The sequence below is a fragment of the Heterocephalus glaber genome, unplaced genomic scaffold (genome assembly GCF_053883595.1).
Source record: "Heterocephalus glaber isolate CG9 unplaced genomic scaffold, H.glaber_assembly_v1.0 deba00001724, whole genome shotgun sequence".
NCBI lineage: Eukaryota > Metazoa > Chordata > Mammalia > Rodentia > Bathyergidae > Heterocephalus > Heterocephalus glaber.
This window is the reverse complement of record NW_028258435.1, coordinates 9,219,082-9,290,781: the sequence shown is the minus strand read 5'-3', so window position 1 is coordinate 9,290,781 and position 71,700 is coordinate 9,219,082. Positions and strand designations below refer to the sequence as shown.

The 71,700-nt window shown below is 46.6% G+C and overlaps 1 long non-coding RNA gene across 5 annotated transcripts; it reads right to left on the bottom strand.

Annotated features, from left to right (window-relative positions):
• Window positions 1–14,627: 14,627 nt before the first annotated feature.
• Window positions 14,628–47,763, bottom strand: LOC101708764 (uncharacterized). 5 transcript variants are annotated; one of them, XR_015446793.1, is made up of 8 exons: window positions 47,195–47,761; window positions 45,736–45,853; window positions 42,905–43,681; window positions 25,458–42,350; window positions 20,672–20,760; window positions 17,509–20,591; window positions 16,914–17,012; window positions 14,628–14,929 (listed from the first exon to the last, which is right to left on the bottom strand). It is a non-coding gene; the product is annotated as an uncharacterized LOC101708764 (long non-coding RNA). The 5 variants fall into 5 exon arrangements; XR_015446792.1 differs by having other exon boundaries at window positions 25,458–41,859; window positions 42,241–43,681; window positions 47,195–47,760; XR_206234.3 differs by having other exon boundaries at window positions 25,458–43,089; window positions 47,195–47,763.
• Window positions 47,764–71,700: the final 23,937 nt, after the last annotated feature.

The window sequence follows — 71,700 nt, the reverse complement described above, 5'->3', positions numbered from 1 at the left end:
ATGTAGTCCAGGCTGGTCTCAAGCTCACAGCAATCCTCCTGCCTTGGCCACCATGCCAGACTTCTTGTTGGGTTCAACATCCTTTCAGTGATTATGTGGAAGAACGTCCTAGTACTCTATTTAAAGTGCATGTCTTGCTCATGGCTACAATAACAAAAGTATGGTAGTTTAAATACTTTTCCTTCTTGCACTGGGTATTGTATGGCTGCAATTTCTCCCATTTAAAACTGAAGGGTGGGAATAGCAACCTTTCCTTCCCATCAGTCTCCAGCATTGCATATTTGGCAATTTCTCCATGTTTCACACACCATGGACATCCCGGAAGTCAGAGAATGGGGAAGCTTAGCTGGGAAACTGTGCCCCCAGTCAGTTTTTAGCCCTGCTCTTTCAGAATTGACTCAATTCCAGTTATCCAGACATCTTGTGCACATTTCTGAGATTAGCATGGTATGAGGTTACAAAAGATTACAAATGTTCCTTAAAGCAAAGATACTCTGGGCCAGGGGCTGGTGACCCCTGAGGCCTGGTAGGAACCTGGATGGATAGCAGGAGAGCAGCGAAGCTCCCTCTGCACTTCCAGCCACTCCTGCTGGATTCATCCCTGCCCGAACTCCACTGCCTGTCAGATCAGCAGGCCCTGGATTCTCATCAGAGCCCAGAACCCACTGAGAACTGTGCTTGCGAGAAATCTAGGTGGTAGCTCCTCTGACTCCTTCCACATACACATACCTCACCCCACTCCTGTCCACGGAAACATTGTCTTCCACAAAACCAGTCCCAAGTGCCAAAAATGTTGGGGATTTCTGCCTTAAAGGATGTAGTTCTAAAGGTGGAAATTAACAAGATGTGCCTAGGGATAAGAGGAAAAACTCCCAACTGGAAGACAAAGTGTGGAAACGGAAGTGTTGAAGATAAGGAAAAAAAGACAAATTCAAATATAATTATTATTGGAAAACTTACTATGAAGGGAAAGAGTCAGGCTTGTTGGGGCACACCTGTAATCCCAGCACTCTGGGAGGCTGAAGCAGGAGGATTGCAGATCTGGCCCAGTCTGGGCTACTTCAAAACTTAGCAAGACCCTGTCTCAAAAGTAAAATAAATAAATAGGGTTCAGGATGTACCTCAGTGCAAAAGCCTTGGGTTCAATTCCCAATATGGCAAAGGAGAAAGGGGAGGGAGGGAGGGAGGGAGAGAGAGAGAGAGCATCATGGTGCTACAAATTTAAAATAAGCAAACATGTGAGTAGATTTTTAATTTTTGGTTGGAGGCATATGAAAGAACTGATTTTTATCTATAGTAACAGGTCACTTAAATATAAGAGCCTGTCATTGACTTCAACATCGGTCATGCAAGATCTCAGTGAAACAAATTGGAATATCTATAATATACCAAATTTGGGTAGTCATTATTTCAGCTGGACAAGGTTGTCAGTCACAGACCCGATGCTTCTCAGATATTAAACCAAACAAGAGATTCGCTGCAGGTGCAGCTGACCCTTGTCATAAGATGAGCCCTCTACGGTGTTCAGCTCCTGGCTTGGTCCTTTTCTCTTTCTCCCTCTCCTACTGCAGACCCTCCTCATGCGGGTAACCCACTCTAAACATTTCTATCTGTGCCACATCTTTGTCCCACACGCTGGGTCATTATGCTGGCTCCATGGCTGAAGAAGTTCAGGGAAGTTAACTGTTGAACATGCAAGTAAAGTCTGGCATTCAAAACAGTTCTTTTGACTTGAAAATTCATTTAAAATTTATATAGCTATTTCCTTGGCAGGATGGAAATTTTAAATTTGAGCAAAATCATGAATAATGTGGTAATATTCTGTGATGACCAGTTATTGCCAAAGAGCCTGTAAAGACTTTGGTGGTGCATTATACCACCTTGGGCCTTACACCTGCAAGGCAAAGAATTTTTGCCTCCTGTCGCCTTTGTTCACACTCTCTCTCCTTTGTCTTCCTTTCCTTCCTCTCAAATCACTAAACAGAGGTGGCTGCAGGTCCTGTCTTTCTCTGCTGCCCCTTTCCCAGGCCTCTGGCAGGACAGAGTAGGCTGTTCAGAGGGCATTTCTGCACTCTGACATTCTGTGCTGGTTCTTCAGCTCTGAGGTTGGGAGACCCAGGGTTCCCCGGTCCAGAAGGCCCAGCTGGTGTTTGGCTACCTCCTCCCTGGGCTCAGAGCCTTCTTGTGTTGGTTTCATTTACAACTTTCAGGGCTTTAGCTGTGCTTAGTGGAGGAGTAGTGAAAAGCATGTCTCCTCCACTTTGTGAAAGCAGAAATCCCTGGACACTCAAGCTGATGATCACAGGGAGGCTGGGGCCCAAGGATCACCAGTTCCAGCCCAGCCTGGGAAGCTTAGAGACTGAGTGAGACCCTGTCTCAAAATAAAAAATAAAAAGGATTGGGGATATATCTCAGTGCAAAGGCCCTGAGTTCAATCCTCATTAGTACAAAATAAAAGACAAAAATACAATTAAAAAAATCAAATCTTCATGGTTCACCCTAGGAACTGTTCCTGGTTTATCTTCCTCTGAGCTCAGACTATGCTATGTAGTCCCCTCTTCCCCACCTCTTCCTGCCTGTCCCTCTGACCCTTCCCCATTGCCGTCGCTGGCCCATGACCATGCATCAACTCTGTCCCTGAAGGCAGCCATGCAGACTGCCTGGACAGAAACCTCCTCTTTCTGGTTTTCCAGCTGCCCAGCTTCAGGGGCTCCTTCCACACCAGCACAGAACACAAGAAAAGGTCCCAGAATTTCCCCATGTGTGCACTCAGGTCTTTGTAGAACATAAATATCAAATTTTTATTAATGCAAGCTTTGAAACATTTTTTTCTAGGTTTCCATTTGTCCTAAATGTTTCCTGTGTTACTGTTGTATAAACAAACTTATTTACGTAAAACCTATAGTTGAAGTAGAATATTTAATTTTTCCTTTATGTGTATTTTCTATCATTCAGGCTTATTTAGAAAATCTCTTCTAAAGCTTAAAAATATCACTCACATTTTCTTCTAGTGCTTTTTTTCTTTTATTATTTCTTTTTGATGCAGTCAACTTTTTTCTCTTTCTCACCTCTGTGGCTCCCTGTGATTGTTTCATTATATTTTAAATTTATGATTGTTGGAAAATTTTTTCAAATATGAAGGAAATTAAAGACCATGATTTTTTTCCTATTTACCAGATAACATGCCTGATGTCATTTACCTGTTGATTGGCAAGGACACTTTTTTCCCATATTAAATTCCTATTTTCACTTGAGATGGTTTCTGGATTTGAGTTTAATATAAACTGTCCCCTCCAAAGCTCTTTTTCTGTGCTGCTGATGGATCCTTCGTGAATGCCTCCAAGTTCAAACCTTTCCTAACTGCTCACTGTTGACAATGAGATTATCTACCCCATTTCATCACTTTATTTTATCTGTTACTTGAAGATATTGTCTTGGGATATCAAAGTCCTAGAACACAAGATCTGGAAACCTTATGATAGTGTCTTCTTAGAAGACAGAAGCTTTCCCTTCTTCAGGTATTAGAGGGAGAAGATGGCCTGCTCTCTTGCCTGCTCTACCATTTATGTTTGCAGAGGTCCACCACCTTGGTTGTTTATCAGTGACTTTGGAGGAAGCCAACTGGAGTGAGTGCTTGTAGCATCTTAGGAAACACTCTTGCTCTGGTCTACAGTGGCAGCCATCCCAGTAGCAGTTAGTCTTTGTGTCAGAGAGGCTAAAGTCCCAGCCTTGACTCCCCACCTGTGCAACAAGGTGACCTTAGATTTGTTTGAATTTCAATTTTGTTACTGTTAAAAACATAGATGATGCAAAAAAAAAATAGAGATGATGCAAAAAAAAAAAATAGAGATGATGCTACTATTCATTGTAGAGCCAGTGTTCTGCTTAGCACACATGTATAATCTATTATACATGTATAATCTATACAGACATATATATAACATATTCAGGGTCTGTCAAAACATGTATACACATTTCAGGAAAAGAAAAACTTGTATAAATATTTTAATATTAAATTTATTGAGACATCATGAGATTAATACAAGTTACCTTTGGCTTCTTCAATTACAAGAGGTGCTCAGCGTGGCAGCCACTAGCTTCCAGGTGTTTATTTATTTTTTTTCCTGAAGTGTGTGTACTTGTCAGTCTTTCTCTCTCTCTCTTTCTTTATATATATATATAAAAATATGTATATGGTATATTATATGTATTACATCCAGGCCAGTGCAGTTGGTACATAGTTGAACCTCAATACATAATTCTTTTTTTTGGTACTGGGAATTGAACTCAGGACCTTGTGCTTTCGAGGCAGGCACAGCACCACTGAGCTAAATCCCCTGCCCTAAATACATAATTCTTCTTGGTTATTGAATTCCAAAATAGAAGCTATTTTAGGAGTCAGGAATTCAACCACTGAACCACTGATACCTTCTATTAGGAACTATTTTGCATCATTGCAAACTATGTGGTGTCTATGATGTTTGAAAAGACATTCAGAAATTGGATCTCAGTTGCTAGTGCTAGATTTTGGAGATATTAAACTTGGAGTAGCTAGAATTGTACTTATTTTTAGGATATCTGAATCTGGAAGCTTCTATGCATCCTACTCGCAAGGTAGAAAAAGCTACTATGATTCGTAAAGAAAAATGGTGGCTTACATATTTCTAGCTCTTTTGCTTAACAGGATGTGACATCACACTGTATTGGTGTTGAGTGTGCTCTCATTAAGTTATAGTTCAGTAACAAACAGTTGTAAATTCAGTTGTTTCTTAGCCTCCAACTCTCCTTCATATTCATCAAGAGCTTCAAACGGTGGTCATAGCTCCAAATTTCTGTACGAAAAAAAGACATAAGACGTAAAACTTGGGTCAGAAGTCAGTGGGCTAGCGAGAGGCCCATCAGAGTCTTAGGTGATTAGCCTTGCCTGCACTCATTGTCCTCAGCCCTGGGGACACTCTGAAGTTTTCTGTCACACAGAGACTACTCTTTGTTCTGTTCCCCTGTCCAGCTGCCCCCAGAGAAGCAGGAGACCCTACTATGGACAAGGCAGGCTTTACTCTATCAAGCTTGGGTTTAAGCCTGCTTGGAAATCTCCAAGGCAAGTTAGCACTCAGAGCTCATAGAATCCAGTTAGCAACAGGAAGGTCTCAGTATTGGCTATGTGGGACTGGAGTTTCTTTAGGGGAGAGGATCTGAATCAAAGAGCTTCCCTGAGGAGAGTTGAAAATCCGTGCAGAAGGAAAGGTGGCAAAGGCAAGGTCCAAGGCAGTGAGCGAGGTTGCAGAGTCAAGCCAGCCTCGTTGGGGGGCTGAGCTCTCCTCCTGAGCATGCTGGGGGTGAAACAGAGCGGGAGAGGCCTGCGTGAGGCAAGGGGCTGCCCTACTGGTCAAAGAATCATAGGAAACAAAAGGAACTTGGTCTCTACAGTCTGAAGTCAGGAAGCCCAGCACGTCTTGGATCTGAATCTCCAAATGGAAGAGCGACCTTCCAGCCCTTGGCTTGAGAATTGCCAGCTATTTGCCAAAAACATGATGGTGCTGTGCCAGCATGGAGGAAAGAGACTAGGGTCTCTAGTCTGATTCTGTCTCAACTATCTACTAGCTCTTGGATACTGAGTGAATTCTTATCCTCCTTGTGCCTCAGTTTCTTGGAATGAAATGGGACAAAAGGTAGTACTTATCTCAAAGTGTTGAAGTGAACATTATGGGTAATATCTGCCGTGTACTTGGTGCCTCCTAATAGAATCGCTGTACAAACCTTTGCTAGTATTGTGATTAGGTGCATTGTGATTATTGCTGCTTGTGGCACTCTGTGGTCCGGAGAGAGCTCTGTGTAGGAATCACAGGCAAGGGAAGGGGCTGGGAGAGAACCAATAGCTCCCTTTGTGTAACAGCAGAAGGTGACCTGGAGGCCATCGTGCACACAGGCCTGGATGTCTCAGCACTGTCCATCTTGCTGGGGATGGGGTGTAAATTTCCTTCTACTCTGGACCAGCTCTTAACACATCCATTGCTATGCAACCAAGATAAAGTCTAACTGATTAACCAACTCCTTGTCTGCAGAACTTGATTTATTACGGTCAAGACCAACAGATACACAGACAACTGTCCTTGAACCACTGTTGAAAGTATTTGAGCAAGCAGATAGCTGGGAGCATGCCAAGGTGGAGGGGTCAACATCTCCATTGTCAGGATTTATATCTAGTTGCCCCCATGAGCCTCATGTGCTCACAGGTGGGGCTTTTGGAAGGGAACTGGATGGTGGGGGCTTGGAGTGACAGCTGGTAGGAGGCAGGCTCAGTTGGAAGAGGTGGATCACCGGGGATGTGTGCTGGAAGAGTCCATCTCCCTCCCCAGTCCTCCCTTCTCTCTCTGCCTCCTGTGCCCATGCTATGAGCAAGACTCCTCTGCCAGGTCCCTGTGCCCTGCTGCCCTGTCCCGGAGCAGTCGACCATGGACTGAAACCCGAGGCAAAGTAGACCTCCCCTTACCTGAGTTGTAGATGTCAGGTATTTGTTCCAGCAATGCGGGAAGTAACTAAGGCCACATGGATGAAAGTGAGAGAGGAGCTGGAAGTGTGATATACCTCTATCATCCCAGCACTCTGGGAGGCTGAGGCAGGAGGATCACAAGTTTGCGCCCAGCTTACACAACTTATGAGACCCTGCCTCAAAATAAAAAATAAAAATGAGCTCAGGATGTAGCTCAGTGGGAAGCTCTGGGCTCAACCCCCAGTACTGAATAGAAAAGAGGGCTGTAGGAAGGAAATCCTGGTGTCTGCAGTTGTCGGGAGAGGATGTGACTCCTCTTGCCAAATGTTTAAGAGCAGTTAGGTTGAATTTGGATTGATTGTGTCCAGTTGCATGTTACACTTTTAATTCAATAGCATTGTGTTACTGAAGTATTCCCCAGAAGCCTTGGGTGTGTAGACGTGGGGCCCTTGGAAGGTGACTGGATGGCAGGGGTGACTGCTCAGTGACTAAGCCATTGAGGAATTTACAGCTAAATGTGCTGGTAGGAAGTGGGGCTGGTGGAGGGGCGGGGAGCTCCAGGGCTCCAGGGCCCCTGGAGTGTCTGTCTCCTCCCGACTCCTGCCCTCTCTCTGCCTCCGGTCCCCAACTCTCCTTCACCAGGCCCCTCTGCTGTGCTATTTCTGCTGGGAGCCAGCTCACCTGGGCCTGAATCCCCTCAAACCTCCCCTCCTTTAAGTTGTGGCTGTCGGGCATTTTGTCCCAGGGTCAGGAAAATGACTAGTAAATAGAGCATAACACTTCTCATTCACTATAATTTTACCGTTGGCCAACCACTTAGGTACCCAAGAGTTGGGGAATAGTTAAACATATTGTGATTTATTCCCTCCAAGAACATTTAATGGCACAAGCAGATAGGATGTTAAAAATATAATTCTAACACTGTAATATTAAATTAAAAGATAAATGAAATACACCACTGTGAGAAGTATAATTTGAATATAGCTTTGAAAGGACAGGACCAAAGAATCAAAGGCAAATTTTTCTTTCCTTTTGATTTTTTAATATTTTTTTTACATGAGCAAGAATTATTTTTATAATCAGGAATATATAGAGAGAGAGCTTTGTTGAAAAGATATCAGAATCCTCTGGATTTTCTCAAATATCGCTTGCTTTCATCGATTCACAGATTCATCGTAATTCTTTTGTCCTGTGTTCAGTCAACACAACACAGCGTCCCTGGGGTGGGAGGCCCTGGTCCCTGGAATCCTCCTCGGCTCCTGCAGCAGCCGCCCTGCTCTCTTGGGAGCGCTGAATTACAGTGCAGAACAGTGTGTCACAATATTACTGTTGGTGTGTGGCAAAAATTACAGTGTGTGCACCGTTCCTTTCCCGCACTAATTTCCCGCTCTCAGCTGATGAGTGCAGAGCGCAGGGCAGACTGCAGCGAGGGAGCCTCGGGCTAAGCTTGGGGACACACTGGGGAAGCATTAGGGATGAACTGGGGACACTTCCTGGCTTCCTGGCTTCCTGTCGTGCACTTGGAGCGGAGGCCTCTTTGCCCACCGTGCAAAGCAAAACGGAAGAGCAGGTGTGGGTCAGGGTCTGAGGTTTCTTTGATGTGGGGAACTGGAACCAGAGGAAGCAAGAGTTTTGCTTTTCACATCAAGGTGTGCTCGTGGAGACAGCTAGCACCTTCTACAGGAATTAAAAGGGCACAAAAAGTCACAGGCGACAGGCTTGGGTGCCAGGCCACGCGTGGGCGCTGGACCTCCTGGTCACCACGCTTGCATCTCTTCAGAGCACCCAGTTCTGGCTCCTGAGCAGCACCCTTTAAGTCTTTGTCACTTGTATATTGACTGAGCCTTTACCTTGCATGGTGGCAATTCCTTTTCCGGGGTTACTTGTAGCACACCAAACTGGGAGAGTGTGGGAAAGGACGTGCTCCACAGCAGTGAAAGCCCGCACTGTTCCCGCGCTCTGCGTTGTGCACAGTGATTCTGCAGGTCCTAAGTCTGGGAAGGAAGGCTTTCCTACGCCTCTCGGGAAATCGCTCATCTATCACATGCCAATTGTTATCTGGAATATTTGAACGGCTCAAACATCCTCAGAATTAGAGAGCTGAGCAATATTACTTTGTTATTTCATTGCCAAGGGGATTGTGGAAAGAAATGTATTTCATTAGAAATGTGATTTTTAATAAGACTTTTTCCTAAGAAAAATACAATAGACTTGTAAGGATTCTGAAGCTATAAAATGTATTTTTAAAAGTAAAAATCATGGATCATGCCACTAGACATAATCACTGCTTACACTTGCAGATGGATAAGTAGAAAAATAGATAGATATTACACATGCATATTTAAACTTATGCATTTCCATGTCCATGTCACATACTTCTATTTATGTGATGTGATCTCAACTGTGGGTATGTATAGAATATCTTATGCTTATTCCTGTCATAGCTTATGATTTTAAATATAAATCTACACATTTCACTGTACAAACCTCGTTTTATTGCCTGTATACTTTTCCGTGGCATATTCACGATGGTGACTTTTTTCCCACGTAAAAATACTCTTTTGCTATAAAATCTCAAGGTGTGGCTCTACCTACACCAGCACTGTTCCACCCTAGGAAGAGATGTGTTAGATGGATGCACGGACACAGAAATCTCATGGCCTCCCACCGCACCCCAAGCTGGGAAGAGTTAATAGATATCCGCCAGCGTGAGTGTGGGGTGGAGCCGCAGTCCCACACCTTGCAAACTGGCTTTTTAAAAAATGGACCCATTACACAGCCAGAAGGGAATGTTGGCAAGGAAGGCAGCAGTTCTGTATTCTCATTCTTCCTTCAGGCTACAAACAGAGATGACCAGTGGTGCAGGAAGGGCCACGACTCTGCAGAGACCTTGTTCAGCCACAACAGCAGCCTTGTCACCTCTACCTGAGTACAGAGACTTGCCTGGGTTTGTGGAGTCTGTTTCATTCACACGCATTATAGAAAATCGTGCAAAAGGACAAAGGACACGACTGTGTCAGGACTGGATTTGTGACTGATTTTGCAGCCTGACCAAGCATGCGTCTTGGATTCATGAATAGCTGGTACTCGCTGGTGTGCATGGGAGGTGGAGGCACGAACAGCACCGGGTGTGGTTTGCTGAGGCCCCGTGCTTCCAAAGGCAGAGCCACTGCTGTTTGGATTCTTGCTGTGCCTGACCCAAGCTGCCACCTTTGTGGCCTGGGGACGGGAGGCAGGGGAGCTGCTCTTTGCCAGGTGCCATCCATATTGGGCTGGCAACATGCATTTAATCACTGTGCTGTTTGCAGATGGACTTTAAAAAGCAGTCCCAAGAATATGTCTTTGCTGGTAGTTTAATATGTAGGTCTGTGGTTGAGAATTTTGCTCCATTCATAAGATGCAGCTATTTGTGTGCTGGGAATATTAGCCCCAGAGAAGAAAATCCAAAAGTCAGGGGGACAGCCAGGCTGCTGCTGTGGAGGCCAGGTTGTCCCCCTCTGCGGCCTGGAGGCCTTCTGAAAGGGCTGCCTCTCAGCAGCTGGCAAGAGCTCTGAGGACCAGGAGAACCCAGGAGGCTGTTTTGTGGCCTACTAGGGTGTTACCCTTCACCCCACCTGTGGCTCCAGATGAGAAAGGACCAAATGGAAAAGAGCCCTTTATTTGAAGAAATTGTGTACAATTATTCTTTCTGGAAAAGTAATGAAACCTTCAATAAGGGTATGAGGAAGGGAGTATTTGGTGAAAGGAGGAGGCATGAGGAATGTATAATAGTTGGTGAGATTAGGAAGTCAGGTAAAACTTGGAAATTCTGAGTATGCTTTCATTAAAATCAAACAACAAGTTGGGCTTTGTGGCACACGCCTGTGCTCCCAGAGGCAGCAGGACGCCAAGTTCAAGCTCTGCCTGACAATTTAGTGACTTGGGGAGACCCTGTCTCAACCACCACCAGCAGCAGCACCACCAACAGCAGAATAGAAAGGGGCTGGGGATGGAGCTCAGTGTGAAGGCTTTGGCTTCAGCCCCCAGGACCACAAAACAAAACACAAACCAAACAGAACCACAAAGCCCACACAAACCAAAAAAGGTGCTTGGCACCAGACTGCACATTAACCAGGTGGGGAGATGGACGGGGAGCCCCCGAGTGTGGGGTGGCGGGGCCCCAGGCAGCGAGGCCTCTGCGTATGGGATATGTGACCTCCCAGCGGGCTCTGGGCCACCCGGCCGCCCAGGGACTTGGCTCAGGACACGGTGTGCACGGAGAACCCACTGGCAGGAGCAGAGATGATTTATGGGCAGAGCTCTGAGATTCCCTTAAATAGCAAAGAGCAGCTGCTCAGCCCTGCTGGCCTGGCTTCTGTCTTCTGCCTTCCCAGCTTCTTGGCCAACGACAACCTGCTCGTGCCCACCCAGCCCAGGCCCTGGAGGGGTGAGGGTGCCCACCCAGGCGGGACTCAGGGCGCCGGAAGGGAGATGGGGAGTGCCCGGCTTGGCCCTGGCACCCGGCCAGCCTCTGATGAGGGTAGCGCTGACCACCACGCAATCATGGTGGGCCCCTGACCACAGAGCACATCTCCGAGATGCCAGTGGAAGCCGAATACCTTGGGCAGTGGGTCTCGCCAGACATGGTGCATTCCTGGGATCCCAGCACTCAGGAAGCTGAGGCAGGAGGATTGCTTTGAGTTCCAGTCCAGCCTGAATTATATAACAAGATCCTGTCTCAAAAAACCAAAAAAACCCCCCACTATCACTACCAATAAAAAAGACTTAAGATATGTTCTGTGCACGTACCCATCCCTCATGATGCACTGCAAACGGGGACTAAGAAGAGTAAAGGTATTGTGTGAGCAGAGCCTCGCTGTCTCCTCCTTGCAGAATGTCTTCCTGCACTTCGAAGGTCACAGCTGATCTCAGATAACTGACCTTGTGCAGGTAACTGGGTGCAACTGCCCTCAGAATTTTCATCCGTAATCTTCATTTCAAACTGAGCATGGCATTAGAACTGACTTCGAATAAAACTGAAATGAATGAAATTCTTCCATGTGCTGAGGAGACATGGAACGCGTGCAGGATGAAGATGTGAAGGGAAATGTTTACAGCTGGTGAGGTCCCCTGGGTAGGGGAGGGTGCTGACCATTCCTGCCTCAGCCTACGGGTGGGAAAGTAATCCCACAGCTGGGCCCAGACTAAGATCTGAGCTAATTTTGGGGGACAAGTGGTTTTTGAAAATCAGAGTCTAAATGGGCTTTGAGAAAATATGGCTTAATGAATTAAAATGGCTAGCCGAAGTTCCTTAAATTAGATTAGTGCCACATCTATATTCCTTTAAATTATAAATATTTTGAAGAATATTTTGAAGGCTGAATAAGGCTGCTGTCAACCCCCCAAGAATGAACTTAAAAGAGTATTTGTAACTGGATGTGGTGATGCAGATCTGTGATCCCAGCACTGTGAGAGGCTGAGACCGGAGGATCAGAAATTTGACCCCAGCCTGGGCAACATAGCAACTTAGTGAGACCCTGCGTCAAAATAAAAATGAGCTGGGGTTGCAGCTCAGTGTAAAGGCTCTGGGTTTGATCACTAGTTCTGCAGAAAGGGGCCGGCCATTTGTGTTCAGATGGAGAGTGTAGGGTGTGCACGCGCATGTGTGTGTGCAACAACAGGAGGCACTAGTGTGTCGGGAAGGAGGAAGACTTGAACACAGGCCAGGCACTTCTGAGGCTCACACTCTGAAGGGCTCACAGAGCAGGTGGCAAAGCCACAGCAGCGGCCGGAAGTGTGTGGATCTGTGCAGTGGGTCGGAGACGAAGCACAGCAGGGTCCCTGCCAGCACCGGGTCCCCTGGAGGGCGAGGAGCTGTTGGCCATGGGGCGACCAGCCCTCTCCTGTTCCCGCACTGGCTCGGCCCTGGATCCGAGGGTCTCTCACTCAGCAGGTGAGGCTGGACTGCTGCTCCTGGGGACCTTGCTGCAGCTGTGCCTGGCCAAGGAGCAGAAGAGTCAGGGGTGCACCCAGCCCTACCGAGCCGGCTTCACTGAAAGGCTCATGTCGCCAGTCCAGCTAATTAGGCAGCAAAAGCCCAGAGTTTTCCAGTATGTACTGTGAGCGAGCCTAGGGCTTCACAGGGAGCAGCACCCCTGCCCCTGTTTTGTCTTTTATTTTGAGCCGGTCTTATTAATTGCTAGGTTGCCTGGGCTGGGCTGGAACCTGTGATCCTCCTGGCTCAGCCTCCCAGGGTGCTGGTGTTACAGGTGTGAGCCACTATGCCTGGGTCCCTGCCTTTTCAAAGCCGGTACTTTCCACTCAGCAGGATGGGTGGCAGGTGAAGGGAGTTTTCTGTGGCTGCAGCCAGCTTTCTGGTTGACTCCACTACTCGCTGGGGGTCTGAGCTGGGCGGCTGAGAAACCAGAGAGCTGGGGCAGAGCGGCAGGTATGGTGGCTCCTAGGGGAGAGGCAGCCGTGTACCTCAGCCTCGTGTGTACAAGCAGTCCTGGCTGCAGGCCAGTGGAGGGGAGCTGGGCCCCAGGGCTGCGGGTTGGCCGGGGGGAGACACAGAGCTGGGGCTCAGCGGTCCAGGTCTGGAGGATCAGAGCTGGGCTGGGCCAGGCCGGGCAAGGACGAGTCCTGGGTCCTGGAGCTTAACCCTGACATTTGCCACAGCTGGCCAGGCCTGGAGGGTCAGCCCTGCCCAGAAAGTGCTTGGGGATGCTCAGTAGCGTCCAGGGATGGTGAGGTGCAGGAGCTGTCTCTTGAGTCCTTGGGGGTTGAAGGCAACTTTGATTTGGGGACAATGGGGCGCAGCTTTGCAGTGTGTCTATGGTGTTCATCACACAGGTTCTCAGGGGTGGGCAGGCTTTTCTGAGCTGGTGCAGCTGTGGGCTCAGTGTGGCCGCAGGGCAGGTGGCTATGCCCCACAAGCTGGGGCCCCAGGGAGTCCACGGATTGAAGCCTGGCCCAGGCATCTGAAAGAGGCTGCCTGCCGCTGTCTCGGGCAGGTGACACGGGCATCAGTGGGAAGCAGACACAGGGTTTGGGGTCACAGTGGGGCTGGGTCAGGACAGCCTAGGGGGACAGAAGTGCTCCACATACTGTGCCAGCCCTGCAGGGCAGCGCTGCCCTGGGGTGTGGGTTCATGAGCTTGAGGCTAGTGCTACAGAAAGGGAAGGAAGTTGGGTCCTGTGGCCGGAGAGGGGATGGGGGAGGACAGTGGGAGCCAGATTGAAGGTTTACATTTGTGGCCTTGGCTGGGATTGGTGGCACGCACCTGTCATCTCTGAACTCTGGGAAGCTGAGGCAGGAGAATTGAAAGTTCGAGCCCTGCCTGGGCAACTCAGCAAGACTCTGTCTCAAAACAAAAACTAAAAAGAGCTGGAGATGCAGCTCAGTGCAAAGGCCCTGGGTTCCATCCTCAGTGCTGAAAAAAAATTGTGGTACTGTTAGCAGGGCTGGCTGTGCCTGTGCCCTGGTCAGGGCTGGCAGCTGCACTGTGTCGTGGGCCAGGGGGAAAGGGAGCCACCACAGGAAGGGGGCAGCTCCACGTTCGTTAACACCGAGCTGAAAAACAAAACCGAACTCAGCTGCGATCACTGGACTTCGAGGTGTTTAGCTCTATTTTTTTGGAGGGGGGATAGTTGCAAATATTAGTTTCTCAGGAAAGGAAATGGAGGCTATGGAGACAAGAGAGTCTATGAGCTCACTGCGTAGCCCAGGCTGGCCTTGAACTCACAGCGATCCTCCTGCCTCAGCCTCTGGAGTGCTGAGGTTATAGCACTAAAGCGCTGGAGCCTCACAGTTTCCCATCCATTCAGCCAGAAATGATAAAACCAGAATCTCTTTACAATTAAATTCTGTAATATTAAAAAAAATCAACACAAAGTCCCAAAGTTGCATTTCTTCCCTTATCTTTTGGCCTTTTCCTTATCTTTTAAAGCACTATTATTCACACACAGCAATTGTCTGAAATTTCCAGGAACTGCAGGTGAGGTAGTGAGATAAGAAGGGGAAAAAGAGGAAAAAGCAGAATTTTAATGAAGAAAACTGAAGCATGGCTTCCTTCAAAAACAAACCAACCATTAGTCATGATTATTAAAAATAGAACTCCAAGATCAAAAATCCAAGTCTTTTCTAGATGCATGTACTTTTTATTAATTCATCAAATGAAAATTTCCCTAGGCTCAGGAAAGATTTCCAGAATGCTCAGGAGAGGGACAGGGTAGACACAGGTCACAGGGCGCCTGCACCCCGCCTGCCCGGGACCCCGCTAGTGTTGATTTCCAGCTGTTGTGATGTCCTGGCTGTGCCACTGACATTAAGATTCCTCCCTTTACATTTTTCATCTCACCGGGATCCATGGGCCAGCGTGGGTCCAACATTACAACCCATCTCGCACGGTTTCACCCTCTTACGTGACAACTGAGCCTGATATTCAAGATTGCTCTCTCTCTGCAAACAAAAGGAAAATGCCATTTGTGAGCCGTGGCCCGACACAGCAGGAGCTGATGAACGGAGCCTGCTGTACTGGAGTAAGTTCGGAGGGCCGGTGCCGATCCAGTCAGAAATATTAACCCTGGCAAACACAGACTCAGCTGTGCTGCACCGATGAAGGCTCAGTTGCTTTCTGGGAAACACGGGAGCCCTGAGAGGGAGAAGGGTGTGCGTGACAGGACTGCTGAGCTTGTGAACCCTACCCGCAGAAGGGGGAGCTCCCCTGGGGTGTCCTGTCCCAGAAGGCCTGGGGTACCGTTCCCCAGAGACCCATAGAAGCTGGGGAGCCACTGGGCGTGGTCATCACACCTGTGATCCCAGCCCTTGGGAGGCTGAGGCAGGAGGATCACTGTGAGTTCAAGGTCAGCCTGGGCTACACAATGAGACCCTGTCTGCACAAGTCTGAGCTGCCCTGGCACTCCATGCTGGGTGACCTCTGGCATGTTCCAGAATTTCTCCATCCATGTCCTGATCTCTAACATGGAGACAAGACAAGGACACTTCCTTTCCCGAGAGTTATTCTGTGGAGGAAGATCAGACAACATGTGCCAAGCTCGCTGTGTGAGCTGAACACAAGTGGATCAGCGAAGATGTGAATTACGTTTATTGTTCAGTCAGTGAACACACTTCCTGTTCTCATCCAGAACCTTCCTGAGGATGGGGCCAGAGGGACTCGGGCAATAAAGAGCCCCAGAGCATTAAAGGGCCCAAGAAGTGTTCTTTGTGAAATTTAAGCGATTTCCTACAATTTGTATATTCACTTCAGCAAGCGTTTACTACAGGCCTGCAATGTGATTGTCCATAGGACAGATATTATAATTAAAGTGGCCACTGTGTGAGCACGCACGCGCACACACACACACACACAAGCACACATACACACACGCAAACACACACATGGCCTCTTGGGGCCCCTGAGTGCAGGAAGATCCCCTTCCACTTTGGAGATCTTACAAAAAGGAAACCAAATCAAACCAATGGGATGTGTGGGAAGATGCCGGATGATTTGTTTTGGGGCCGTACTGCTTTCCTTGACTATTTTGTGGCTCTATTTCAGTCCATCTGACAGAAGGGAGGCGGGGTTCTCACAGTATTAGGGAGACTGGGGCTCAGAGGTGGGACTGGGTATTCCAGGGTGGAGGCACTGATACTGGAGAATGAAACTGGACTGGCGTTCCAGGTTTACTGTGATGTTTGTTCCCAGTTGGATCCTGAGCTAGTGAATTAACCTCTCTGAACCATTTTCTCACCTGGGAGGTGGAGTTCGTCAGAGCTGCTTGCAGGACTGGTGGACAAGGTGGGATAGGTGTGCACAGAGGTGCAGATGCTCAAGCTGGGCCCATGAGGGCCTTTCGAGGGTTGTGCTAAGGACAAAGCTGGCCTGTAGGTGCAGGTGTGGGTGCTGTGCAGCCTCCCTACCTCCCTGTGGCTGGCCCTGTGGGCCCAGCGGGAACTGGACTGGGCAGTGCAGCATCTGGGAGGCCGAGGCAGGATGCCGGGGCCCCTGGGAAGGTGGACAGAGGTGCCTGCCTGGCAGACAGCTTTCCTAAGGAGCTTGCACTTCTGCACAGGAGGGAAGAGCCTTGCACAGGAAGTGACGTCACCATTGGTTTTCATCATCCCACACCCACCAAGCCATCCTAGGCCCTCCTCCCTGCCCCAGGCCCTGGCTGCCAGGCTATGCCGCCCAGCTCTATGGAGCACCTGCCCTGGCCCTTCCTTGGTCTCTGTGGCTTTCTGTGCCTGGCTTCCTCCACTGAGCACACGACTTCTAGGCTGCCATCTGCGGGTGCCCAAGTCACCTTCCACCCGCTGGATATCACCGTGTTCACCATCCGTATGCTGATGGGCCAGCGCTGGGGCTTTGTGCTCACTCAGCTGCCGTGGGCCAGGCTGAGTAAGAGCACAGTGGCATGTGTTGACCTGACTCAGCCTCTCTTACCTCCCACCAGCTTGTTCTCCATGTGGCTTGTCATCTTTCGGGAGAGAAATCCGATCCGTTTGTCCTCCTACTTGGGCTCACTTCAGGGGCTTCCCTGGCCTTGCAAGGGAGAAGTAAAACCCATGAGTATGGTGCTGCAGGACCTGTGAGTGCTGGGTTTGGCCGGTGTCTCTCTCCTGTGGCTCTGAGCAGCTCAGCCAGCCAGGATGGCTGTCAGTCCCCACTACAGCTGGCTTCTGCCAAACGTGATCTGCTCCCTGGCCAGTGCCGCTTAGCCCAGAAAGCTCTTCTGGAGCCCTCTTCACTGAGCTACCCAGAAGTCATAATCGCACTTCTGGTTTCAATTCCAGCCTTGCTTTCCAGGCAGCCTTGGCCCACCTGTAGCCAAGTCCAGCCAAGCACTGGAGGGGGATGCAAATGCCACTTCTGATGCAAGTGCCATGCCTTCTGCTCTGTCTCCTGGCCTTTCCTCTCTGCAGCAGGGATCCCCACTGAGTTCAGGTGATAAATTATGCTCCCCTGAAGAAACGTTAGCTGCAGGAAGACCCACACAGGGATGTCTGGGGCATTGTCCACCCCTCGTGGATTTTCTTACCCTTGGTGGGAGCTCAGTGTCCGTTGGCTGCATGTCTAGAGCATCCAGTCCCAGCCACACTGGCACATGTGATGCCCTCTGCGTTCACTGAGGCCCCCAGTCCTGTGAGTAGTCTAGGGGCCACATCTTTTCCCCAAGGGCCACACAGACAGCTGTGTCCCATGCTCCAATCTGAGGTGGCTGCAAGGTGAGAGAGGTGGCTGTTCTCTGAGAGCCTGGAAAATAAGAAGAAGGTGCTGGTGGGAAAATTGCTTTCATGTGGCCCGTGACTGTGTTGTTTTAGGCAGAGGAACCGCAGCCCCAGCCTAAGTTAAGAATGCAGGATGGCTGCAATGCATTAAGCCTCAGGCCAGCGCTTGTACATTTGCAATGATGTCACAGCCCTGACGAGAGAGGATCACTCAGACTCCTGCAGAGTACGGGTAAAGTGAGTGCCCTGTGAAAGTCACTTGTGAAGTCTGACCCTTGGAACAAGTTTGGGCTAACTGGAGTCTGGTCATTTGTACCATGATGAGGACAATAATAACCTCTCTTGTCAGGTCCTGAAGCTTGGGCCGTACTTTCCCACTGGAAGAACAGTGGGAAAGACCTCTTAAGGTGAACAACGGCTATGTGGAGAGGTGCTGGGGTGGCTTCTCCTCGGGACAGTGGCCTGGTGTGGGATGGTCCACCCAGAGCCTTGCTGACTCTCAAGCAGGGCAGTGTGGTCTTTTACGGTCCACACAGCACATGTAAGGTCTTAATGAGGAGATTGCTTTACTCAGGAATTTTCTTTTTTTCCTGTTAAAAAAGGTTTTGGTGAGAAAATAATGACAAAGCATTAATCATCCTTCAAGATGACGGTGAATGTCCACTGGGCATGGTGCTAATGGCAGGAGCTGGCTGAACTTCCTACATGGGCTGCTCTTCAGAGTCCTCTCAGTGTCACCTTAGGGCTACCCTGAGTAGCCTGTTGTGTACATGGAGCTGAATGTTAGTGAGATTACATAACTTGTCCAGAGAGCTTCATTAGTGGCAAACAGAGGATTGTAAACCAGTTTCCTGAGCCATACAGTGAGTGTGATGCCCTTTTGGAAGTGTGGGAAGTGGAAGTCAGGGAACTCTTAGGGCTCAGACCCATGCCACGGGAAGCAATTACAGATGGCAAAACACAGAAATCCATCATCAGTGTCCCCAAGAAATACACCTGGAGACAGCAGCTCCTTCCCATCACCATGTAGAGCCTGAGAACTGGTTAGGGTTGATCTCATCGCTGGGAGAAGAGATACCCACAGTTTATCGAAGAGAAGTTTATTTTGGCTCACAGTATATTGAGGAATCAGTCCATGGTCAGCGCTCCAAGGCAGAAATAGCTTAGTTTGTGATGGCCTGGAAGCAAGGAGAAGGGAGGAGCTGGGGACAGGAATGCACCTTTCCAGGTCTCACCCCAGTGACCTCCTCCAACCAGGGCCACCTCTTACAGCACATTCAGTTGTGAACGCATCCATGATGGATCCACTGATGAACACAGCAACCATGATCTGTCACCTTCTAAAAGCTCCAGCTCTGAACACAGGAGCTTTTTGGGAGGGATTCTAGACCTAAACCCTAGCACCACGTGTGATCTAATTAAGTACACACTCTGTTCTTGGTTTCTGTGTCCTATAGTTGCACTTCTGGTTCCATGCTGCATGGTCTTATATGTCACCCACTTGGCAATGCCAGAAAGGTAATTTCCCCACTGTGCCCCACTACACTGCCTGCCAGTGAAACCTTGATTGACACAATGTAGTTCCCAGGAAGGTGGCGTGGTTTGGGGTTCATGGACACAGACTCTCCTGATGCGCCTTTCAAATCCCAGCTCTGCTACATATGGCAATGGACAATGACCTGGAGAGTCACAGAAGGTGTGGCCCCAAGGAGAAGCAGAGGTCAGATGCTTCCCACACAGCACCTGGCCTTGACCCATGTGGAGGCAGTGTGAAGCCTGGCATGATGGAGAAGGTCCCTGCATCCTGGGGCTGGGGCAGAAGTAGCCCTGGATGAGGGAAGGCAGAGCTGTCCCGCCTTGGCTGTGTTTGTCCGTGGCGAACCTCCTGTGAGGTTCTTCATGGTTCTCTTTGCTCAGGGGACAGCAGTAGTGTAATCGCTGGAGAACAGCTGGGTCCAGGTGGTGGCGCACGCCTGCCATCCCAGCACTGTGGGAGGCTGAGGCAGGAGAACTGTAAGATCAAACACAGTCCCGGCAACTTAGCACCTTAGCAAGATCCTGTCTCAAAATAGAAGCTAAAAAGGGCTGGGGATGCAGCTCAGTGTGAAGGCCCTGGGTTCAATCTGCAAGACCACAAGAAATGGGGAGGGGATGAGGTGAGGTTTCTACTCTGGAAATCCAGGCTGCACAAACAGCAGGGAAGAGCCAGGGGCTGCTATGCATGGGCCAAGAAAGCTGGACAGGAGGAAGGGAAGAGACGTCATTAGCACTCCCTGGAATCCTTCAGGACATTCTCTGCAGAGAGGAAAGGAGCAAAGGCAAACACCAGTTTGAAATACTGTTTCTTAGGCCAAGAGCATCTATGTGTGGGCCATGTGTGTCCTTCCAGCTGCAGAACACATCTGGACCAGAGTCTCGGGAGGGAAAGCCCCTTGGGAAGTGGGCAGGAGACGTGGGGGCTCCTTTTGCTGCATCCTTCGAAGCCACAACACACAGCTCCCGCAGTGTGGATGGGCCATGCTGCCAAGGTCACCCCAAGAGGTCCCAGCCCACACAGAGTGAGTTTGGGCAGGCACAAAGGGCTACTTACGCCTGCATGCAAGCAGAGCACACCAAGGTCACCAAGGGGCACCTCATCCAAAACCAAGCCCTTTAACATCAGTACGAGCCCAGCAACACGGTGTCACCAGACTCAGATGCACACCAGGTTAGTGTCTTTAACCACAAGTAGTTCAGAAACTGATTGCACTTACAGATTTAGTAAATCCTCAATCCCCACAATATGCTTTTATAGTTCAAATATGTTGCCTGATTTGTCCTCAGTGCAGCACTTTGATGCATACTTTATAGAAGTTGGTGCAGAGAGAAAATAAGTGCCTTCCCTGCATGATTACTGCAAAAAGAACAAAAAGTGGTGGTTACTGTGTGGGTGACCCACGTCCTAAGACACAACTCGGGCTCCCTGATTCTTACCTCATGCCCCGGTGCAGGAGTGAACAGGACACATTTCCGCAGACTCCACCGTACCTGGCTCCTTCAGGTTTTGGCTGTAGAATCACTACCTGGAAGGGATCACAGAATTTATATGTGCTTAGGTGTCTTTGTCTTCCCTTCAAGTGCACATTGCTGCAATCCACGCTGGCCTGTGGGTCTCAGGGAGGTAAGACCAGGTTCCTCCTCCTCCTGCTGTGCTTCTGTCTCACTCTGAACCAGGCTCTCTGGACATTTGATGTGGGCTCTCTCTCCTCCTCCCTCTCTCTCCTCTTCTGGGAGATGGAGTTCATATCATGATCAATTCCTGTGCCTTCTCTGGGCTCCGTGCTGTCAGTATAAAGGATGCTCTGATATGGTTTCTTATAGAACAACTACAGCATTCTATACAATAATGTAAATAGAATAGTTGAGGTCTGTAGTTTTTTTTTTCACATAAAAATATATTAAATATTTTCTGATGGCAGTGATAACAACCGATAATGTTACCAAAAATTCTTGAGTGCTTGTCATGCCTTCAAACAAAAGATTACATAATTGTTTGAAAGGAGCTTTTCTTTGGAGACTGGAAAGATGTGCATTATGGTGTTAGCAGAGATCCCAGAACCTAGTCTGACTCAATCCTTGGTATTAATTGGTGAGAGTGTATGGGGGGAAGACACAAGGTTGACAATTCCCATTCCAATCAGTGTTTGCAACTTCAGGGAGAATTCTGCGGTACTCACCATTTGGACCACATTTCTGTAGAAGACTGACCCCCACTTTGAAGCTGGTGTTTTGTGAGCCCTGTGTGCTGAGCAGAATATCATGACCATCGGTTACATGAGTTATGTCTCCCATAAACAGAAGAGAAAGGAGACACTGATGGAAAAAATGAGGTCTGGTTCTTATTGATGAGGAAGCATATGTTATGTGCTAAATATTGGAGATTTTCTTAAGTTAAAGATTCCATCAAAGAAAAGAGCTCAGGTCAGAGCTAAGAGCCAACACAATGCAAAGGCAGATGTGTCTCTCTTGGTGTTGATAGACCAAGACAGATAAGCGGGAGGATTAGAAGATCAGGAAAATGTTTGGACTTTCTAAGTCAAGATTTGGAGGGCAAAAACAATATTAAACACATGAGATACAAATTTATTTCAGAAATAGAAATTCATCAAAGGCTGAGCTATCCTGTCATTATATAGGACAATGGAAAACAGCATGCGCCTGTGCGCACACACACACAAGTATGTTAAATCCCAAGGAACTCAACTTTTGGAAACCATTTTAGAACAGCGTTAAACAATAAGTTCAGTAACTCTCCAGCCAGCCCTCTATTCCATTTGCTTTAATCCAAGGTTCTTTCAGTGGAGTTCGAATACTCCTGTTGGAACCTGTCCTAGACCTGAAAGGCTGACCTTGTCTTGGTGGGTCTTACAAACCCATGAAAGACCACTGCTGAACAGAGTGGGGTTTTAACCACATTTCAGCTCCTCGACCTCTGGAGCTCGCTTCCAGCCATCCCTCCCCGGGAAGACATTGTAGGAGGACAAAGAGGACGTCTTCCCTGAGGTGCATCCTTCGGCCTTGGCAGGGAGCTGTGCTGGATGACCCAGTCGGCCTTTCCTAGCTCTGATTTCTGCGATCCTCCGAAAATCATCACCCACGACAAGGAACAGATGCTGCCTGGGGAGACAATGACTGCAGGGCCGCATTTCCCCAGCAGCCCACGCGTAGCCTGGTTGCCACCTCTTCCTCCCCCAGCTCCCCACTTGGTGGCAGCTGATGGATATTTATAGTCCTCTTCCTCAGCCTGCCAATTATAATTATCAATATCGCCACTGATACAAAAAGAGGAAACATCATCCGAGTTGGGCACAGCGTGTGATAAGCCAAGTTTGAGCTAAAAAATGAAAACAGTTTCTTCCGATCATAGACAAAAGAGAGGTGCATTTGGTGGCGGGGCTGGCATCTGAGCTGTGCTGCTGTGGCCCCCAGGGACAGCTTCCGCCTCCCTGGCCGCACGTTTGTCGATGAAAAGCAAGGTGGAGGTAACCACAGGGGCGCTCGGCAGACAGTGCCGCCTCTACTGTGTGGAGCGAGAGAGTCGCTTTGAATATAATAAATAAAAGTGAAGTCTTCCACAAGGCAGCGCGGCTCGGTAATTGCTGTTTTGGAACTCACGTCCATGCAGTTATCTAACTCAGCGTTTCATCTCCAGCTGCAGCACAATTTTTGCCAAATATAGATAAATGAAGTTAAAGTTATTGGCAGCCGCAAGTTCTGTGTCCCTGTTTTGAGTTTATAGATTTCATAGGAATGGCATCACTTAACTTCTGCTGCAGACGATTGTTCTTCGGGAGTGAGAACTTTGCGGATGGCCCAGGCTCCACAGCATTGGACTGAGGCTGGGGTTTGCATCAGAGGGGTCTTTGAGGGCAGGAGTGAGACCGCTCTTGGGCTGTGGGTCAGGTGAAACACTGAAACACGGAGGCGGAGGGAAGACAGGTTCTTAGCCCAACTGATGCCCTTCAAGTTTCCAAAGCTTAACGGAGTCTTCGGGAAGCACCTTCCAGCAATCTTGTGATCCCAGTCAGGCCCCCAGCAGCAGAGCTCCAAGCCCATCCACCCCTTCCCAGCTCACCTGCAGAAACCCAAGCCCATCACCGGCCAGGCTGCTTGCTTCTCGCCTCTTATTTCGGATGAAAGTTGAGGTTATAAAATTCCTGGAGAGGCTGACTCCCCACATTACGGAGCTGGGAGGTAAGAGTGCCCTTAAGATCCAGAGTCAACTTGGCACGACTTTCCTTTCTCTTCCAAGGTTGACGCCCCCAGCTTCTTGCTTGCTCACCTCTGGTTAGACACGAAGCTTAGTCTTTCCGGAGGAAGATGATCCCACTGCCTGCTGCCCACTGGGAGCAGCATGGAGGAGGCCGTTCCTGGGCAGTGTTAGCAGATGCATGTCCAGCAGCCTCGTGTTCTCTCGCACCGGAACACACAGCATCTCCTCCATCCTGATGTGGCTTTGTTTCTAGGCTCTTTATCATCCTGCGGCTCTGTTGCTACGGTAAAAATACTTTCTAGAATCGAATGTAGTTACAACTTAGGACAATAAGAAGACACATTTTTTTGAAGAACATTATGTAAGTCAAAAACTAACACACACACACACACACATCCCTTGGCCATTAACTAACCAGGAACTGCTTCTTAGTTAGAGTTGAAGTTAATGTTTCCCGTCACCATTTACCTCATTCAGACCAGGAATAACCACTCACTCCCACGTGCCTCTGCTTGGTGACCCCTCCGTATATGATATCAAAACAAAGTCATCAATTAATTTTCTTCCTCTTCTTTCCCTTCTTTTCGTTGTTCTTTGGATGATGTTTCCTTTTTTGTATTAGTGGAGATATTGATAATTATAACTGGCAGGCCGAGGAAGAGGACTATATATGCCGAAAGCTTCTTTCTCTCTCTTCCCTTTCTTTCTCCCTCCCTCCCTCCCTTCCTTCCTTCCTTCCTTCCTTCTTTCCTTCCTTCCTTACCCTAACTCTTTCCTTTAGAAAAAAATTGAGATACAATTCTCGCAACTTCAAATTAGCCCCAGACCACCTTTCCAGTGCCCCGCCCAGGTGTTTACTGCATTCACAGTGTTATGCAGCAACCCTTCTCCAGGCTTGGAGATATTTCCATCACGCTAGAAGGACCCTGGGCCTACTCTGTGGTCACCGCACCCTCCCCAACCCTGCTCAGAACTCCTGAGCTTCTGTCCACCCTCCGTCTTCACATTGTCAGTGTTGGAAACACTTCCTTTCAGTCCTTCCATCTGGTTTTAATGTCTCTGCAGCATGGATGAAACCCACTGTGGCCGGCATTTAATATGCATCAGCTCGCCGACTCCTCACAGCGGTACTATCAGAAGCAACTGTTTTTATTCCTTCTCAACAGGTGGAATCAAGGCAGAGGATGGTGAGGTTGCTGGCACAGAGTCCTCCGGCAGGAGGTGGCAGAGCTGGGGCTCCAGCCCTGCAAGGTTGCCTTCTCATGTGCCTGTCTTGGAGCTGGGTCTTCAGCCTGGCCGGCTCCCATCCTCTCCCGCTGCTTTCTACTGGACACGGATCTCACTGCTGCTTTCTCTCTCTGCTTTGTTTCCTGCCTACTTCTGGTTTTGTTCTCTAGCTTCTTGGGACATCAGGCCACAGTGTTGAAGACTGTTGTGATTTCCAGGACATCCTGCAGTGACCAAAGGCGCAACTGCTCTGCTCTGGTTAAAAAAGTCTTTTTGGCTCGACACTGAACTCTTTGGTAAAAACTAAACTTTTCCAAAGCTCTTTTAGACATGGAGTAAAACTGAGAATTTTGTTAGTGAGAAACAAGCAAAGTGCAAGAGAGGAGATTGACTTCTGTATTTTTTACTTTCTCATCATTGAGATGAAAAAACAATTAAGATGTGTTCTGTCCATGTACCAACTCCCCACAAGAGATGTACTGCAAACATGGACTAATAAAAATAAAAATTGAAACAAAATGTTCAACAGTGACAGCTTAAAGGGGGAGAGGTTTAATTTGGCTCATGGTTTGGGGGGATTCAGTCCTTAGCCAGCTTTTTCCACGGCAGAAACATCATGGCAGAAGGGCCTGGTTGAGGACAGCTGCTCTCCCCACGGCAGCCAGAAAGCAGTGAGAGGAGGGAGGAGCTGGGGAGGAGAAACACACCCTTCCGGGTCTCACCCCAGTGACCTCCCCCAACCAGGGCCGCCTCCTACAGCACATGCAGCCAGAAACTCACCCGTGATGGAGCCACTGAGGAGCACAGCGCCCCAGGATCCAGTCACCTTGGACACATGTGAGATCCTTGAGGTCATTTTAGATCCAAGTTGTAACAACTTTATATGCAAAGAAGGACTGAAGAAAACAGAAACAAAGCACAAAAGTGACTAGCCATTTCAAAATTACTTTCCTTTGTAAAGGTTAAAGCAGAGAGATTTTCTTATCAGGCAGCCAAAATTGGTCTATTTGAGGATCTGACTAATGTCTTGTTCTCTCCTGATTTTTTTGAAGGTCCCGCCAGCAGTGTGGTGGCTGGAACATCAGCCCAAGTCACTGCATACTCCATCATTCTATCTAACAGTGTCTACAAATAAATATATTTGATGTATTTTGAGTCTATAAATACACATGCATGCTTCTTGTAAATTCATGTAACTCTTTCTAAATTTTAGGATGCTGAAGATTATTGTTTTTACCAACTTATACAAATTTACCATTTTGTTCCCATAAAAGAAAGTTAGTCTCTTTTCTTTTCTTTCCTTTTCTTTTTCAGTGCTGAGGATTGAAACCAGAGCTTTCACAGTGAGGTACATACCCAGCCCTTTTTATTTTTTATATTGAGGTAGTCTCCTGAAGTCACTAAGTTGCCCAGCTTGGCTTCAAACTTGTGATCTTCAGGCCTTAGCTTCCCAGACTGTTGGAATTATAGTGTGTGCCACCATGCGTTGAACAAGTCAGCTTTGTAAAAGGTGAACGAAAGTGTTAAACACCCTCGCCCTCGTGTCGGGCAGGGCTTCCTGTCCTTCTAAACGTGGGCCTCTCTCTTGTCCCCAGAATGTGGGCTCTTGGTCACATGCCAACTCCTGCACCCATGGCAGCCCTGGCGTGGTAGAGCAATAATTACAGAAGCGTGGACTATCCTCTGTCATCCCTAGGTGATAGGCAGCGTCTTCAGTGAGTCGAATGCTTTATTGTCTTTAATCCCCACCCTAAAGCCAGGAGGTCCATGCCACCTTAATGCCGTGGAGCTGGGGATTGAACCCAGGGCCTTGCACTGAGCCACGTCCCTGGCTCTTTTCATTCTTCTTTTGGAGATAGGGTCTTGCTGAATTGCCCATGTTGGGTTTGAACTTGAGATCCTTTCACCTCGGCCTCCTAGAGTGCTGATTCCAGGCATGCTCCACCACTCTTGGCTGTTACACTGTCAGTTTTCACTACAGAGAGAAAGAGATGTGAACAGGGAGTCATGTTTATGACTTTGGGTATTTCTTTTCTCTTTTTGGGAAAAAATGTGGATGTGGAATTCTGTACTCCACCTCAAACAGTTCCATGCTTTTAGTTAAAGTTGCATAGTGACAGGAGAAGACTTCTATGTGGCTGGAGGTGCAGTTCCCAAACCAAAAGACATGGTGCAGATGTGTGGCTTAGTCCCTGAGCTGTCAGGCTTCACATCCATCCTGCATGTTCTTGCCATTGCTGCACGTGCTGCCTTCAGTCTTGCTCACAGGGCTTCTGCCCGAGTCTGGTTCGACCTAGTCAGGAAGTATGAAGAAATGTAGAGCAGAAGGAACGTTTGATGAAGGATCTCAGGAGGCCAGGTGCTCCTCACTATTTTCAGAAGAAATGAACTCCACTCAGGGGAGAGACGCTTCTCCCAGTGTCAGGCACATAGTAGGTGTTCAACAAATCCCACAGCTGCCTCCTCCCAGCCGGAGGGACCTGTCCAGGTGAGGCCAAGACATCGCGGTTAGTGGGTAGAGAGCTTGGAGCAGGGCTTTGAGGTGAGGCCTCCGGAGGACAGCATGCAGGATGGACAAGGACACCACAGGGGCTGTGTCCACTGCTTACGGGCTGGGTGGGGTAGGGTGGTGAAATCACACATCACTTTTCAGTCCTGCTGGAAGTATGCACTCTAGTTTTACAAATGTTAACCAATTAATTCTTCAAATGACCCTTTGAATCATTTGAACGAGGCAATTGAGGATTAAGAAGTATAAGCACCGTAGCCAGGTGAGGGGGCACATGCTTATAATCCTGGCATGCTGAGAGGCTGAGGCAGAAGGATCCCAAGTTTCAGCCCAGCCTGAACAACACTTAGTGACTTAGCAAGACGCTGTCTTAAAAATAAGGTGAAAAATGGCTATGGATGTAGCTCAGTGTGGAGGCCCTGCATTCAATCCCTAGTACCGATAAATAAATAAAGAGCAAGTACCCAGGTTATGGACAGTAAGTGGCAGAGCCTGGATATGAGCTTGTGTCTGCCTTGTTTTGAGCTCTTCCTGTTTCTGCCCCTGGTTGGGGATGCAGTAAGCTCCTTCTGTGGTGTGGGCATCCCTGTCTGGCTTGCATGCCCAGCGTGCTCATGTGGCCCCTAGCATTTCTGTACCAGGTGTGGCATCTTTTGAGCACAGAGAAAATTGCTAGAAGGAAAGGGACTGGGGGACCCTCAATAGAGGAGGTGGGTGCTCTGTCTCTCCTTTGAGAATATGTGACACGAACTGTCCCTGTCCAAGTGTCAGATGCAGAGAAGTCTTTGCTTGTTGAGGCATGGTCCCCATGGCACTCTTACCCTGTACATCCAGGGCTATAATTTTTGGTTTGTTTTAATAAACCCTGAACTACCTGGTGATTTATTACTTTGCTTTTCATGTGGAAGCATGGCCTGGAGGTAAAAGAAAAACCACAGAACCCTTCTCTGTGAGTTCTCTCTTCCCGTTTCCTGTTACACTGAAAGATAGGAGAGGAAGGCTGCTTTAGCCCTGCTGGTTGCTGAACTGTCCAACTCTGTGTTCGACCTGGCCACTCCTGGCTCCAGCCATTTTCATGAACAACAACACAGTCACACTGGGCTCACACAGTCCCCTAAAGAGAGACAAACCTCAGTGACCTGGGGTCAGTCCGATGCACTTCTATCTCCTGTCATGCCTCTCAATATCTCCCCATGACATCTCACGCCTCCACATTTCTCCAAAGACTTAACAAAAATGTGTGCTGCCTCTCCTGCCTAACCTCCTGCTCCAAAGCAAGGGGTTTAAGGACCCCAGAAACGAAACTCTTTTCCTCGCATGTGAGCCAATGCACATTTTCGAATAAACATGACATGCAAAAATATCAGAGCCGTCTACACAGCACTGCCTTCCCAGACTGCACATTTAAACTTCTCCTTTCCAACCAAGCCTGGCAAGCTCTGTCTCAGCACCAAATAAGGAGCAAGTGCTCAGGCAACCACTTACACCGGTCTTCCTTAAACTCCACCCCGCCCCCGGTGTTTTATTTATTTTTATTTTTTTTGTATTAGAAAACACTTGAAACTTATCATGTGCAGCAGATGGGAGTAGAAAATGCAACTCGAAGACAGTTATATAAATATATCCTTGATGTCTGTTTTGCTTTTCAATTTGCATCGAAAAGTACAAAGGTAGCCGGGTGCGCCAGCCAGGCCGCCCGTGTCTCCTGATATCCTTTCCAGATGTCGGCTAGACTTGGTGGAGCCGGGCTCAGGCGCTGGGGCTGGGCCGCCTCCTCCTGCTCCAGGTGGGATGTTTCACGCCGTGTCTCCATGAGCTCCTTGGCGTCCTCCAAATGCACCAACTTCCACCGCCTCTGATGACCTCAATTTACCTTCCCAGAATCCCTGGCTGTCTGGGATCCAGAGACAGGGCCCCTGCAGTGTTCTCCATGTCCGTTTTGCTTGTCCAAAAGGAGGAACTTGCAAAGGGTGGGGAAAAGTAAAGAAACGGGGGAGGGGGGAAGAAAGGAAGAAAAGAACCCAGTGTTTGCAAAGCGCCCACCTCTGCCTGTCCATACGAGCTCCAGTCAGAAGGGACCGGATGACAAAGCGCTGATGGTGGCTGGCTGTTTGCTCACGCGTGTAAAGGATTTTACACGGTCATGTGTTAACTTCCTGATTAAACATTACTGTGCTCCTCAGAGGTATCATAAATCTCACAGGTGCCAAGTGTATTTATCTAAAAGCCTGTCCCTGTCTAGAGCCGGTAAACAAATGACAGGGGTCATTTATTATGACCGAGGGGGCCTGGAGGAATGCTGTTACTACTCTGTGCCCTTCGTCCCCGTCAGAGAGATGGCCATGTCTTGAGGAGAGGCTGAAACTGCCTCTCTCAGCCCCACATGAGGTCCCTTTTGCTTAGGTTTTCAGGGCTATGTGCAAAAAAGCTCAGGTGATGCTGGGTGTGGTGGTACAAGTCTGTGATCCCAGCACATGGGAGGCTGAGGCAGGAGGATTGCCACAAGTTCAAGGTCAGCCTGAACTGCATAGAGAGACACTTACTCAAAAAACCAAATTGAAAAATAACACACCTGGGTGAAAGATTATTAGGTAAAACCAAGATTGTCCCCAAGGACAATCCTGAACACTGGAGAACATCAGGGACCAACAGACTCTTGGGATGTCACAGATCTGTGGGATGTTTTGTGACTGGCAAAGTTTTAAGGACAAGGAAATTTCTGGGAAATTGCTATGAACGACAGATACCTAAGGGTCAGTTTCTTCCTGGAGTCTTTCAAAACATTAAATGGACTGAACTGGGCATTATTAGCATGAGTGAGTTCGCTCCTTGTGGAAGCGAGAGACGACAAACCAGAGCCGCTTCTCACCTGTCCTTCTGCTTTCTTGTGACAGCAACTGCTTTGGATGGAGATTTGTACTGTGAATTCTGTGTGTGTGTGTGTGTGTGTGTGCGCGTGCGCTCATGCGCACGCACACATCTGCCTCTGAAGGAAGCACAGAAACACACAGAAGTGTGGATGGGTGACACGGAGGAAAAGCAAGTCTGGATTTATGTTCACTTTGTTGGTTTGAAGTTCAAGTTCCCAGTTTCACGTGTTCATGAAAATAAAATGAATGCCGATCCCTAAAATGCTGTGAGGGTGAGCTGCATGCCGTTTGGTGCACTGTTTGATTCGTCAAAATTCTACTTTCTATAAACTGGACATGAGAAAATGGAGTTATTTTTCAGTTTAAATAAATGAATAATTTGGGGTCTAGAGCTAACAGTGCTCTTTATCCATTGCAGCAACGCAGCTTTAGCAGGAGGGGCTCTGCCCGTCTTTGAAGGGGAAACATAATGGACGGTGGCCTACACCAGCTTCACCTGTGTTTAGATTTATTTCCAAGGACCAGGTTGAAGGCAGAGCTCAGGGCAGTTTGCAGGCAAGTGTTTTGCACACCATGGGAACAGAGTAAGGAGAGGGTCAGGGCTCCCGGGGGCTGTAACCTAAAAGCGGAGGCAGGTCCTGGACACAGTGGCTGTGCTTCCTGCTTTGTGGCCACAGTGGTGGGGTGAGGGGTGCCCAGCCAGCAGAGAGAAGGTGGCGAGGGGAGGGCTGGGGGTTGCCTGTGTTCACAGGAGCCAGCTGCCCCCTGCCTGGGAGCACACCCGGCCTCTGCCCCTGTGCCACCTGCTCTGCATGCCTGCAGGCCACTGCCACCCGTTCCTGGGCCCTGGGTTCTCTCTGCCTTTGTTCCTGCTGCTCGTTCTGCCCAAATCTGCTTCCTTCTGTTCTGCAGCAGGTCCGAGGTTCCTCCTGCTGGGATTTCAGCTCCGTGTCACCTTGAGCTCTCCCAGCTCCCGGGTTGAGAGGGTGCCCGTCGTCCTGTGCCCAGCCTAGTGATTTTTCATTTGTTTCACGTTCTGTTGTTCTTTTTAAGTGCAACGATCTCAGACTTCGTCCTGGGGATCAAGGCGCGTTCCTGGGGGTACCGTGGAGGGTCGGGGGAAGAAGGTTCAGCCCTCTCTGGGTGGTTTCCTACCTGGCCTCCATGACCACTCCCTGCAGCACAGCAAGGGATGTGATGGTGCCACATTTCAGATGAAGAAACAGAGTTAAAGAGATTTGTTAACCTGTTAAAGATCACACAAACAGTGTTACCATGTAAACAAGATAAACCCAGGTGTTTATGATTCCACAGCCTTGGGTTGGGCCAAGCTCTGTGGGAAAAGCTTGCAGAGAGGACATGGGAGCTGCTAGAGATGCCTTCAGAGCAGGTGGCCCGGGCAGTGACCTCCCGCCCTGCATGCTGCTGTGAAGTAGGTACAGCCAGCTATGGGTTTCGGCCAGCAGCTTCTTGGGAGGGGTCCCAGCAGTGAGGGTTCTGTGGAGGGGAGGTGAGGTTGCTACCACTTTCCCTAGGGTCCCTTTGGGGCTGGTGTGGCCACCCACGCACCACCCAATGCAGGCACAGGGATGGACTGAGGTGTCATTAGCATCTTAGAATAAAGCTTATTCTTAGCAAATGGCTGAGGAACTGCTTTCATGGTAACAAGATCACCCTGGATGTCTGAAGGGTGGAGTACAAGATGATCGAGGGTGACTCAGTGTGGTGGAAGCTTGTTCTGCTTGGGCCAGCCTGGCAGCTGGTTACCAGGGAAGGATTTTTCTTTTCTTTCTTTCTTTTTTGCTTTTTTCTTTTTGGTACCAGGATCGAACTTGGGACCTTGCATTTGCGAGACAGGTGGCAGAACCACTGAAATAAATCCCAGGCCCCAGGGAAGGATTTTCTGCAGCAGAGATGGGTGAAGGGCTGCTGCTCTGGAAAAACCAGCCTTTGGCCTGCTTGGGACAAACTACTTTAAAGCATTGGCAGAAAAACAACAGCAAAAATCCACTAAGTAAAAGCATGTGCAAGCCACAGAAGCCCAGTGTGCCTTGAAAAGTGTAAGACTTCCCATTGGACTCTGCACTGAGAGCCCTTGCCAGCTTCTGCTCTGGGCTCTGCTTCCCTGTCTTCTGAAGTTCGTGTCACAGTCACAGGTACTGAGGATTCCACAGCTGGCTGGGGAGGTGCTGGGTGAGCGAAGAGCTGAAGCAAAGAGCTGCAGTCAGGTTCAGAGCAGCCCTTAGATCCCCACATTATTTTGATCTAGGAAACTTTTCTCCACTGATCACCTTGAGGGCAAGCAGCCCAAACCTATACTTTGAGAAATGCCAACTTACGCATGTCAGAGAAGGCATGGAGGAGTCTCACCAGAGACTGGAAGGGGGTGGAGGGGACAGGCGATGCAGAGTTGAGATAATAGGAGCCAAACAGTCAGATAGGAGGAGATAGTTCCTGTCTTCTATATCCAGGAGGGAGCCTACAGTCTGCAACGATTTGTGATATACTTCCAAATAGCTAAAAAGGAGGAGTCCACAAGTTCCCCAAACATAGAAATGATAAACGTCTGATAAATGTCGGAGAAGACGGAAGTGCTGCTTCTCTGATCTGATTGTCATATGCTGAATGTAGATATCAAATGATCATGTGCCCATAACTGTGTACGGATATTATGTGTCAGTTTAAAAAATAAAGAATTTTATACGAAGGGATCTTCCACCAGTGAAATCCCAGGACAGAATTAGAGGCAGGAGTCACGACTTACACAGGTGCCAGGTCAGGCAGTGTTGATGCAGGGCAGTGTGGGGGCATCTTCATTTGCCTCAAATAATTCCCATTTCCTGTGGAACAGCCAGCCTTTTAATTGTGCACAATGGTGGCAATATTAAAATGGGGAAATCACATTATCTCAGGCTAGGGCCTTGAACATGTCACCTTCCCCTCTCCATCAGTGCCTCGGGTTCATCCTGGGAATTGAGCTATTTGTGGAAAAGAAATTCTTACCAGATAAGAGCATAAGTCAAGCCAAGCTGGACTGTTTGTTGAGCTCAAAGCCTCCAATGAGCTTCAATTAATTATTTAGTGAGAAGCCCTTGAAAGGCCAGATCTGGCCAAGGTAGATGAAGGCCAGCCAGGGCTGAACAGGATTGTCACAGGCTCAACAGTCCTGTATTTCGCTAACTCAGACGTTTCCGGGTATGCATCTTGTGCTGGGTCTTGTGCTCATGGTGTGGGATGCTCGTTCCAATGGAGAAATGCTTTTGCACTGGAATCTAGTGGGTTCAGAGGGTTCATAACTATTTATCAATCCTGAGAATCTGCTCTGCAGCAAAGCATAATAGATCTAACTGGGCTTCTGCGGGCTCATCAACAAGCAGAGAAAACACAGACATCCAGCATCTAGCTGCAGACACAGACTGCTGATTCCTGGGCTGGAGTGTGGAGCAAAACAGACCCAGTCCCTGCCCTCTCAGAGCTTTGAGTAAGAGACATACATGGACCGAATATCACAGCATCATGTGGTATTGGTGAAAGAGATAACGAAGATTGCTGTGAGCTTAGAGGGCCAGCAGCATCACTTCTGCAGGCCAGGAGGAAGAAATGTGTAGCTGGAGAAAACTGATAATGAAGGAGGAGGAACATTCAGGCATTGGTATCAAAAAAGGAAGGGACAGGAAGGGGCCCAGGGCTGGGAGGCTGAGGAGGGAGCCCTGGAGGCCACGCTGGGGTGGTCGTTCTTTATGCTGTTTTGAAATGTTGGGAGCATTTCAAAGATTAAAAATGCATGAACAAGAGCTTGGGACCTTATTCTGTGAGAGTCAGGCTTGGTGCATGTCCATAACAGACCCTGCAAGAAGTCAAAGATAAAGATGGCATTGAGCTTTGGGGGCCATAGGCTCCATAGCAACCTGCAGACAGAAAGAGAGAATCTCAAAATTCAACATTTTCAGTATTCTCCACATCATGATGATTAAGTCAGCTGTTTCCTTAAAAATTAAGAATGTATGCTTGCAAAATAACACTGATAAAGTCTTTCAGATGAAATGAATATTCGGTTCTTCCACAGAATGTTGAGCTCTCATGACCCTTGGGTTGAGCCTCAGCCTTTGAATAGGAGGTGCTGGGTGGTTTCAGCTGATGCTGTGCTGTTCCCTTTCAGTCAAAGTCTTGCATGATCAAAATCTATGGTGAATGTTTACATTTTAAAAATACTATAGTAAAAGATCCATTGCTAAGACACACGACCTTTCATGGTCACTTTGACTTTATAGAAGAACCAGAAGTGGCAGGGTGCCAAACCTTGTGCCTAAGGTGGATGAGGACACAGTGTCATGTTTTGAATTAACAGAACCTGCTGTAAAGGTTTTGAATCAATTTATAGCATCCAGGCACCCACAAAGAGATGCTCAGGAAGGAGGACTCCAGAGTTGCTTCAGAGTGTGGCAAGGACAATGACATAACTGTGTTCAAACTCAGGGGGAGTACGAATGGCAATGGGTCTTTTACTGTAATAAATTTGTTCAAAAATAATTGTACAATCACAGTAGCTTTTTGATCAGACTTCATGCCTTCTTAAACATGCTCAGATCTTGTAGGAGTGAGCATTCTGATGAGTTTGACTTCAGTATTCTGCAAGAGTCTTTTTGGGGAGTGGGCAGCAGAGCTGACCCCATGGTGCCTGGGACACAGCATCGCTCTGGTCTTGCCGGGCTTTGCCTTTCACCAGCTGTATTGCACAGGGACAGTCTCTCCTCTTATTTCACTACATGGTTTTAAAAATCAGTGGGAAGTTGGAAATAATTTAGTCTTCCCATTTATCTTATGAACAAGGCAGTGGGGCCCATTTGGTGGAGGAGACTGGGCAATGTCTTGGCTTTAGTTAAGAGCAAAGCTGAGAGCTTAGAAATGGGTATTGGTGGTGGGGAAACCAAAACTTGGAATCCTCCTGCCTCAGCCTCCCAGGGTACTGGGAGTGCAAGTGTGCACCACTAGGCCTGGCTTCATGTGTGACACTGGGGCCTGAATGAGCTTGGCCCAGAAGCAATAGCAGATCAGCAGAAGTGACAGGCACTGGATGGTGAGGAGCTTCGGGCTTGCTGGAAGGAGCCTCAGAGAGACAGGGCCCAGGGAGCCATCCCGTGTCACGTCCCAGAAGCGTCCAGTGAAAGTGCTGCTGAGCGACTGAAGGGAGCCACTCTGGAGGGCAGGTGTCATGTGACAGGTGACTTTGCACCTAGGAGATATTCCCAGTTCGCATCATTTCTGGTTGGACCTTTTCAGAAGCCTGCTTTAAAAATTGTTATTAAACAAAACCAGCATCAAATGGAATTCACATCCAACAAAAGCCCCGTGTGGGCTGAGGTCTCAGAGTTCCACCTGACCATTATGCCCGTGGCCTTTCTGGCAGCGTCACTTAGAAGCATCAAGTTGTCAAAAGCAGCCTCTGGCCGTTTGGAGCAGAGCCAAGATAGCCTGTTAGTGAAGATAATTTGCAGTGGAAGAAAGTCTAAAATCTGTTTCAGCAATTTTCTTGCAACTTTATTTACTTTTTTCATACATAGGGTGAACATTTTGGAAGGGGAATGGTAGACACAATTGCTATTTCTTTTCCTTAGATGGAAGTTTAAATGAGATAATACCTAACATCTGTGAATATATTTCGTAAGCTATAGAGTAATTTTCTATGTATAAATGGTCAGTATGACCATTTAGAATATACAGAAGTCTGGAGAAAAAATTATAAAACTTGGTAATTAAAAAAAGATGCATTCTGGAAATTTCTGGCAAACGCAGATAGGAAAAGAGACCCAAAAGGCCAATAAATAATTCTGCCACCTGAGTGTTGAAGAAGTCAGTGGACTCTACAATATTTTAGAGCAGCATTTGCTAACAGTTTTTTGCTAACAGTTCTCAACATCAGATAGGACCTTCCCGAAGCTTAAGATGTTTTTAAAAATTTTATCCCTTGTGACTATCACAGTTAAAAGGGCCACTTTAGAAAAACTGAGATATTTCAAGAAAGCCAAAAGCCAAAATACTTAGAGGAAATCCCAAGAAGACATCAGTAATAGGGATTTTGGCTCAAATGCTCACAAAACCACCTCGCCCCAGATTCCAAAATTCATCCCAGTCAAAGTATAAATTCTTCTCAAAAGACCTGTTGTTGGAAAGCCTGCTAGGTAAATAAACATAAGTATAGCTGCAGCAGGGATGGCAGCTGGGCTCTGCGTGGCGGCAGGCAGGGGGCTCCCCAGAAGTGGTGAATGGTTCCCTTGGATTCAGGGGTTCAGCCGGGAGCACCTGTTACCCAGTTGACCCTTCCATCTATAGCTACTCTAGTGGGAATCTGTGTGAGGAAGACATGATTTGTAGGACTGAGGGTTTTTGGAAAACTGCAGATCCACAAACATTCTTACAGAATTCCAAGTATGCTGTTTGAACACACATTTTATGCAAGCTCAGTCACTGGCCCGTATATCAAAATTCTCAAATAATAATGAAATGTTCTAGTTCAGAGGCCCTCGACCTTTTTGGCACCAGGGAATGATTTTGTAGAAGATAATTTTCCATGGACTAGAGACTGGGGAGATGATCTGAATGATTCAAAGAGGCAAGCAGCCTAGCTCCTTCACATGAGCAACTCCTCCTTCACAGTAGGGCTCTGCTCCTAGGAGAGTCCAGTGCCGCCACCAATTGAAGGGGAGTGGCTATAAATACAGGGGAAGCTTCACTATCTCACCACTAATCTCCTACTGCACACCTTGGTTCCTGGCAGGACATGGAGCCTTAGAGGCAGTGGCCAGAGTGTTGGGGATCCCTGCCCTAGCTGACTGCCAGTGAGCAGCAACTGAAGTCACTTATTGACTTAACTTGCCCTGAACAATAACCCTAGCTCCCTAACCCTAACCCTAAACATCTAACCCTAATTCCCTAACCCTAACCCCCTAACCTTAACCCTACCTAGCCTCTATATCTATTCTGGTTTATAAGGACCAGGGGCACCATGCGGTCTTCCCATATTCTCTTTTTATATGAAAGTATTCACATAAAGAGAATGGTGTAATTAAAATAGATTATTTGTGAGTTTATGTATGATTTTTGGTGAGTATGCATGCACACAAACACATGTACACACACACACACACACACACACACACACACACACACACACATATATATATATATATATATATATATATATATATATATGCGGTTTCCTTCTTCCTGATGGCCACCAATTACCAAACTGTAGCCACCCTAGTAACTGAAACTAGGGCTTTGCTGTGAATCTCCAATACCTGGGAGTCTTAACATGTGAGCTGAACAGCTCCCTGAAGAGTTCTGTACTTCAGCTTATGGGAGAGAGTAGTGATTTCCTTGATGAATGGAGAATTTGACTCTCAAGAGGGGAAACAGGTTTCCATGTGGTTTTCAATCTTGCCTTCAGGATGGACTTTTATAGAGCAAAGACTTTGCAAGGCACCAGACGGAGGTGATCCTACCTGAACACATACACACATAACTCCCACTGCAACCTATGTGCCTTTTAATGTGATAAACGGTAATGGTTTAAAGCTTAGCTGCATTTTCTTCCCTCAGTAAGGCGAAGTCTGCCCATTTGGCTTTAATAGTCTCAGCTGTTTTGGAGTGGCAGTCACACTGTTACTTTCTGCAGCTATGTTAGAAAGTTGTGCTCTTTCAGAAAACCAGATATACCTGGTTGGCCCACTTATCTGCTGTCTCACATATACACGGGGATGCATTTATTTCTGGCCATGATCAGGTAGGGTCTAATCCTGGAGGAAATGGTTATTGCTATGTACACTTTGAGCTTTCTCTCTGCAGGGTTCTCTTGCCAGATGGAAAGGGGGCTTGTATTGGGAGTGTTCTCAAACACTCTGAGAAAGTCTTGCATATGCAGCAACTGCAGTTTCTATTTCTGAGAATTTTGTCAGGAGTCTTGACAATCAATGAGAACCATAAACAATTAGTCACAGGCATGGGTCTCTCCAAGCTCATGGTCTGAAGAGCTTCCCAGGGAAGCCGTGTCTGGGGGCCAGGCCAGGGCCGAGCTGAGTGCATTTCTCCCCAGACAATGGCATGAAAGTCTGGGGCCCAAGAGGCATTCCGGTAGCCCCTTTGTTTCATCTGCATCCTTTCCAACTCCTCACTGCTGCTGGTACTCAGAGTTAACACAGAGATCTTGTCCCTGGTAGGTGATGTTGTTGGTGAAATCTTTACAACTAATCTGAGCAAAACATTTGCAATCACTTCCAACATGGCCAAACAATGTCGTTCTTTTTATCAATAAAAAATTACCACATTTCCCTGAATCCAAGAAGAACCTTGTTTTCTTTCATTGCATTCAGTTCACTGGAGTGAATCCACAGAGATTCGACAAAGGAGGAATTTAAGAATAGAAAGCAAACCTTGCACTCCTGGGAGAGATGGTGGGAAAATGAGAAGAGGGAAACAGCTCACAGAACTAAAACCCACTTAGCCTGCCTTGCAGGGTCTTTGGATGCAGCCATATTTTGTTTCGTGTTATGGTCTTGTTGTCCCACGTCCTGTGGAGGAACGCTTTTGCAGAGAAGGGGGGATTGGGCAAAGCCTTCCAGGAGCCCCCTTTGTGTTGAGGCCTGAGCACAAACACAGGGCTCTGCTGTCCCTGGACAATGCCAGTGGGGAGAATTATGCAGAACAGCAGAGCCCTGGAAGCCCAGCTGTGGGGAGGGGTCTGCCTGGGCTCAGTGGCTGTGACTGACTCTTCCCAGGGCTGCTGCTGGGCACATGGGGAACACTGGGGATGCTTCTGAGTGGGGTCTTAGTAAATAGGCAAGAATTCCCTAGGGAAGGAAAGGTTCCTCCCACAATGGCCAGGTGGACAAAACATAGCTGTGACCCATCCCGGCTCAGGTGACACAGGCAGCCTTGAGTCACTCCATAGCCACAGGTCATCGATTTCACCTTTGGAATTTGTTTCCACCCACACTGGGGGGATGCTAACCAGTTTTCAAGTTTGTTTAAAAAAAGCTAAACAGGTTTATATATAAATCTTGTTCTTGTATGCAAAGCTTAGGCCAGAGAGCTGTTGGGAAGATCAGAGGGCTGGGACAAAGGTTGACTCCCTTTTTTCTTTTTTCTTGATGTACTAGAGATTGAAGCCAGGGACTTCACACTGAGCTACACCTCCAGTCCTTTTTATTTACCTAGTTTCCTGCAGCAGAGAAGGTGAGAGGCCGTTGCTATACAGCCTTCCAGGCCTGCCTTCCAGGGCTTCGGGGCTCATGACTTCATGGAGCCTGAAGTCTGTCTGGAAACCCAGTCTCCTGCTTCCTGGAGGACACAGTGGTGTCACAGCCTGCTCCCTCCTCCATAGGCCCACTGGGAAACAGAGCAGCAAAGAGGCAGGAGGAGAGGGACAGAAGGAGAGGAGGAGAGGGACAGAAGGAGAGAAGGAGAGAGAAACTGGGTGTGGTGGTATAACCCTATAATCTCTGCACTCTTGGAGGCTGAGGCAAAAGGGTTGCAAGTTGGAGCCTATCCTGGGCAATTTAGAAACTTAGTGAGACCCTGTCTCCAAACATAAAACAAAAAGGGGCTGGAACGTAGCTCAGAGTGAAGGCCCTGGATTTGATACCCAGCACCAAAACAAACAAACAAACAAACAAACAAACAACAGGAAATCCCTCTCCTAGGATGCTGGCTGCGCCTCTAAAATTTTCCAATGCAGGGGGAGAAGGTCTGGGCCAGCTGGGAAGGGGAAACCAAGGACAAGGAGCACTGGGGTGGGAAATGAACTCTCCTGGGCAAGCACAGGCAGGTGGCTCCACTCACAGGTCATGCCTGGTGACCACAGGGTGAGCTTGAGATAGCGAAGCACAGGGACCAGGGTCACCGGAAGAGGACAGGCTGAGTGAATTGGAAGAAGATAGATCAGCAAACAAACAACAGCCCCACTTCCTGTGTCTGAGACTACAGAGAAGTGTGGAGCCCACGGAGAAAATGGAATCCATTTAGCCCCATGTGTGGTGCACACCTCTAATCCCAGGACTCTGGGAAGCTGAGGCAGGAAGATTGCAAGTTCAAGCCCAGCCTGGGGAACTTAGTGACTTCAGGAGACTCTTCAGGAAGGCAAGGCTGGAGGGCTGTATAGCGACGGCCTCTTGCCTTCTCTGCTGCAGGAAACTAGGTAAATCTCAAGCATGGCAGGAAATTGGCTTTGTTCCAATCTTATAAAACCTGCTTATAGCCAAGGCCTCAGGAGAAAATGTGCTGAGTTCTTGTCTTCTCTGTGGCTGCAAAGCCAACCACTGCTCTCTGCTGCTTCCCTGGGGGACCAAAGTGGGGCAGGTGTGAGCTCATTCCATGCATGCATGTTCTGAAAACAAAAACAAGAGTGGGATTTAGGAAGGACAGGCTGCATGACAGTTCCCTGGGTGGGCAGCAGGACAAGACAAAACCCTGGGAGCGCCAGAGTCCAGAGCTGTGGATTTACAGCTGGACTTTCTTTTCCTTGATGTGACTCTGCCCAAGCTGGTCTCTTGCTGAACTCCTGCAAGCTGATTTATCTTTCAATGATGGTGGAGCTGCTGCCTGCAGCATCCACTGCTTTTCCATCTCTTTTCTGTCCATTCTGCATCGGGTATTTGGGGTGCAAAGTATGGCTCACAAGTACTGCTTCTTCCAAACAGAAAGGGTTTGGAGATGGATGTGTTTTGGGCATGTCAAGGAATGATGGGTGACGTGAGCACCCTCATATGCCCACGGCAGCTGCCCAGCTGGATCACCACTGCTTTCTCCGGAAGAGGCCTTCACTAATTCCTTCTGTGTTGCACTTCCTTATCCTCTTAACACAGGGCAAGCCGAGGTGGAGAAGAAGAAACATACCCTGGTGCAAGGGACTTTGTCCCCAGCCCTGTTAGGCAACTTGGTCACAGTCCTGGGAGCTGAGCCCAGACCTGGAAATGCCTCTCAGCTGGCATGGGGAGGTCACTGTGTGCTGCCTGGTGAAGCATGCACCTCCCAAGGGTGTCCGAGCCAGCAGGAAGGAAGAGGATGTACGGGGCAGGGCCAAGGTGAGGGCGACATGGAGATGACAGGGCTGGCAGCCCAAGGGACAGGGCTTCAGTTCCCTCTTCATCATGTCCCAACTTCCGGAAAGGACACTTCATGAGCACAGGGGTGCGGTGCCGAGTGCCCCATGGGAGCCCTGTGGGAACACAGTCGGTGCCGATCAATAGAACATCATTTGCTCAATTCTGATAGAAGTCAGGAAATGACCAGGTGCAGCTCTGATGAGCTGAAAGACAGCAGCTGGACATGGCTGCTGTCACCACTGCTAATGGCCTCTTTGCTGCACCTGGGAGTGGACACTGTCTCCGTCTCCAATCATCACAGGCTGCTCGAGTCTGGAGCTCTTCAGGAAAGCTCTGCAAGGACAGTGGCTCCCAGAGTTTATAGCTCCTTTAAAAAAGACCCCTGTCCATACAACACATTCTGAATAGGTTTACAAGACCGCCAGAGCAAGGCTTGATTTGAACAAGGCCCATGCTGCAGCACACCAGAACACTGCAGATGATGGATAGCTAGCTACCAGAGGAGTCCAGAGGCCTGGGGCTTCTATAGCAGCAGCGAGTCTGTGATTGGTCCAAATGTGATCCTCTGATTGGTCCAAATTTAATTCTGCTGGTTGGTTCAAATTCAAGCCTGCTGTGGTGGGACAGGCAACTCCCCGATTGGGTGCTGGGCATGGACACTGTAGCCACAGCTAAGCTGTCCATCAACACACGCTGTCTCCAGACTATGACAGAGAAAGGGGAGAAGCCGGGCATCTCTAATCTGTTCAGGGTCCAGAGGGCAGCAGGCAGGCACCAACCTTCCTCACTGCGGCATTTATTAGAAGCCTGCTTTGTATTTAGGAGAGGTTGCTTTCTGCCTGAATTAACCAGCGAGACTGGAGCCTGCTTGCAGGGGACATTGTTTTGCAAGTCACCCCTCCCCACTGCCCCCATTTCTTAAGAGGGTGTTTCCCATGCGTTTGGCGAGTCCACCTGCAGTTCTGATCTCAAGGCTCCACTGCTGGGGGTTTCCAGGGTCTCCCAAAAGGTTCAGCTGCTGCTCACGAGAGCAGTTTGTCATGGTCCCTCCAATGAGAGGCCACATCAGTGGAGGAGGGACCTACCGCAAGGAGGTGGAGTTCATCACGGCTCTGGGCTTCGTTTTCCTGGATCTGAGCACTGCTGAGATCTGCAGCCTGGTGACCCACAGTCCTCATCTTGGAAGCTCTGTATCCTGTGGGGTACCAAAAACTTCCCCTGGGCTTGAAAGTAGCTCTAAAATCCCGACACCCCCACTTTGCCCTGTCATTAGCACATTCCCAGTTAAAAGTACAAGGTGCCAGGCATGAACTGTGAACTTTGCATATGTTCTGCTATGGGATGATTTATTTTCTTGACATCAAATGAATGGCACACAATGAACTTGGCCTACTTTTCTTCCACTTTGTCTGCAGAGTTCTGGCTAACATAAAGGGAATCGATTAGAATGACAACCAATTTAAGTGGGTGACAAGGACCTTATTTATAATGTGTACCCTGTGGGCAAATTATTCTGAAGAAGTGAAGAGTCAAACAGCTTTGATGAACCAAAGGATTTTAGTAATTCTTAGGAGTCCTTCCAGCTTTAAAACCCCACCTAAACAAATTAGCTCCCTTCCCTTCTTCCGGCTCTTGAGAGCTTGGAAGAGTTATGGGCTCCACAGACCCCAGGGCCACCTACTGGGTCTGCATCTCTTCTGAGGGCTCTGAGGGGGCGTGAAGGAGGAAGCATTTCAAAGCGAAACCCACCTGTGAAATGGAGTTAATTGCTGGCTAGGGCACTGGAGTTGGCAGCGTCACTGGAGAGGAGAGAGGGCCTGAAGGTCAGGCGCGGGTGCGGGAGGGCTTTGTAGTGGGCAAAGAGGCTTCGAGGGTCCTGGACGGAGGGCGCTGGCCTGGGGGAGCTGAGGTCAGCCTGCTAGAAACCTGGCACCCTGCAGGAGGGTCAGAGGAGCATAATTGCTTCAGTCAGTCCTAAGTTAGGAGGAGGGACTAACATTAGAGAGGCTGTCTGTTACTCAGCGAAGTCACAGCCATTTGGGGCCACTCGTTGGAGATTACTGTCTGGATGTTCACTCAGGGGAGTGAAGTGGCTTCAACTTTGACTTCCACTGCTTGCTATAGAGAAGGCTTTTTGGGGGTGCAGGCCAGGGGTCAGGGCTCCGTCTTTATGTTTGATCTGGTGACTGTCTGCCTGGATATTCGTTCTCTCGCTCACGCTTCTGCAAGGGCCTGTGTTGTTCACAAGAAGCCAGTCCCTTTCCACGCTGGCAGCTGCCCCCTGGGAAGGGTGGCAGACCTTTCATTCCCCCCAGAAGCCCACATGACTTGGAAGTGTGCTCTGTGCAATTTGACAGCATTTCTGTCTTTCTTGAGTCAGTTCGCCGGATTGCCTAGTACAGAACAGGTGTTTTGCATGAGGATATTCTTAATATTTCAGAAAGTTGTAAAACTGCTTCAGAAATACGAAGGCATCGTTGACCGTTCAGACTGCAAGAGTCTCTATTTGAGAGTTTCAGGCAGGTTCTGGAGAGATGGGGTAAAATGTTTAATTATGGTATCTGCTCCACCCTTTATCTGTGTTATGTAACAGAATTAACTTCTCCTTGTCCCTGAGTTAACAGCATAGGGAAGATGAAGTGTTTTTCCTGAAGTCACTCTCTGAATGCAAACCAAAATTGGAGGAAAATCACGGGCTACTTTAAAATGTAAACTGTGCAAGAAATAAATTATTTCTAAAAGACTTCTATTAAGAAGCTCCAACTTGATGAATTTTTGGCCTAGGTACGCATTTACTTCCAGCCACTGCATGACATTAATTCAGTGATTATTTTAGAAAAGCTAATAAACACTATCTGGAGTTAATATTTGCTCCCGAGGAAAGTTTGCCAAGAGCTTAGAATACATTTATGGAAGACTTTGCCTACTAGGTTTGAGTACAAAGTTTGCAACACCAAAATTCTCTTGATAATCATTAATAAAAATAATCAATGCACACAGAGTTCTTCCCAGAAAAGCTGAAACCTGACACAAAAATAGGAAAAACCTTAGGAATTTTGCATAATCAGCCAAACACTGTCTATCCCTAATGAATTCCAGTCAACTAACACTGCTGTTGATTTAGTCTCTGAAATGACCTCTGTTTAAATCTATACCATCTGCCTGTGGGCATGGGAATCATAAATAATTACTGAACGCTTGCTACTTTAAGGGGCAAATGAACACTGACTATGCTACAGTTTAATACATCCACACCACCATTAACAATGGGAAGCTACCCAGGTTCTCACCAGGGAAGATTGGAGAACCTCCATGGCCTGCATACCTGGTGTGGGGTCAAGTTAAATAAATTCCTCATTTTTGCAGAAATAAGACCTAATCAGAAAATAATCAGCTTTGAAATGATCAGCCCATCCTGGCCTCACCTGCCAACACTGTTCTTTTGCTTGGTGGCTCTCGGTAAGGCAGGTGAGGCCAGGACAGGCTGATCGGGCTGGCATTTTTGACCCCTAATTTTCAAGGCTGATTACTTTCTGGTTTGGTCTTATTTATGGGGGAAACACTGTTGTTTAAGTAGGCTTTGCTTTGACTTATACTCCTGGTGCATAAATATAAATGAAAAATTTAGATTTCAGCAAGTATGCCAGATACTTACCTATCCTCTTATTTATGCCGAGGAGTTCAGGAAAAGTTAATATTTTATTATACTGGTATCATAAATAAAGCACAGTGTGCTTTATATGCTAGGCTGCACACATCTTGGGGCAGTCTAGGAGAAGGGTACTTGGTAAAGTACTAAAGTGTTTATTTCTTTTATAGAATTTATTTAAGAATTTAAGATATTTAGCTTAATTTTCTTTTTAAAAAGAATAGAGGGGTCTTAGACATTCAGGAAAGAACCGAAGAGCCCAAGAGAGACTGGCAGTTCAAATGAAGTATTTTCCTGCCTTAACAATATAAAGCAGAGCAAAGGTTTCTTATAATGGTGTTGCCACCTCAAGAAAGAATAAGAAAAATGGAAAAATTCGAGTGTGTTCTGGGAAAGCATCCATCTGGTTAAGCAAGGATAATGCTTGCTTTGCCTACTAGTGGTGATGCTGTGAAAACCTTACCAACATCTGGGGATTTAGCTCAGTGGTTCCACCACCTGCCTCGAGAGTGCAAGGTCCCGAGTTTGATCCCCGGTACCAAAAAACCAAAAAACCTTACCAACAACTAATCTCTGTTCTTTCAACTCAGAAAGCATTTCTCTTAACCCCTCAAAACATCAGTTTTGGGGATAGATGAGCCACTAGAATGCATGCGCCTGGGTACATGTAAGCTGGTTAGAGAGTTTCACCTTCGCAGCTGGCAAGTAGACAGCTTAGACTTGCACATATTTATAGCAAAACACAGTCCAGCAATTTAAAAAATCTAAGGGGAGACATTCGTAGAAGGTGCTGCATTGAAAAAAAGTAAATTAGTGAAATTTTAGCAAGCACTGAAGTTTTGAAGCTTCTGCACACTTACTGTTTCTCTTGAACAACTGTGTTATCATCCAGTAACCTTGATTATCTCCAGAGGGAGCTGTGTTCACTCACCTGCACCACGACCTGCTCTGTGGTGCTGGTTCCTGATAGGCTGTAGTCTGTCCTGGGCCATGGCTCTGAGCTGGTCAGGGTGGGTACAATGTCTCCATTCAATTCTATGTCTTCACGGCTAAGCAGAAAATCCAACACACAGAAGACGCTTAGCAGTCAATAGACGGAATTCATAGAAAAAGCAGCTTTTAATGTTGCTGGCTGGGCTATCATTTTCTATTATTTTATGGGTATAAGTTTAACATTTTGTTTAAAAATGTCACATGGGAAGCCTACAGACTTTGGTGGTGGGGATGTCATTGCCATTGTATGAGCTGCAGAGCAGGACGGGATTTATATGCTGAAGTTGAAGCTGGGCTGTCCACAGGGCCTGTGGCTGACTCAGCACCTCCTGCTGCAGCAGAATTCCCAGGGTGTGGGGGGGCCTGACCCCGAGAGGGCTCGGGGCTCGCTACTACCCAGGAAGGGTTGTTGCAGCCCAAGGGGGCCTGTGCAGCTGAGCCACACTTTCCTGGTCACAGAGTCACCTGGTCTCCTTGGTCTTGAGCTGGGCAAAGTCTTCGGTGGGAGATGGTAGACACTGGCCATGCATATGATGCCAGCCGGGGAGCGGCTCTGGAGTGGTCGGTGTGTGCTGTGACTCAGGGATGCAGGGCCAGCACTGCACAAGAGGACCGGGGCCCGTGTCTGAGGAAAAGGTCCAGGTGTCCCAGGCACTGCAAGGGGACCCTGTGAAGGCCCCACTGACCGGCAGGCATGGGGATCCAGCATGTAAGAGGAAGCAGGGACTTCTATGTGATTTGCTGTGGGAACCTGGCATCCTAGTCACGCGTTAGTCCCTGGGTGGTACAGGAAACACGCGGGTAAGCAGAACGCTTGGAGTCAGAAGTCAGAGAAGGAGCCCAGTCCCTGAGTACTGTGCAGCTGGGCTGAGCAGCTCAACCACAAGTCAATCTTTCGTGAACATCTTTGCAGAAGCTGGAAGAGCAGAGGAGGCTCGCTTTCCCACTTTGTTTACGAAAGAGAAAGTGTCTGCAGAACAGACTGTGGCTGGGAACTCGTGCGTGCTTTTATTAACGCATATGACCGAGGGGAGGGGAGGCTGGGCTGCAGTGTACAGCTGAGAGGGAGAGAGAGAAGTCGACCAAGACCCAGAGCCACTTGCTCCCTCCCCTCACCGCCTGACTGTCGCCTGACTGTCGGTCAGATGCCCGCTGAATGGAAGACACCCAGGATGTGCTGGGCTGGTGCGGGGAGCGCTGCCTGCTCCCTCCTAGAAAGTGCATGAAGGATGGGGAACTTGCAGCCTGCATAAATATTTTTGCTGAAGAGAAATGAAGAAAGAACCCCTTGGACGGAGATACCAGCACAAGAATCTCGTTTAAGAGAAAGCTTTGATTGGAATTGTTTTCTGGGCAGGTCCGAGTTTGGAAGTGGTCACCCCTCCCACCCAGCTCACCCTCAGTGTAGCCGAGGAAGCTTCGGGCTGAGTTCGAAAGCTGTGGAAACCAGCAGTGCTTGAGCTCTTTGCAGAGAGGCCCAGGAGATCTGGCAGAGGCCTAGACGCAGGCCACGGGGCGGGGCTGCAGTTCTGGGTGCTCCTGGGACTGGTTGCCTGGCCCAAAGTGTCCCTCTCACCCACTGCCTTTCTTCCTCTGGAACATGCACCGGCCATGCACAAGCTTCTCTTTCCTTGCTCAGAGGATAGAACGACCGACTCTCTCTCTCTTCGGATGCTTTTATGAGTCTCGCAAATATTCCTTGATGAAGGAGATCTGACAGCTGGACATGTGTGGCTGATGCTTTTTCTTGTCCTGGAAATCTTGTTCCAAGTTGGTGCACTGACACACTTCGTGTGTTCTCCAGAGACATTATTACTAATCATTTACCAGGCACTTTACACTGTCATCTAGAAGTTTGAATTCCAGAGTTGTTTTTAATCTTTAAGTGACATTTACAAATTTATCTGGTGTCCTACAGGTTCTTCAACAGAAACAGTGCTTCATTGCTTCCAGACACTAAGATTAAACTCTCAGAAAAGATGTTTAGAGTCTTTCTTTCATAACACAGCTTATAGTTTCTTACCTAAGGATCAGAAAGTTGTGATATTTGCAAATAGCTTTCCAAGTTTTTTCTTGCCTATAGCTTTCTGATGATCCTGTTTTTTAAGTTTTATAATTCACACACCATTGGATTTTTTTCCAATTAAAGAGTGCAGTTCAATTGTTTTTTGCATATTCACATAGTTATGAAACTGTTATCAAAATCAATGTTAGAACAATTTCTTCACCCCAAAAAGAAACCAGTTTTCTTTAGCTATCACTCCCCAAGAGACTGTATCTTCTCCCGTGGCCCTGGACAGTGAGGCATATAGCTTCTATTTCTAAAGCTTTACCGTTTCTGCACATTTCACATATGTGAAATCACATAATATGTATAGATTTTTTGTTTGTTTTTGGAGACAAGATCTTGCTATGTCATTCAGGGTGGGCTTGCATTTACTATGTAGCCCAGAATGGCTTCAAACTCGGATCCTCTTGCCTCAGGCTCCCAAATGTTGGGATTACAGTCGTGTGCCACCATGTCTGACAATATTTAGCTTTTTTATTTAGCACAATGCCATCAAGTTTCACTTATTTTGTAGCATATAAAAGTATTTCATTCCTTTTTTGTGGCCAAATAATATTCCATTTTGGTGTTTTTTCTCATTCTGTTTATCCATTCATCAACTGATGATCAATTGGGTCATTGCCACCTTGTAGCTATTGTAAATGATGCTGTTATGAACATTTATGCACAAGTTTTTTGTGGATGTATTTTTTATTTCTCAGGTCAATACATTAGAGTGGAATTGGTCGATCAAAGAGTAACTCTATGTTTAAAAATTTAAGGAGCTGTGGGGCTCTTTTCTAAGGTGACAGCACCATGTTACAACCCTACCAGCAGTGTGGGTGTTCTGATGCCCCATATCCTCACTAGTACTCCTTATAACTGGTCTTTTTGATGACAGCACCCCTTGCAGTGTAAAGTGGCATCTAACTGACCTGCATCTCACTAATGAATAAGGACAGCTTCATTTCCTGTGCTGCCGCCCCCTGTACCTTTTCTTTGGGAACATCTCCTTCTGTCATCTGTTGCCTGGTGACCTTTCTGGAAAGGGGAACTGGAAAATATTTGAAATGTAGAGATTCTGGGAATCACATACAGTTTAATTAATGGCACATCCGAATTTTAGTTCTGCAACTCCTTGCCTGCATTTTAAAAATAAGTAATCCGTAAGTACTTTTACGAGGCAGTATAATTTGTTATTGTATACACTCAAGGAAACATGATACAATTCAGCTTCAAGTTTAATGCCTTCATTATACATACTCGATTATGATAATTTCAGTTTTCATAATATTGTCTGTATATAGTGAAATACTATTGGTTCATGGGAGATCAGCCTTAACTATAAAGGTCCTAGTTTATAGTAGAAATATAGTGGTTAAATTAGAGAATTAAAGTCAGGCAAATGGTCAAGATTATGTTTCTTCTGCTGCGAGGGCCACTGCTGAATGTGAAGAAACAACACATCGTGTCTTCGTCCTTGGGCACCTTACTGGGGGCTCATGGCCAGTGTCCCATGTGTGTTTAATAGAACTTTCATGGCAGTGCACTGGACTTCATTTGGGGGATGACTCTCTTTTAAAACCATGTCATCAGTTATGCCTTAAACACCTTTTGAAAAAGTGAAGCTTCCACTTTGCTTCATACTCTGACTCGGTTCACACCAGGGAAGTGTAATGGAATTAGCTACAGATTCTAAGACTAATCCTCTTTCTCTCCTCTCTTTCTCTCTGTCTGTGTTTCCCAAGGACGTTTGGTGCCAGCTGTGAGGAAATCAGTAAGGCCCGATCGGCACTCCGAGAATGGACCAGAGATGTGCATAGCTGTTAGCCCTACCTGGGGTCCTGTGGCGCAGAAGTTCCGGGGACTACAGGAGCACAGAGCAGGACTCTTTTGTGGCAGAGCTAGCACCTTGCAGATGTCGGGGCCAGGATTTCCCAGAGGAGCGGGCAATGTTGGGCAAAGGAAGAGTGGGTGTATTGGGGCAGACAGATAAGGCTAGCTGCTCTGGCAGAAGCCTGAGGTGAGGAAGGACAAGAGGAGCAGCCGCAGGATTATCTGAGAGCCGGGGACAGGGCGTGTTCAGGGAGACTGTGGGGCAGGATGGAGGAGCTGGTGAGGTTGGGCAATACTGCCCTCAGTTGCGGTACAGCTCTCTTATTATTCCCATAGACCTTGGTCTTGAACAAGCATCAGTGCCCTGAATTACTCTTTTATGAGCACTTTCCACAGATCGGATGATGGCTCTAGTATCTCTCCTAGTTCTTCTATTCTCTGCCCTAAACCTTCCTGGTTCCTTCCCTAAACAGGGAATGGTCTCCAAGTCCTCAGTGGCACACTTTTCTCTGCTGGATGTATTGCAACTTGAAAATTTTCTTCCAAAGTCTGGCACTGCAAATGTGTGGAGAGGGTGATTAGCCAGATTTCTGCCTTCTGCCACAAGCACTGGACCCAGCCCTGGTCCAGGTGAACGCATTGCAAAATTCTGGGTTTTGTTTATACACTAAGCCAGGTGCTTTCTTTCTTGAAAACGTTACTAGTTGATGACAAATCCCAGACTGAATATTTATTATCTTGCCTTCCTCAGGTTAGCTTTGACCTGTTGTGCCCAGTAGGCCAGAACTTCTTAAAATCCTGATTCAATTGTCTAATGTTCTGACTAGCTCACTCTGCCTGGTGTCACGTGAAGATTTCAGTCATGAAATCCTCTTGTTTTTCTGCATGCAGCTCTGATAAAAATATTGAAGTAGCTGGGCTCGGTGTGGAAGCAGCAGCCTCAGTTTTACTAAGCACTGTTGTGAGAGCTTCGCTTGAATCTTATCTGAAATGGACAGGAGCCCAGGATGTGCTGCTCACTGATTCATAGGCGGATACCCCAGAGAAGCAGTGATTTCTCAGTTAAATCTGTGCTTCCTCCATCATGACAACCAAAATGCTTAGGAAAATACACGTTTCTCCTCTGCAATTGGGACTCACACCAGCAGATTAGAAAGGGCAATGGTTTTAGCTCATTTACTATGAGCCCTAGAGTCTGCATGACTGAAGGAGTTACTCTGCCCTTGGTGTACATGATGGTCAGGGTCAAGCCCAGGCCATGGCCTCCAGTTTAGTGCAAGAAGTTGTGCAGACAGCCAAGTATGTGGTGTGATCATATGGCATGGTGAGTGTGTAATTAGTTTCTTTTTCTTTTGTAAGTACAGTTTCTAAGAATGTATTATAGTAAGAGATGTATTGCCATGAATCCCCCTCAAAATCCTGGCTTCGAACACTCTCATCCCAACATCTTTGCCACTTTCTGCAGTAGCTCTGGAGTCATCTTTTCAAAGGGTCTTTACCAGGTATGATAAAAAATGCACTGACTGCTGCTGCTGAGGGCCTTCCCATGGAAAGGCAGGCTCTAAAACATGATGCTGTGCCCTCATCCACCTTAGTAACTGGAACTGGTACTGTACAACTTCTGGCTCTTCTCAAAGTCGAAATGACCCTGAAAGGGAAACATTTTGAATGTGTTCAGGACATGGAGGCAGCCAGGACAGTGCAACTAAAGACCCTCAGGAAAGAGGACTCCAGAGCTGCTGCAGGAAGTGGTAAAGATGATGGGATAAACACGCTCAAAGGGATGGGGTGGATCTTGAGGGGCATTCATGGCAATGTGTCTATTATTATAATACATTTTTTAAAAATTTAAATATATCTTGTATTTGTTACAACATTGTGTTAAGGTGATGTGTTGGTGAATGATGTCAGACAGAGTTTTGGTGCATCTTATGAAACATTGTTAATCGATGATATCCTCCCTGCTGATCCAGCTTCCACCTAGAATGGAAGCACCTTTGCCTCCTGGCAGAAGTGCGGTGTGGTATGGGCCCAGGCATGGAGTTAGCCCCTGCCCTGTTGGGACTGTGACCGGTGTGCATGGCTGCAGGGAGGGGCTGATTTCACCTGGGAACTGCAACTCCTGAGACCCATCAGACTCGGGAGTTCTAGACGTGGGGCTGGACGCACAGTCAGGAACCCTGCAGCTTTGAAGCCACACTAGGCAGACAGTGTGGGCTTGGCGCCGTGCTGCAGAAGAGACTCTTGAAAAACACATTCACAGAATCACAGCTCTTTAGACTCTTGCTCTATATTTACCCAACTAGCAAGGCTGCCAAGGTTTTGCCTATTCTCACGTGACTCTGACAAAGCTCAGGGCTGGAAGTCGCTCTATGTAGGGCTAGTAGCAAATGTCATAGTTCTCTCTCCTGAGAGAATTTGATTATCTGTTTCCTAGCCATTCCTCTGTCCTCTTGAACTGTATTCAGCTCTGTATGCGCTCCTTGCATTTTAGGAGCCAGCAATCATGTTGTTCATTTGGGGTGTCTGTGGGGTGGGGGTGGGGGCTCCTACCTAGATCCAACCCTCTCTTGTGAGAATCAAATCTGAGAGTGTCTGGAGATCATTTCAGATATTTCCAAAAGCTGATCGCAACTACTTCACGACTTCTTGCTCCTTAACTCTCTCATGTCAACATTTCTGTTGGAATACGTCTCTAAGTCTTCCTTTTCTTTCTTATTTATAAAGCAAATATCTGTCAAGGTTTACCATACCCTTGTCTATAATATCAATGAACAGAAACTCTTATAAATAAGATTTTTTTTCTGATTATGGATGCAAGCTTTCTTAAAATTAGAAGTGTAGGAAAACTCCATTATTAAAGGTACCACTGAACACTACTGCATGTTGATGTTGTTTAATTAAATCTTCAGTGTATACTTATTTGCAGTTACCATCATGTCGTATCTACAGTTTTTGGCAGTACTGGGGGTTGACCCAAGGACCTTTGAACTGAGCTATACCCTCTTCCCTTTTCAATTTTCAAATTTTGAGACAGAGTCTGGCTACATTGCTACATTGCCCAAGTTGGGTTCAAACTTGTGATCCTACTTTAGCCTTCCTCCTTGCTGGGATTATAGTACATGCCACCATGCCTGGCTTATATGGTACCTACAATTCTATACCCTCCAAATGACCTGTTTTGTGTTATATGGCTATCAAATAAAAATTACTATAGGGTTTATTGTTCATAATGTTTCCTATGAATAACACCACAGTGAGCACCTTTGATAGAAAAGTTTCAGCTTTCCATTTCTCTTGGATCATTTCCTCAAGATAATGTAAAAAAAAGCATTATTGCTGTACAGAGGGGACAGTTTTAAGGTTCTTGATACATATTTCCAAAATGCTTCCCAAAAGGTTTGAATCCCTTGATTACTCCTACCAGCAATATGTGAAAGTATTTATTGGCATGATTTAGCCTATGAAAACCATAGTTACACATTCAGAGGGGGAAAATAGCATTCTATATTAGGAAGATGGTGGAAGCGTTTTTAGAGTTGAAACAGATCTCAAGACAAGTTCCAAGAGCACATGGTTTAGAAGGCTTCATAAATCCCACATCCATTGGACAAGAAGTGCTGACCCCTCTGAGAGTGGGGAAACAGCGGATGTGTAACTCAGAGGGACCTCGTGCCCAGTGGCCAACTCCCCCAGCCCTGCCAGTCCCACATCCAGTGGGCCTGCTGTTGTGGCTTGTATGCGGTGAAGTACAGAATCCCAAGGAAGCACAGAGGGAGGTCCTGCCCCAAAGGGCAGGGACCCTTCTCACGGGAAGGTGACATATCAGCTGAGCTAGGAGGAAGAGTGACAGTGGCCCTTTCACAATGAAAGAGCCACATGCAAATAAGCCCGGAGTCGCTACTGTCTCTGAGGAACTGAAAGTAGTTGAACAGGGTTGGAGATGACAGGAAGTAGGAGGTAGTGAATTGTCAGATTGAGCAGATGAATGACAGAAAGAAAACTGTAAGTCCTTAAAGAGTTTAAACTAGCATGAGCTCATGAGCAAAAAGCTGAAGGTTTTAGTCATCGGAAGGATGTGACTGTGATACAACAGTCCAGCCAGAGAGCATAGGATGAATTTGAGCTGGATGAAATGCAGGAGAGGAGCCAGAGACACAGGCGCTGTCCTGGGTTAGAGTAGTACAGTGGTGTTGGCAGGGAACGGGGCGTGGCCAGAGATGCTTATGAGGTAGAAGACCTAGGGCTCGAGTAGATGTAGACATTCAGTAGTCACAGGAAATAAGCTTACACGCTCAGAAATGAATCATGGAAGAATGATCGTGACTATCGGGTGTTCAGGGGACAGCCATGTGGAGCTCTAAGTAGGAAGTCGCATATTCGAGTTTGAGACCCAAGAGACCACTCTGTGGTCTGAAAATAGAAGGAGGCATGGCCACAGAGAGGGCGAGAGACAGACTGGGTGAAGCTGCTGGGGAGAAATGGAGCCGGTGGAAGATGCACAGAATTCATATGCACTCGATCATCAGCCTCAGGTGGTGAAAGGGTTGTGTTCCTTACCCCTCAGTTTGAGTTACTTGCTCCTTTGCATAATCACACACTGGTCAGCTCATGCACCGCTTGTCTTTTCGATTCATTCACTCAGTTACTCGTCACTTCTTGTCAGGCACTCACACATTGAGAACAGACGGCTCTGCTCTGCAAGCTGGGTGAATCTGGCTTCCTGGCACAGGGTGTCAGGGACAGCTCAGGAATTACTCGAATTCAGGTGTCTGTCCTTCTCTGGATGCTTTCAGAAGGTGGCATCGGAGTGAGTAGCATCTTGAAGGACACCAGAGCTAGGGCTGAGGGGGACAAACAGGTCCTGCAGCTGATAGGGCAGAAGCAGTGGGATGAATTTCATGGGGCTTGGAAAATTTCAGATTGGTCCTAGTGTCTCAGAAATAAGTAGGCGAAGGCCCTTGGGGGCCAGAATGAGGAGTTTGAGCAAATTGTGCAAAGAATGGGAAGCAGCGAGAAGCTGTGACCTTAGGGTAACCGATTGGGACTAGATGGATGTCGGAGGGTGCACAGGGCAGTGAGGAGGTGGCACAGGCACCCTGCCTGGCAGGATGAGGGTCTGGGGTCAGGAAGCACAGCAGATCAGGGAGGAGTGGCACACCTCAGAAATGCTCAGGAGTTCACAATCCGAAAGATCTGGGTCCAACTGGCTGTGGGAACTGAGGAAGAAGGAATGAGGAATCAAAGCTGGTGGTCAAACCTGGATTTCTGAGGGTGGTGGTGAGGCCATGCAGAGTCCATGGTGGGAGAAGGAGGAGAAGTGGTGTTGTGGCAGATGCTCAGCTGTCTGGGAGCTAAGGATGGCTTCCGCCCCGAGAGCAATGTTGCAGCTTGTACTTCCGCTGTATGCACTCTCCTCTAATGGAAGCCCCGGTCTGGCAGGTTTTATTGAGAATCTTCAATCTTTTGAACTATTCTTGTTGCCAAGGAATAGAGAGAGGCATCTTCCTCATAGCTGGCAGTCAACTGGCAAAGATGGCTTTGTCCTCTTGAATAATCGGAATAGCAGGAGGCTGAGGCAATCACACATTGGGTGGCAGATGCACCTGAATTATGTTAGGATTTCACAAGGGGGAGAGATCAACTTCTTCATAAGAATCGTACTGTGGGCTTTCCTTTTGGATTAGAGCAGAAGTAGGAAAGGGAAAAAATAAGAAAAGACAAACATGCAGACGATGTAGGTTTCCTGAACGCTGGTTTTGTCCTCAGCCTGGCCCTGAATCCAGGACAAAAAGGTGAGTAGCATCATGGTCCCTGCTCTGAGGCAGCACGGGAAGAGCAGAGCAATGAGGTGTTTGTGCCGGGATTCTAGGCCAGCGCTGTATGAGGGTGGTAAGGAAGCGCTTGGACCCATAGCTGGGTGAGATGCCTGTCCAGGGGTGCTGGTGGGAGTAGCCACGTGACTCCCTTCTGTACTTGGGGAACAACAGGATGAACAGCTCGGCTGCACTGCAGTAGTAATGAAACAATAATAGGCACACAAAACAATACATGTTGGGGCCAGGGATTTAGCTCAGTGCTTTTGCCACCTGCTGCGCAAACATAAGGACCCAAGTTCGATCCCTAGTACCAAAAAAATAAATAAATAAAACAAACAACCCCCTCCGCCAACAATGCATGTTTCATTTCACTATTTTTTGATTTGTTCTTTGAGACAGAGTTTCAGGGTCAGTGCAAGGCTGACCTCGAATCACTATGTAGCCCTGGCTGGCCTTGAACTCATGGCAGGGTGCCTGGCTCAGCCTCCCTAGTGCTGGGGTTACAGGCATGTGCCACCACACCTGCTAATATGTCTTGATGGTTATTACGAAGACACAGTAGTGAAGACTGGAAAGGCAGCCCCGGACCCTGTGAAGCTGTGAGGCCGTCGTCATGCTTACTCGACAGAAGCAGAAACTGAGTTTTAATCAGTGAGTGGCTTCCTCACGTTCCTTCTCGGCTGCCAGCAGAGTTGGGATGGAGCAGGAGCTGTCTGGGATGCAGCCGACAGGGCCCCGGAGTCCCTGGAGAGGGAAAGGAGAGGGCTGTGCTGCTGGTCACCCGAGGCAGTGTGTTGTTCTGGGTACTTTTGTGTGCATAGATGTGTAAAAGCACAATGTGCAACTTCTAGCATTTAACACACACTCTGGGGTTTGCAGTGAGCAAAGACCAGTGTTAGAGAGGAGGCAGCTGTGAGCCCTGCTCCTCTCCTCGATGCTCGTGATAATCCAGCGTTTTATGTTCCATGGGCACTGCTGACCTAGTAATTTTCCATGGCTTGGTTGTATGTGTAATGACAAGACTCAGACAAGAATGTTCACAGAAGTATTATTCAAACGAGGAAGAACAACTGGGAATAACAAATGTCCATCAGGTGTAAAGCGGACAAGTAGATAGTATGAAATCGATATAGCAAGCTACAGCTACATACAATGTAGAGAATAATAAAAAAGTAAACCCCAGGATTATATCTTACAAAATATACTTACTTTAGTTAAAATAATTTTTAAAAGGAGAGTGTGTGTTGTTTTAGAAACAGTAGGTGTATATGGACAGGGGAGTGATGGCTTGTTCAGTCCAAGATTAGTGCTTGACACAAATTAAATAAAACTATGGGGAAATGTGTATGGATTGGCTAGAACTATTTTACAGTCAATTCTGTCCTTGCTTGAACAAAGAAAAATCTGGGAAACTGAAGCATCAGTATCCTTTGGCATTCCAAGTCTGACAGATTTTAGCTGATTTTGGAAGGATTTTTGTCACCTGAATTGAAGTAGAAAGTCAGCTGTGTGCTGCTGGCATATCCCGTCAACATCACATGACAATTTCATGCAAAGTAGAGTACTGGAAAGACAGGCAGCTGGACTTCCTCAATCGAGCACAACAGTCTGTTAAGTGCATTTGCAAGCACTTAATAAGTATATTTATTAGTGTGAACGTGTATGTGTATGTGTGTATGTGTGAGAATTAGGCCTGAGACTTGTCCTCATGGTGACATACAATCTGAGGTTGTGAGGGAAAGATTTACAGCTGCTGAGTAACATCAACCACTGTACCTTTGAGACTGCTCTGGTATTATTTTATTGTTTACTCTATTTAGTGTTTTTGGGTTATCAAAGCCATTTGTGAGCTCAGCTTGATGATACACATCTTTGTTTTTTAAAATTAATTTTATCGGTACATTTTAGGTATACAATATAATGACATTGACCACATCTTTTGTAATCCCAGCAGTGTAGGAGACTGAGGCAGGAGGATCAAAGTTTGATCAGCCTGGGCAGCTTAGTGACTAAGACCCTGTCTAAAAGAAACAAAGTGAGAGTAAAATTAAATGATATTAAAAAGGGGCTGAGTGAAAAGTCCCTGGGTTCAATCCTAGTTCTGTAAAGAAAAAAAAAAGCTGTGGATGTGAGCAAAAAGATCAGGTGAATGTGTAGGTGACTGAACCCATCCGCTCCCCTAGACCTGGGCTACACACGCCAAATTCTGCAGTTCACATCAAGGTCTCCTTGGGGTCTTTGAACTCCAAACATCAGAACAGAAAACATGAAGGAGGCATGGATTTAAGTTTCACACAGACCAGAAATTCGAATTTCCACTTTTGTCCCTGTAGCAAAATTGTTGGAGAGAAGAAGGCCTTTTGCCTTTGCTTGTTCATCTTTAGAGTGGGTTATTGCAGCCACTTCTCATGGGTAGAGTGAAACGTGAAAACACTTCACAAAACAGAAAATTACTGGCGCATGGCACAAATCCGGTAGGTGCTGGATCTTTGCCCTGCATTACATTATATGGGGAGAGAAAGGTCTAAGAAGAAACCATGGGCTGATTAGAAAAATGTAGAGGCGTGGGTGACGGGGCAGTTGGATAACACAGATACAGATTGGGAGGGAGATGAGGTGAACAGTCTAAATGCCTTGGCACAACAGCACTAATATACCAGGGCCTACGACCTTGGTTAGCACTGGTCTCATTTTTTTGCAGAACAAATGTTTAGGGTGAAACCCTTGGAATCCTGGCTCTGCCAATTCTGCAGACTGGATTGAAACTGGACTGAAGATCCAGCTACCCATCATTAAGGCAAGATGTTTGGTCATTCCAACATTAATCTAAGATGATCTAAGGCTTCAAAACACAGCTAAGCAACCTTCAATATTATTATTATTATTGTTATTGTTATTGCTATTGAGATTGGTCATAGTTTTCAAAGTAGACTTTAACTGAACTTGAGATTAGTAGGTACTTACAGAAAATTTGGAAAAACAATTAAAAAGAATGAAACAAAGTTCATCCAAACCCACCCTCCTGATTAAACCATGGTTAACATTATGTATTTTCGCTTGTCTCTTATGTTTTCATTTGTACACAGTTGAGATTACATTATTTAATCTACCTATTTTTGTCCTTTAGCATTACACAGTATAGTAAAATCCTTTCAAATCATTATTAGATTTTGGACAGCCAATTAATTATGGTTGCACATGTTCCATAAATTATTTCACTATTCCTCTACCATTGGACATTTGAGGACATATCATTTTTATTTTGTGCCAATAACAAATATAAGATAATTATTTTTCTGGGTAAAGGCTATTTTATTAATGCTGCTTGAATTTCTTTTGCTCACATATATTTCATATTGTTCCAATGATTAGGTCAAAGGGCGTCAGTATTATTATTTTAAAATGTACACATGAGTGGGTGTGCTCTCTCTCCTTATTGCCCTGTGTGTGTTTGTGTGTGTGTGTGTGTGTGTGTGTGTGTGTGTGCGCATGCGCATGTGTGTGAAATCATATTCTAAAGCACTGCACTGCTGTACACTCCCTGGGCAGCATATGAGCTGGGCATTTATCTTTCAGAACAAAGTGCTGTTTGATATATGTGAACCTTTCTCTGCTAAATTTGAATCTTTGCAAGCAGAGGCTGTGCTCTCGCTGAAGTCTCTGGGATTGCATAACTTCTGGAGGGCCGAGAAAGTCTACAAAAATCATAAAGCAAACGTGTTTAGCAAATAACAGCTTCAAAATGTTCCGGGGCTGAGGGGCAGCAATGCTAAGGGTAACAGGAACAAAAACGTGCTGTGGCAGGGGAATATCCAAGCACTTGCTTCGATTTTAACAGGAGATGAGAAATTCTTTCTGCATTGAGATTAGTGTCTTAAGTTTCCTTTTGTCTTGCAGCTACTTGCATAGTAACCTCAGATAATGTCTACTATCTACTGATTTAATCTGTCACACTGTGCCTTCACTGAGTGCTGCTTATATTCAGAAATAGATTTCTCTCCCGAAATACCGGGCAGATTCAACCCCTACTCAGCCGGAGAATGTATATCATGACCCCATTGTTCTATAAAACAAGTACGCTCACATTTTAGGACTCCATCCTGAAAAATATGGCCCTTGCTGAAGGAAAAAAAAAAATAGGAGAAGACAGTTTACACTGCATGTAGCAAAGACCGTATTTTCTCGTATTGAGGAACAAAGACATGTCAGGCTTTATTGCGCTCATTGCTAACTATATAACTAGCGTTAAACACCCTATTTGCAACTGTTGCTGTGTATTTTGTGTGTGATTATCACCCCTAGATCTGCATCCTATAAAAAGATATTTCTGTTTGCTTAATTATAAAGCTCTTTATGAACAGGCTCCTCTGTAAATAGCTTGGTGCAGCTGAAATAGAAATATAATTATAATGAAGGCAGATGTTTGAGATACTGGCTCATGAGACTTGCGCGGAATCCACAAAGGAGAAGCGCCCTGAGCGCCTGTGTTTATTGTGGGCCAAGCCTGGGGGCAGAGATTGGTCGCCTGTGCATTTCTGTATTTATCATAGGGTTCTCTTATTTCCTTCTTTTTTTTGAGGGGTGGGATCCTGGGGATTGAACTGTAGGCATTTGACTGCTCTTTCTTTGAGACAAGGACTCACTAGTTGCTCAGGCTGGGCTGCAACTTAGAATCCTCCTGCCTCAGCCTCAAATCCCAGAGTGCTGGGATAACAGGTATGCACCACACATAAGGGTTAACCCCTTCCAATTGTTCCCCGCCAAGTCTCTGTACTAGGAAAGAGGAATTGTTTGCCTCCTCCGATAACTGAGCAGAAAATAAAACTGATTTAGAGATGCAGACAAAGCTAATAAGAGTAAAATCACTGTTAGGTTCAGGAGCAAGGAGCAAGTGACTGGAAGAGGTCCGTGGTCACCACTGCATGGGTTGCATTTTAATGGGATTTGGGAGGAATGCTCGGTGGGCTTTAGAGGCGATTCCCCAAGTGATTAGAAGTTCCTCACACTGGAGGAGCCTGGGGGTGAGGAGAAGTTTAAAACACACTGACGAACCAAGTGCTTTTCCATTCCGGGAAGCAGACTAACTGCTCAGTGATTCTGGGGAACTTGGGAGACTGCAGTAGTTCATACAAGGTTTTAAACTTTAAAAAAACCCATCTCACTGAAACATTATTTCTGGGCTGATAATTGATTGCTTTATTTAATTGCCTTTGATCAACACTAAATTCTATCTGAATTCCTTGGTAAGTAGACAGGATTGTAAAGTCACAATATTTATTTGCCCAATTTTCTGGGTTATTACATTAGAATTTTTAAAAGTATGTGGACACTATTAGTGCTTAATTCTTAAGATTTTAGTAACTGAATGAATTCAAAAGCAGGTTACGCTCCAGAAGGTAATGGCCTACAGACACTTTCTTTCCTGTCACCCTTTCCAGCCACTGAGAGCAGTGTCAACATTTTAGAATTTATGTTGAATGATTGGCAGACATTAACAACTGATTTTCAAATGTAAATAAGCATAAAACACTTTCCTGTGTGCTCAAATATGGGTGCCTCTGAGATGCAGGAAATGAACTGTACTTTTAAATGTCCAGTTAGTTACATTTTAACCACTTCATAGGGTTAACAGTCATAGGGCAATCATGAACTCTTTCGTAAGTGACAAATTTCCCTCACAGCTATCTTTTTATATACATATTTATTATGTACAATTAATATGTAATAGATACTATAACCACTAAATATATCCGTATCATTACACATCTATTTTGTATACTCTGTGTCTTCATATCTCTCTCGTTTGAGTACGCATCATCCACCAAAATTATTTTACTGCATGTACTGGAAATCTGAGATCAGTAATTACGATCATTAGTACCAGTGAGAACAAGTGACCTTCCTTCCCCAGTTATCCACTATCACATGACAATAGGCTTAATAAGTGACTTTACTGTGGTACTAGGGATTTAACCACCGACCCTTTGCATTGTGCTACGTCCACAGCCCTTTTTTATTTTTATTTTGAGACAGGATCTCACTAAGTCACTAAGTTGCCCAGGCAAGGCTGGAACTTGTGACCCTCCTGACTCAGCCTCCTGCAGTGCCAGCCATACCTGGTTAATGAATGACTTTTTGTGTAGGGTCTCTTACAGAGACGCTGGGGAGGTTCTCAGTGGAAATCTCCAGTGAGGAGTTGCTATCAGAATCTCCCAGGAACAAAGAAGAGGAAAACATCATGCTTTAAGTGCCAAGCTTATTGCAAGTGCTGAGGGAGTAGCATCTAGGTTATTACTTTTGGTTTTTAGGGGGGAGTTGGGGCTCAGCGGTATGAAGCACTGTCTATGCAATGAGCAATAATGCCATTAGCATTAGTAATATATAATTAACATAGACTATTTATTAGAGTGTATTTTTTGGAACTTCAGTCTTTTTGAAGATCCCTGATATATATTTCTAAATTTTTCTCCCAAAGGAAAATGTTTACCTGCCCTTTTCACCATTTGCTTGTCAGACTGGAAACTATCACTTGCAGATTTTTAGAAACCCACAGTGGAGGTGCACACCTGTAACCCTGACACCCTGGGAGGCTGAGGCAGGAGGGTCACAAGTTTAAGCCCAGCCCAGGCAACTGAGTGATGTAGTGAGACCCTGTCTCAAAATGCAGTAAAAAGTAAAAAGGGCTGGGAACATAGCTTAGTGCAAGAGCTCTGGCTTCAATCCTGGGACAGAATAGAGAAATGAACCAGCACTTATATAGTCAACTAATATTTCTAAAGGACACTAGGAATCCACAGTGGAGGGAAGGACAGGCTCCCCAACAAATGCTATCTGCAAAAGCACAAAACTGGACATTTTCGTATCTTACAGCATACACAGAAATGAATTGAAAATGGGTCTGGGTAAGACCTGAGGCCATGAAACTATTGGGAAAAAGGAGGGCAGAAGCCTTTGACATTTTTGTCAGCAATGTCTAGCACCAAAAGCACAGGGAACAAAATAAAACTGAGCAATTACGACTGCATCCAACTAAAATACATCTGCACAGCAAAGCAACCAGTCAATAAGTAAAGGTGATCTAGGAGACGGGAGAAAGGCTTGGCAAACCATATATTCTGTTGCATTGTTACTTTAGATAGATATGTGAACATGATACATGTATAATAAGGAGTTAATAGCCAAAATACACAAGAAAATCCTTTAAGTCAGGAGCAAACGTCCTGAGAGAATCGGATGCAAAAGTGGAAGAAGTCCTGAGTGGATCCTTCTGCAGATGAAAACATAAACATGGCTTCCAATGTGTGAAAAGGTCCAACTCATCATCAGACATCAGGGGTCCGAGCCTCCTGCCACCGCTGGGATGATTGTTACCCACCAGCTTGGGAGGGCCGTGGGCTGGTCAGCAGTGTCCATGTGCCATAATGAGGAAGGTGGGGGCTCAGATGGGAGGGATGTGGAAAAGACAGGGACCCTTGAAAAAAAACAGAAAATAGAGCACAGCCAGGAAGATAGAAAGGGGCCTGGGAAATGTGAAGTGCAAAGCGTGAGACTTTATTAAGAAGGAAGAAAGTGTGACAAAACCAGATGTGTGGAAGAAGGTGACATGTTTGTTTGCTGGCAGATAGATCATAGAAGATAAAAGATGATAGATACAAAGATGATAGAAAATAGATGATGGATGGATGATGAAGACAGATAGATAGATGAAGATGAATGGATGCATAGATGGATGGATGGGTGGATAGACAAACAGACAGACAGACAGACAAAGGAAAAAGGGACCCAGAGATTGGAGAGGTATCTTGTATTGAATCAAGATAGTTTCATGTTTGAGTTGATCAGCGACATGGTCATGAGCTTCGAAGTTAATGGAGTAGAGAAGAGTAAAGTTGTGTTGTGAAGGAGAGGAGGGTGAGATGGCAGCACTAAAGGCAAAGGTCCCCAGCAGGGTGTTTTGTTTGTCTGTCTTGTTTGTCTCAGTGATGGAGTTTAGATCTGCCTTCATGCCAAAGGAAGGAGGATGCTGGAGAGAGAATAAATGTCCTGGTAAGCGGGGGAGAGGTACTACCCAGGAAGAATGGAATCTCTTAAAGTAAGGAGGATGTGGGAATGGCAGTGTCAAGTCTGGGGCTCCACTGTCAGTTCATTGAGGAGCTTGACTGTCAGAGTGGACTAACTGTTTGCCAGCTTATTCCTCCATCTCACTGGCTTCTCACAGTAGGCTGATCTTGTCCTCATCCAGTGTTGGTAGTCATTCTTGGTGGCAGGTGGCAGGGCCTTCTCTTACTCAGGGCCCCAGGATCCTTTTTCTAGTGCTCCATGAACCTCCAGGGTCTCAGCAGTTCTTTCTTCGACCTGCAAAATTCAATCAGCAGATGGGAATGAAAGAGAACTCAGATGCTGCTGCAGGAAGATCTAAGTCACACTTGCAAATGGCATTCATCACTTCTGTGGACAAGTATCTGCCAAGTCCCAAGAGATCTAGAAACACTGAGTAGCTGTGTCCCCAACAGGAGGGAACACAGATGTGGTGAGCACTTGGTTTCTCCAGCAAAGAGAAACAAGATATTGGTGTTGCATTGATTTTGTGAAGATTTGTATCCATAACAGTTAGCTCTGGGACTTGAATGAATGGTGGGTCTTTAACAATCTTTGAGGAAGACAAAAGGAAGAAGAAGGAGGGAAGGAAGGAAAGTCTGAAGAAGAAAGGAGTGTGTTTGATAGAATCAAGGGTGACCTTCAAGTATATGTGTAGAAGATGGATGTGATTTGGGCGAGTGTTTTTATACAGCTTCTATAAAAATGAAAACTTATTCTTATTCTGTAAAAGGAAGACAACTCGTTCAAAATTGGAGACTGTTGTAAATGGTCCCTAATTATTGGGAAATTGAAAGTTACCAGAAGCCAAAAGAACATCTGGTCTACCTCACAGATGCTCAAACACTATGGTCCAGCCCAAACTTGCATAGAGAATTGACAAGGCAGGGGGAATGCTGAGGCTGTGTTCTGCACTTTATACCCTTTGAATTCTTATTTAGCTTTTTGCTTTACTTTCCATCAATTCATCAACTAATTCATTTATTCCATCACTCAACAAATATCCATTAGTCTAAGAGTGCTGGTGTTTAAGCTTACAAAGAGATTCGAACTGCGTTCATTCCAGTGGGCAGGCAATTGTGGACAACAATACAGGCACTAAAGTGATGACAGGAGGACCTCTGTATTGGTTAGATTTTTCTAGAGGAATAGAATCAACAGAAAATACATATGTAAGTATGGGAGGGGATTTATGAAGCAAGGACTAGAGCTCTTCCAAAAAGGGGATACGTCCTACTCCTTTCCCTCTTCATTCCTTCCAGAATACAAGCCTATTGGTTGCTGCCACCCACAGCTGGGTAGGTCTTTTTCTCAGTTTGCTGGCTTCCATGTCAGTCATTCACCGACACACCCAGAACTGTACTCCACTAATCTGTTAGATGTTCTTACTCCAGGCAACTTGACATATCAGAGTTAATGGTCACGAGGCCACGTGAAGAAGCTGTATGGCTGGGACTTGGGTCAGAAAAGTCTTCATGATGGTTGTGACTCCCATGCCACATCATGACAGATGGAGTGAGGTCCTCCAGAGGTTTCAAGGGAGAAGAGAATGAGAGGCAAAAAGGAAAAGCTCTTCAAGCCAAGGAATCAGAAGCAATGGAAGCCTACCATGGGGCCGTGCAGGATGTGGTGCAGCCCTTGGATGGGACATGAGCCATGCCGTGGGTCTGGAAACCTGTCACCTCCAGCCTTAGGAGGGGTACTGCCCTCCCTCTGTGGCAAAGCATCTGAAATCGTCTTGGAATTAATGCAGAGAAGTCTCTGTTCTTGCTAGATAACCGATTGCTTCATACTTCGGATGCTTAGATTCTGCATAACAAATTACGCCGAAAATGACAGATGGTACTGTCCCTTCCTAAGTCTTATTTGGAACTCATTTCATTCTCTTTACATATTTGGGCTTTTTTAAAAACAAATTTTCCCCTTTGGTAGGGGAACAAATCTCATCTTGCTCCAAACACAATATCTTGATTATCTCTGTATCTCCTAGCTGTCTCAGGGGATTTTAATGAAGCATGTAAAAGTGCTAGCATGTTTTAATAACACAGTATACCTTTTGCTCTTGAAAAAACATCACATTACTCAATGGGCGCAATGGTGAAATTTATGTATAATTTATGTGCCCTGGTGGTGTGTTATTAATGTGTGCACTATAAGGGTATAATTTTGAAAGCAATTTTCCATAAAACTGTTATAAGTGTTATCTTATAAATTTGAGATAATTTGGCACAATATTCATTTAACCAAATTACCCACTAATAACATCCCTTCATTAGTAAATACCAGTTCAGAATGACATCACAAATTTTTGGTAAGACATTGAGCCCTGTAGACTCATCTAGATATTGCTGCATAATTGAGGGTGAGGAACAACTTGGTCTACTCCCAGAAATAAACCAGCTTTGTTCCCTTCCACTGAAACAATCTCGCCAGACACTCCCTGGCTATAACCCACATGGTGTCATAACATGCTAAGACAGTATAAAGCTTGCTTCTGAGAAACCATGCAGGCAGGAGGATATATCAAAGTGAATAATGGATTGGCATTAAGTTAGCCTAAAATTATGTGCCTGTTTTGCCTTTTGGTAGCCATTTTGTGGCTTTGGACAAGATCTGATGCATCAATAATCCTCCATATCCTCATGGATTGTCTGAAAATAATGGGTTTGGACTGGATCACAAAGGCATCTTGGAACATCAAACCTTTATCCCCATCCTCTTGAGTACTTAATTATGGATTAGCCTATCTTGTCTGTGTTTAAGGTCTGTGTATCCTATCTCTACAGATATATTCCTAACTCTCCCAAGGCATAGATCATGCATTCATTCATTTCTAGAGCACTCAAAAGCCTTCTGTACTGAGGCTGTCATTTGGGGTCCTGAATGCCTGTTCAGGCCCTGGCACCTTTACTTCCTATGTCTGTGTGCTTGGGAAGCTCCCTTCTCCTCTGAGCAGGCGATCTGAGTGTGTGACCCAATCTCCCTGAGCCTCCTGTCCTTTCCTTCCTCCGAAAGTGGGAATGAGAATGGTCTAACTCATAAAGGTGAGGTCCGGAGGGTCAGTGAGAGTTTCTCAGAGCCCGGCTAACAGACAGATCCAGAAGCCCCACAGCACTAGTGACCAAATTCAAAAAGTATTGGGCAAGAGAAGTTCTTCTGGAAAATCTTGTGTTGTGTTTCCAAACTTGCTTGACATAGAACAGGCATTCCTGCGTAGCTGGGAAACACCAATGATGCATCTCTGCCTCCATTTTTAAATTAAACCAAAACCACACTCTCATTTTATAAAAAATATATATCTAAAATAAAACAGGGAAATGTAAGTCTCGTGCCAAACGTTATGCTGTGGCAGTGCCAGGCTGTGTGCTTCCTTGTAACCAGATCCATAAGGAGCAGCAATGCATGGCACTGTTGAGAGCAAAGTTCCAGGCAGTTGGGAGACTGGCAGATACTCCCAGGCCGGGACAGCATGAATGGCCTTAGTAGGAACAAAGATGCTCATGTGCTGATTCTCTTTGTGATTCTAGTGTCAACATCCTGGAGTCCACAGGCAAAAGACACAGCTGATGACGATGGGCCAACTGGTCTCCCTGCCTGGGCTGTGCTCATGCCCTGCTGCATCTGTGGACAAGGGTGAGGCTTGGGGGTGAAGGACCCCTTGCTAAGCTGCCCCCTTCCAAGGAAGTCATGGTGTATGACAGTGAAGCAGAACAGCAGAGTTCCCCCTGCTAGGGCTACACTTCATGTGACATTGAGTCTGTTGCGCACAGGGAGATCTTGTCTCCCTGTTCCATCCCAGTCATTTTTCAAGTATTCAGATGTGATCTAATCCCCATGCCAGGGGAAAGAGCAATAAGAAGATGCAAGAGCTCAAACCTGTTGTGGCCTTGGATTGGTTTGGCTTGCTCTTCCTTTGCCCCTTCTCTTAAATCCACAGTTCCTTTCTATTCCCAGGGATGCATATGAAGTGCAGAGCAGACTTAATCAAAGTCTCCTGGGAAGAACACACTGAAAACCAAAGGTTGCCCCAAGAAACAAATGGAGGTCTTCAAAGAGGTCAGTGCTGGCCAATGTCCATCAGTCTGAAAAGATCTTGGAGTTTTTTCCACTACTCGCAGCTAAGAAGAGGGAAAAGCAATGCCGATTATTAGAGGTAAAGGATCCCCCCATCCCAGACTCCCGTGTCTCCAAACACACCTGTCCTTATTGGAGAATCACAAAATGTTTTTCACTGGGTTCTGAACCATTTCTACCAGCCCGTTCACATTCAACCCTGCGGGAACATTGTCAGAATCCGAATAGAATCACTTTGATCAAGCCCTCACAGAAAAATACAATAATGAATAAAGTGGGAAGGGTAGGAGGGAGGGGATCTCATGCCTGATAACAAGAATGATTCACAAAAGACTGCCAGAACCACATCCTTCCACAAAGGCTGCCACAGCCCTGCACAAAGAATACTTCTGCAAGAATGTCCACCCAGCAACTGTCTTCCCAAAAAGACTGGGGGCTCCCTATTATCTATCCTTTAACACTTGAGTTATTAACCCTTGTGGCCAAGAATTTCAAGATATGTTATGCAATCTACCAAATTTTGCCCTAAAAATCTTCCCTTTGCCTCAGCCTCCTTGAATATAGTCGTAGTTTACTATGGCATGTGTATACCCTTTGTGAGGCTCGATAATTCCCAGGTAAATTTATTAATCTTTGGTTTCCCTCTGAGGCAGTACTTTAGGTCTGTGGAGTTGTTGGATCTGGACTTTCTGGATATTTCTCACCATGGCATGATCTCCAAGTGAAAGGCTTGCAACATGTACGCATGGAGCCAGAAACTGCTCTGAGAGGACCTAATGTCTGAGAACAACACTAAGATAACGTGCGCAAGAATGAACGTTTTGGGCTAGGAGGTAGTTGGTGCTCAGTTGTGTGTGCAGAATGGGAGAAGAGACCTGGGGCTTGGATGGGGTGGGCATAAACTCGGAATGGCTGGAGAGCTGGCATTTGAGCTGGAAGGAGCAGAGGGAGAAGGGAAAGTTACCCTCCTAGCTCAGAAGTTAGTTTTACAGAAGTAAAAGGGGAGCCAGAGCCACTCCAAGCCTGGGATCCCCAAACCACACCAACCCCGTGGCAGCTTCAGAGTGGAATCTCTTAGCTCCACCTCTGCAGAAGGGAGGCAGTGCTTCAAGACAGAGGCCACAGACACAAGGTCTCTCAACATTTGCAAACCCACTTAATTCTCTCACCACGTTCCATCTGGGGCGCGGTGGTGGTAATGTCCCAGGAATGCTGAGAAGTCACACACAAATGCAGAAGTTATTACAGCTGGGAGGCCAGTCGCACCAAGTCACGAAAGCTGGCGGTATGCTTGGCTCTGGGTGTAGCTGGTGCTGACCTAACAGCCAAGTTCCTCACAAGCCGGAGGGAGCCTGCCTACCACCCAGGATGCAGGCTGCTTGGCCAGGGCTGTCCTGGGTGTTGAGACCACGTTGGTGGAGCCTCAGGGGTTGGGCCAGTGCATGTGGGCTCAGGGGCACCCAGCCCCTCCCACACTGTGTTCAGAAGAGCACAGCATGGTGCAGACTTCCCCAGAGCTGGAAGTTGGGAAAGTGACTCAATTCCACAAACATGTACTGTTTGCCAGGAGCACTGCAAGATGTTGGAGGATAGAGGCAAATGAACTGCATTTCCTGCTTCTAATAAACCTAGCCTGACAGGAGAAACATAAGCAAATCAGCACAAGGTATATAACAAGTGTTGTATGCAAAGCATTGCCCTGAAAAGAGCTCAATGATCTGAAGGCAACACTTGTACCACCATCGCTATGAGCATCAGGCAGAGCCAAGAGACAAACTTTGGATGTTTTATGGAATCATTTGACCACAGTAGTGTCCTTGATCACAAAATCATAACACATTTGTACAGCACATAGTTTTTAATGGAATATATACTACTTTCATTTTTATAATTCCCAAGGTAATTCCTTGTCTTGAATATCATAGTCTTCCTTTTAGAGTGAGTAAATTGAACTGCAGAAAATGAATTGGCTGTCTAAGCCTCCAACCTGAGAAGTGTCAAAGTAAAGTACAGTGGACCCTTGAGTTACGACTGACCTGATGTACAAACAACTTGGGTTATGACTGGAATTTTAGTTTTAACTTATGATCAAAGTCTTGAGTTATGACCCAAATGCTGGCCACTGATGGCCTCAGATACAGATTTAACCCTTAAAGAGTTCTGGAAGGAACATGACAACATCCTTTCCAGTGTGGGGTTCATTGAGAAATCCTGGGCCAGCGTCTCTCTAAGGACACTGAGATTTGCCTGTGTACAGGAGAGACTTTGAAGGCTGTGTAGAGGAGCCTGAGCCTTCATTGACCAACCTGAGTTACAACCAGCCTTTGGGAAGAAACTGAGTTTGTAAGTCAAGGGTTCACTGTAATTAGCCTACAGCCTCAGGCCTCAAGGGCAGTGTTCTTCTAATTACAATATATGGTTCTTTATACCCAAGTTTCTCAATTTTCTAAAATACAATCACATAGATAATTACATTTAATATAAATGGTCTAAATCCATCAGTAAAGGATAGAGATTGTCAGATTAGATTTAAAGCATTACCTGCTGTTAACACTGGTTTCCAGTCGCAGGTCTCAGGGTGTCTTGCTGTGTAACTGTAGGTGTGGCTTCCTGGCTTCTTCAGCTAGGGTGTAAGTGTGTCATTTTGGCTGACCTTGGCGGTCCACTGAGGTTTAGACAGTAGAAGTTTCCTTGATCTTCCAAGAGTGTACCTAATGTACGAAACATTCCATGGGAAAGATTTGAGGGAAGAGCTGGGGCTTTCCAAAGACACTCTGGGTTGGGTTTTATATGACATGGAGTGTCTAGTGTCACCTCTTAGTCTACATCTATGGAAGCCTCAGGGACACATGGCAGGAACTTAAATTCCAGCAAAACTTGGTAGCTAGGAATGTCACATGAAGGACTTTGGGAACATAAGCCACTCCTCTCAATCAATTGATTAATTTTTAATTAGTCTCCTCCACTCCACTGATAGCCTGAAAACTGAAAGTCATGTGAAGTTAAGGCAAGCAGGTGTTCATTAACTACACAGCCACAGGTGTCTTTAATTATGAAGTCGATCTAGATCAACTGGATAAACTGGACAGTGCTGTCCTGTGTAAGCACATGAAAGAAGTTTGCTTATTTGAGCTTCCAAACTATTAGACGCTGGGCATATGTGGCTGTCGAGGGCAGAAATATGACCAGTGTGACTCAGGACTTGAATTCTAATTGGATTAATATAAATTGATTTAGACTCAAATAGCCAATTGGTGGTTGGTGGCATTTAAAGCATTCTAAGATATTAAAAAAGTTTGTTTTTTCAATACCAGAGATTGAATCCAGTGCCTTGTACGTGCTAGGTAGGCACTCTACTACTGAGCTACATCCACAGCTCATTCTTATTTATTTATTGTGTGTTTGTGGTACTGGAGGTTGAACCTGGAGCCTTTGCACTGAGCTAGATCACCAGCCCTTTAAAAAAATTTTAAAATTTCGAGATGGGATGTCACTAAGTTTGAAATCAGTCAACAAGCCCTTTCCCCATTCTTTATCAAATATACCAAAAAATGCAGGGGGACAGGGTCTCTTTGGTGTTTTCCTATTGATAAGATTATGCATCACACTTAATTATAAAAATAATTTGAATTTATTTAATAAAAAGTCAGACGTTCACATTTGAAGAGAGTAACTCAGGCAGTATTTAAACTCCTACATGGATTTCCACATAGTCGGTTCTCCAGGTCCCTTTCTGTCTGCCTGGCCTTTTTCTGGTTTTCTTGGGGGTCTCCTTCTCTGCCCTTCTCATCCAGGCTGGTTTCCCTCACTATTGCAAAAATAGCCTCTCTCCCCTCCTCAGCCCCACTGGTGACCCACCTGCCATCCAGCCTGGCTGCTTTCTGCAGCTCTGGAAATAGTCCACTTTCTCCACCTTTCCCTTCGGATGTCCTTACAACGTCAAAATTAAGAGTTCCCAGCCTGGTTGCGCAGCCTGTCCCTTCACAACCCCCTTCCTTCTAAAGGCACTGCCTTTGTCATTCCTGACTCT